The sequence below is a fragment of the Podarcis bocagei genome (genome assembly GCF_964188305.1).
Source record: "Podarcis bocagei genome assembly, chromosome: Z".
Classification (NCBI taxonomy): domain Eukaryota; kingdom Metazoa; phylum Chordata; class Lepidosauria; order Squamata; family Lacertidae; genus Podarcis; species Podarcis bocagei.
This window is the reverse complement of record NC_138140.1, coordinates 34,133,107-34,202,697: the sequence shown is the minus strand read 5'-3', so window position 1 is coordinate 34,202,697 and position 69,591 is coordinate 34,133,107. Positions and strand designations below refer to the sequence as shown.

Genomic DNA, 69,591 nt, shown 5'->3' with positions numbered 1-69,591 from the left:
CTGTCATTAGTCATTTGGCATACGTTATCTTTATTTCCCCCCACACATAAGCGAGTAATGTTCACTTACCACACAGGAGATTACGGTATGTCAACCCAGTTGTTGTTTTTTTCATTTTCATTTTTCCCAGTCTTATGTTCAGTTCTCTACAATTTCTGCTACAGTTTATAATTTTTTAAAAGAAAAACTCCTGAAAATCCATCGGCATTTTAGTGCAGATTTCTCATAATATACACATTTTTGCAAGCTATTTCCCGAATATAATGCACTTTATATTGAATTGAGTTGGCATCTGTCTGGTTTTGGAAGACAATGGAGGAGTCTGCCTTTAGGGGTGAGGTCAAGCTGTTGGACAGTTGCAGCGCCTATTGTGGCTGGAGAGATTTATGCAAGAGAGGCATATTTTGTTGCAGCTGGGGCAGATAATGGTGTCCAGTTGTACTGCTACAGATGCATCATGGAGTTTCTTCTCTCTGTGCTCCTCCCAGTGGTCATTTCTCCTCTGGCCACTGCTATGAAAACATGACTTGACTGCCTGCCTGACAAAGACCAATATCTTGGGTCAGGACGTTGCCAGCACTCCACTCATCACCATTTTATATAATTACAAATATATGCCCAATACAGTATGTGCATTTTTGTGTATTTTGTTTTTGCTGGAGAACTGCATCACAAAATTAGTCAAAGTGCAAATTTCAAATAATAGTAGTGTTTCAGTTCACATGGTTTGCAAAGTGTGGTAGAATCACTTTAAAATCCTAGTTGAATCAAGTTTCTTCCCTCCCTGGTAGAGACTACCTTCAGCACAGAAAGTCACACCCAAACCAGAACAGCATACCTAGCTGCTGTTGTGAATGTTAATGTGTCAAAGGTTCTAGGCACATTGTTAAACACCTGTAAGCATCTTCTGAATGCAATTTGCTATGGACAGTTTTCTAATATTTACTTAAAATAACCTAAAGGCAAAAATCTGTGAAACCCTATAGGGAGAGAATTGGCTGATTTGAAAAACGTCTCTCAAGACAAAGTACCTTTGAGAATCTGCTCAGCACATTTCCCCAACCATGGAAAGCAGCTCTCAGATAAATTGACATAAGGACAGTGTCTCTTAGGTGCAAAGTTAACCTCATAGAAAACACATGCATAATAGAAAATCATATTCCTACTATGCATGAATTTTTCTGCAGTATGCATGCTGAAATGGACCAACATGGTCAGAGTCAGAGAAGGGAGACAATTTTACTAAAAAAAAAAGAAGAAATGAAGTGTTTTCATTGATACAATAAGATGCAAGAAAATACCAACCCACATATTCTTTGGGAGTTATTGTGAAATTTATATTTATCAAAGTAATTTTTACTTATTTTACTGAACTGTATCTTATTCTTTCTCTCTCTCACACACACCCTTATTGAGAAATTTCCAAGGGTTCATGCCAGTGTTGGGCAAGGTAGAAGGCAATGGGAAGTGGAGCAATGAAATGACTCTTAACTTAGTACTGTGGGCTTCATTCCACTTGTGCAAAAGCCAGGGGTTTCTCTGAAAGCTCCCCCCCCCCGCAAACTTTCAATCTAGTTAAGCAAGAAGTATAATCATAGTATAATGATTATAATTCTATAATGATTATATATAATTCTATAATAATTCTATAATGATTATATAGTATAATGGACGCAGGTGGCGCTGTGGGTTAAACCACAGAGCCTAGGACTTGCCGATCAGAAGGTCCGCGGTTCGAATCCCCGCGATGGGGTGAGCTCCCGTTGCTCGGTCCCTGCTCCTGCCAACCTAGCAGTTTGAAAGCATACCAATGCAAGTAGATAAATAGGTACCGCTCCGGCCGGAAGGAAAACGGTGTTTCCATGCACTGCTCTGGTTTGCCAGAAGCGGCTTAGTCATGCTGGCCACATGACCCAGAAGCTGGACGCCGGCTCCCTCGGCCAATAAAGCGAGATGAGCGCCGCAACCCCAGAGTCGGTCACGACTGGACCTAATGGTCAGGGGTCCCTTTACCTTTACCTATAATCATAGAGGAAAGTTTCCAAACAGCCAAAATTACTTGAGAGTGCAGAGCGAGGCTGATGAGGGGCATGACACAGCAAGCATCCTCAGGACCAGAATGGCCTGGAGGGCTTCTTTTGGCCTACAGCAGGCATGGCCAAACTTGGACTGTTTTTCGGACTACAATTCCCATCATCCCTGACCACTGGTCCTGTTAGCTAAGGATGATGGGAATTGTAGTCCCACAACAGCTGGAGGGCCAAGTTTGGCCATGCCTGGCCTACAGCGTAGAGGCTCCCTACCCCTGTTATAAAATAAGTGATAAGTGTAGCTGGTGCTGAGAGTTGTTTGGAAACCCCTATTCACCTCACAGATCTATATTTCCCAGTTCCCTGGCAAGAGGGATTGATGGCTAAACCACTCAGAATTGACACTCTTCAGGGAGAATAGGGGTCTCCTAACAACTCTTAGTAAACTACAATTCCCAAAATTCTTGAGCAGGGAGCAGCCATGACTGGTACAATACAGTGGTATCTCAGGTTAAGAACTTAATTCTTTCTAGAGTTCCGTTCTTAACCTGAAACTGTTCTTAACCTGAGGTACCACTTTAGCTAATGGGGCCTCCCGCTGCTGCCGCGCCACCGGAGCACAATTTCTGTTCTCATCCTGAAGCAAAGTTCTTAACCCGAGGTACTATTTCTGGTCTGTAACCTGAAGCGTCTGTAACCTGAAGCATCTGTTAGCTGAGGTACCACTGTACTGTGTTTAATGTTAGGTACAGATGTGACTGATGTGGTCAGCAGTGCAGAGCCTGACCATAGCCACATGATGGCACAATTTTCTTCATTTCTTCCTGCACTTTATACTTACTATCAAGGTATGTTCTATGGCAGTCTGTGGCTGTGCCCACCTCATTGCAAAGGACAGCAAAAGGAAACTTTGAAGGTGACATACAGTATTTTGAAAGAAAGTGCTGATATCAAAGGAAGTTTCTGAGTGACACAGAATATTTTTCAGGCAGAAGATAAGAAAAGTTAATTTGGTAAGCAGGTAGATTGATTGTTTATTGGAAGATTTTCACATCCTAGTGCCTTGCAGATGTTTTACACTATCTACAACTCCCATCAGCCCCACTTGGAACCAACTCATGATGGGGATTGCAGTCCAAAACATCTAGAGGACACTCAGATGAGTAAGATGGTGGGTGGTGGTTTTTACAACTCTAACAGCTGCTCCGTATGCACCAAACACTAGGATAGTTGTTTAAAACCCTGTCACAATCAGATTTCATGATGGGGCGGGGAGAGGGAATTTATTTATCTGGCAATAAGTAAATGAGACCATAACTAATTTGTATTCTAATGTTTCCCAGGTGCTGAGACAAAGAAGGAAGATACCTTGCCTTTATTTAGAAAAACACTGGACTTTACCTTTAGTAGAGAGAAGTGGGACCTGCAACAAAATGTTGCAGTATGGAGTACTCCTGTTCAAAATGCCAGCCATGGCCTCTTCTACATATTCCATTGTGTTCTTCCCTCCCTGGAGGCTTCCTGTTTCCCCCTTCCAATAGTTAGTCAGTGTCCACTGAGGATGCGGGCCTTTTACCTTTTCACCATGTTACCAGGCCAAGTTGAAGGTTTTTGTGTTAACAGAGATAGCACTGAGCAACTTGAGACCAGGATACCTTAAGGACCGCCCCCCCACCCGAGTCCTTATATCCCAGCTCGATGACTGAAATCACGCGGAGGAGTGTTGTTAGTTGTTTCCCAGGTTACAGAGACCCAGCTTGCCTCAAAACCAGAAATTGGGCATTGAGTGTTGCTGGGCTCGTAGTGGAAGGTACTTTTCTAGTGGAGATTCAGTAGGCCCATCACTTTCAACTTTCAGGCATCTCTTGGGGTTATTTTTATGCTGACAGTCCTTTGTAGTTGTTGACTTTAAATTATTATTATTATTGTTGTTGTTGTTGTTGTTGTTGTCATTATATTCTTTGTATAACAAGGTGATAAAGAATTTACCTTTATAAACAAAACAGCTGAAGTGAAATCTAGTCTTTCTCCATTAGCTGTTGAAAAATCATCTTGGCTTCTACATTCAGGTTGTTTTGTTTGTTTTAACAGAGTAAGCCATGTGATATCAATTTATGAAGAAGTCAGTCTGGGTAGAGCATCTGCTTAGGACACAAAAAGTCCCAGGTTCAATCCCTAGCACTGCAGGGAACACTTGTTTGAAATCCTAAGGTGCCACGTTAGTGTAGATGAGACACAGCCCACACGGTGTCCTCTAAATGCCTTGGAATACAACTCCCCTCATCCTTGAACAAATGACCATACTTGCTGGCGCTGATAGGAATTGTAGTCCAAAACATTTGGAGTCACTATGTTGCCTACCTCCGGTGTAGACAAAGCGAGCTAGATGGGCCAATAGGAGCATTTCTTATGTCCCATTTGTGTGTGTTTTCTCAAAGAGGCAAAGAAGTTGAATGGTGCTGCCTTCCCAGTTTCTCATCCATTGTGCAAGTAACATGAGTTTCCTTACTGATTTCAATCAATCTGATGTGACTGTTTCCATCTACATTGATACCTCCCCACCAACCCTGACCTTTTCAACTCCATTCTCTGCACAAGTCCCCCCCCCCCAGGAATGCTGAGCTGTTCAAAGCTTTCACATACATACAACACAAAAACGTGCACCATGGCAATCTCATTTTAATAGGTTGGTTTATTCAACTCTGCAGCTACACAAACCCACACACTTTCTGCACAGAGCAGGGACCGAGATCACCACCAGCAAACCAGTCTCTGTGCACTTCTGGTTTCCCAGGATCAAGTGGATTTACTACTGATACATTTACAGATCCAGTTGACTTCACCCTATGCTCCCCCACCTGTCTCCTGCACCACGTGAAAGGGTGTGTGCTAAGCACCTCAAAATAAAGGCAACCAAGTTCTACTTCAACACAGGGGGTTGTTCTCTTTAAAAATAAAGACAACGTTTCCTGCATAGAATAATAGAAACAAGCGAAAGATCTCAAGCTAGTTATTCTGTGGAGAAGTATTGCTCTTTTATAGTTTTTTGTTCCTCTAATTCTTTGAAGGGTGTCCAACTCAAGATCTCTGCATCTTCATTTTTCAAGGCGTCTGCCAGCATCTTGCCAAGATGAGGTGCACATCTGGAAGGGCCAAGTGTGCCAATCCACCACTCCTTTCCCCATTTCATCTCTCTCCTCTTGTCTACCAGTCTGGTCCCAGCAGTCTGATAATCCAGTCCAGCTCCATCTGCCTGCCTCAATAGTATGCATCTTCATACAAATCTGTGCGTAAGCAGTAAAGGATGGCAGCACCCAGCATGAAGACGGCAGATCCCCAGCCTAAGCCGTAGCCCCAGTTGAACTCGTGGTAGCTCTTCAGCATGCTGCTGTCGATGAATTTGATGGGGTAGAGGATTAAGGCACAGACATGCAGAACCACTAGACCAATCCAACAAAGAAAAAAGGTCTGTTAGAAATCCAAAGAAGGAAAATACACTTGTTCCATGGAGACTTGTTCGCAACACTGTGGAGATCAGGAACAACTGATCTCCAAGTCTGCCACATTCTTGTTTCTGTGTTTACCAACATTTAAGACAATACTGCCTAGGACCCTCATACCTACAGGACCACCTCTCCTGGTATGTCCCACGGAGGACCTTATGGTCTTCAAATAAAAACATATTGGAGATCCCAGGCCACAGGAAGGTTAGGCTGGCCTCGACCAGAGCCAGGGGTTTTTCAGCTGTGGCCCCGATCTGGTGGAACACTCTGTCACAAGAGACTAGGGCCCTGCAGGATGTGACATCTTTCTGCAGGGCCTGCAAGACAGAGCTGTTCCACCAGGCCTTTAGCCAAGCACAGTCTGACCCCCTCTCTCCTTCTGTAATCCACATAGAACTCAAGCCCAATGGTTGCCATTAATTTGATCCCGAATTGATTTTAGCATGTATTATAATTAATTGACTGTGATTTTACGTACACTGTGCTATTTTTACTTGTTGTTAGCCGCTCTGAGCCCAGCTTTGGCTGGGGAGGGCGGGATATAAATAAAATTATTATTATTATTATTATTATTATTATTATTATTATTATTATTATTATGTCAAATATTGGTCCCGAAACGCCTCTGTTCTGGAACGTTTTGGCTCCCAAAAACCAAAATGTTTTTCGGAAGTCGAACATCCGATGAGTTTCCTGAACGGATTTCATTCAACAACCAAGGTTTGACTGCATCATGATGCTTCTTTAAAAGTCATTGCTTTCCCAAAGAATCCTGGGAACAGCCACCCATGGCTCCTTTTGTGAGGAGGAAGGATAGGATATAAAGTCAATAAATAATAATAAGCAATAAGCTTGTTAAAGGTGCTGACAACTTTTCCCCCAACAGAGCTACCAATCTCAGAGTTCCCTAGGAAGAGGGATTGAGGGATTGTTAATCCACTCTGGGAAATGTAGCTTTGTGAGGGAATAGGGGCTGTCTAATTATTCTCAGCACCCTTAACAAACTACAGTTCCCAGGATTCTATTAGGGAAGTCAAGGCAGTTTAAAGTGGCATGATAGGGCTTTAAATGCCTGTTGTAGATTTGGCCCAAGTTCTTCTGGAGTAAAAATGGAAATGTAGGCCTTACCTACAGGTCCATTGTTGATGCTGCTTGGGTATCTGAAAGGGCATATTAGGCAAGCCCATCAAGAACTTGCAAGGTATTTTTTGAAAGAAGCAAATACACAATTGCAAAGAAATGGGGTGAATGGGAGGGGTTTTAAGCTATAATGACTGTGCTTGAACATTGCAACAAAGCATAACATATATGGCTCCCACTTCACTCCTGGCCCAGCAGCAAAAGCAGTGAGCCTTGATATTTAGCCAATTTCTGATTTTAACTTTTCTATTTGGTTTTTATTGTGTGGTTTTATGTACAATTGTTGTAAACCACTCCGGTTTTATTTATTTTTATGAATAGTGGTATATAAATACATTGCAAATAAATAAATAAAAGCAGTATAGAAAGGAACTGATGTTACAGAAGCAGAGGTTACAGATACGTACCAGCAGCAAAAAGGAGGATGGCAACAACCCGGTAATAGCGCTTATAGATCCCCAGGCAGAAGGAAGTCAGAGACAGGAGGAATGACAGCAGAGTAATGGTGGCTGCCGTCAGGATTAACACCAAAGCAGCTATTTGCCAGTCTGTAGGAAGGGAAAGGGGTGGGATAAGGAACAACTGTGAAAAAGACTCTCAAAACACTATCAACAGATATGAGGGTCTTGTTTAGTCACCAAGAAACCTAGTGACATACACATATGCTGTTTTAGATCAGAGTTTGTCAGCTCAAGGACCACATTTCCGCCTGGGACACTTTCCGAGGGCCACATGCCTGTGGTGGGTGAGGCCAGGGTGGAAGTGAGCAGAGGAATACAATAAAAGTGAATTTTGCCTTTGTGTGGTAGGCTGCTTTCTACGCACAAACACAAACCCCACGCTGTCCTCCATTCCAGCAAGCAAAAGGCATGGTCAGCGTTCAAGGACACATTCTAGCTATGCTAAAACACTCGAGGAGTTTATAATAAAATTGTTAAAAAGGAGGGGGCAGGGCAGGGCTGGTGAGGTGTGTGTGGCCTGGAAAGAATCTTGAGGGCCAAGAGGGTAGGTGGGCTGCCATTGACCCCTGGGCCTGAAGTTCCCCATCTCTGTTTTAGAGCCCACAAAGCAAAAATCCCCAGGGAAGAGGGGTGGATTGTTAAACGATGCTGGAAATTCTGGCTGTGCAAGAGGAACAGCGGTCTCCTCTTGGCACTCTTAAAAAAACAGTTCCCAGGGTTCTTTGGACTGTTTATAAAATTGTGTGAGATTGGTTTAAATGTATAGATGGGGCCTGTCACAGCAAAAAAACCCCAATACAGTGGCACCTTAAGGCAGGCTTCCTCAACCTCGGCCCTCCAGATGTTTTGAGACTACAATTCCCATCATCCCTGACTAGTTAGGGATCATGGGAATTGTAGGCCAAAAACATCTGAAGGGCTGAGTTTGAGGAAGCCTGCCTTAAGGTCTAACTTACACACCTTACTAATTTTTAAGGCTCTGTTGTTTCTGCAGAACTGTAGCAATCATTCCTTGAGAATCCACTTACTCAACCCAATTGCTGAACACATCTTCCCATCAGCCAATAAGCTGCACAGACTCTGGCTGGATATACAAATTCGGCTATTCATCTGTATAGACATTTACTCTATAGCTCTGTCAAGGCATCCTGCTCCTCCCCTCTGCATAGGTGCTTCTATTTTGGCTGAGTAATCACTGGCACTCACAGCCTGATCACTGGAAACTGAGAGAACGAATGCTTATTCTAACAGAAATAAGAGCTGAATTTCCAGCCAAGTTGCCTACTTGATGCATAAATCATTTATCCTGTGATACAAAGCGAGAAAGGCAGAGCCTACAGACTTGTCTAGTCATGGAAATGTGAAGTTGTATTTCTCACCTCCAAACCTAACGCAGAGTATCCCCAAGGGCCCCCACCCCATTTTGTATTTATTGAGGACATAGATCATTCAGGTCTCTGACCATCTGGGGTCCTCTATGACCACCCCAGTATTGGCCATGAGAGCTTTAAAAACGGGAGAAACTAGGTTTCGAAAGACCTTCAATGGAGGGGGTATAAGTGAGGCATCACCTTCCCTGCTTCTAAGATTCCCAGAGCTATCTGGCTGACTGCTATTTGCAAACAAATGGCAGGACTAGACATAAAATCACATAAAAGATGGGGCAAGCTTGTTTTCTCCTGCTTCAGAGGGCAGGCCTCAAACCAATGGCTTCAAGTTACAAGAAAGGAGACTAAACATCAGGAAGAACTTTCTGACAGAAGGAGCTGTCCAATACTGGAGCAATCTCCCTCCAAATGTGGTGGGCTCTCCTTCCTTGCAGGTTTTTAAGCAGATGGATGGCCATCTGTCATGTGTGATCTAGTCAAGATTCATGCATTGCAGGGGGTTGGACTAGATGACCCTCAAGGTCCCTTCCAACTCTAAAAGTTCTATGAGCATATTACTGTGAACATCCAACAAGCATCCAACAAGACTCTTCTATGTTCTTATTTCCCTGAGCCTGAAAGGGCAGCATACTCTGGGCCTTTGGCTGCTGGGAGGTTGCCACGCCATGGCAGACAGATCCATAGATCAGTGGACCATCTACCTCAGTATTGTCTACACTGACTGGCAGCAGCTCTCCAGGGTTTGGGGCAGAAGGCCTTCCCAATATGTCAGTGCTGCAGAACTGAACCTGGGCCTGAACCGCTGCCATCGAACTGTGTTTCCCCCCAAAATGCTTTGTATGCAGAAGGTCACGGGCATTTCCTGGTAGAATTGGAAATTTCTGCTATTGAAACCCTGGCGAATTGTGGGCAGTCAGTGCAGACAATACTGAGTTCTACAGACCAGCAGATTGACTTGGTATAAGGGAGTTTCCTATATCCCTGCCTCCCTTGGCAAGCAGAAGACCAAATTGGCCCTATCCTTCACAGATAAAGGAGCAGTAGCTGCGGGATACTCGCTCCCTCTCCTCCCCTCCACTCTGCTTCAACTACCAATTTTTCTGGAACTGCTGTGGTGATGGAGATAGCATACTCTGTCCCCATTCATCACCAGTGAGAGGAGTATATCTGTGTGCAAATATTGGTTTTTAAATATTATTACAACCTGTCATCTGTAAGCACTTTGAAAATCATTTGATTGCAAGGTGTGGATATATATATAAAACCAACCACACCTTGCAATATATCTTTATATGATTTGTCGGGAGGTGAGCTTGCATAGCTAGCACAGTGTGATGCTGTGCATGTACGAATTAGGAAAAAATAAGGCATAGGCTTCAGCTTCCGGGGAATCCCACTTAAACAAACTAAGTAAGTAAAACAACTCCAAATTCCTAGCCCTTGTGACTATGGAAGCCACATTGAAAGCATGCAAACAAATACCTGCTGATTCTCAGAGGGCAGAGGCAGACTGAATAAGACCCAGAGGGCAGATCTTCAGAACCTTGCGCAGCTGCTTACTGCCCTCCCCAGTAAGAAATGCAAAATTATGCAAATTAAGGAACTTTGCCTATTTCTGCTTGTATATGCACACATGATTTATAGAGACCACAGGAAAGGTCAGTGGAATCAAACAATACATGCAGCTTCAGTCAGCATCAGTCACCTATACCAGGAATATATTTAATTTTCTTCCATAGTCTAATGGCACATCTTCAGCGTAAGCAACAAGACAAGGGAAAGGCAGCATAAGGGGGAGTTGATAAAACAGCTTTCTAAGCAGACGCATGGATAAAGCATATCCTGGGATAGGAATGATTCTGAACCAGGTTGGAACAACAGAAATAAGCTAGTGAATCATCTGGAATCACAGGCCCTTTTACTATCTGCCTATTGTGACAACAAAGGACTGGTTCCCAGTTCCTATTAATCAGCAGTTAATTGTGACCAAGTCAGATGCAGCAGCAAGAGGTCTGTTTAACTTTTGGGACATCTGTGAGGCAAGGAGAAAGGGGCCTCCTCTTTGAAGGATGACCCGGCTAAATTCCCACAACGTTTCCGCCCAGCTCTTCTCCACAGCTTTTAAAATAATAGCTGTCCAGGAGTGCAGTTTGTTAACTGTGACTCTAGAGCAGCCTTCCTCAACCTGGATGCTTTGAACTACAGTTTCCATCACCCCTGACCCCTGACCCATGCTGGCTGGGGCTGATGGGAGTTGTGGTCCCAGCAATCTATAGAACAGAGCCAGATTAAGACCTTTAGAAGCCCTCCAACATGTTGAGGCCCCAAACTGGGATGCCCTTCTTCCCGACCATACTCCCATGCAAGCCACATGACCTGCATGAGATCATGGAGCCCAAAAGATGTGCTTTTCTGGGGCCATGATTTTGCATCCACACAAGCAGTGCCATATTTATGTATAAGCTAAACAAGCTATAGCTTAGGGCCCCACTCTCTCGGGGCCCAAAAAAAATTTAAAGGAAAAAACGTGTTTGCATTATTAAGTTTGTTATGAATAAAAAATCATTATAAATTAGAGCTTTATAATTATTTCACTATTAATATACTTCTTAATTGTATTTCAATTCAACAATTATTTTGATAAAATACATATTTTGTTATGTGCAAATGGATTTCGATACCTATTAGGTCCATAAATTACCATATAGCTTATATTCAGCACAAAAAACAGCGACAATTTGTTGTTGACAAAGGACAGCTGGACATATAAAGGGCCCCATTACTTTCAGTAGCTTAGGGCCTCATCAAACCTAAATCCGTCCCTGCACACGAGATCACAGCCTCAATAAAGCACTTTTTCGGGGTGAGATCATGGCACCCCAAATGGCCACTGTGCTCTCATGGAGAAAAATGGGATGTTCTGGTTTTTCCAGGACACTTGCGAAGAATGGTACACTATAAGTACATGTTTACTCTGCCTACTGGATAATCCAGTACTGACCTGGGGAGCACCAGGCTGGGGGAGCTGCTCTAGAATCTAGACATCCTGGTCTTGTGGCGGAAAGGGGGTGGGCAACTGTCTTACGTCCTCCCCCGCCCCTTTACATGCTGATGTGTATTATATTGTTCAAAGTGTGGCAAGCAAACCCAGCTGCTGTCAGGGGTGCTGGACTTCTGCTCAAAGGCCTTCCTATGACTACTTCCTGCAGGTGCTAAGAATGTCAAACTATTCACTTCCCCAACAATGAGATGCTGGACAGGGCACACTACGAGGCTATCAGCAGACAAGACTGCCTTTGCAACTATGGTCACATCCACACCATCCGTTTAAAGCATATGACTTCTCCCAAAGAATCCCCAAAGGGGACTGCAGTGTGCTAAGGGCACAGGGAACTGTAACTCTGTGAGGGGTAAAACTACAGCTCTCATTGTTCTTTGGGGAAAGCTTTAATGCAGGGGTCAGCAACCTTTTTCAGCTGTGGGCTGGTCCACTGTTCCTCAGACCATGTGGGGGACTGGACTATATTTTTTGGGGGGAAATAATGAACGAATTCCTATGCCCCACAAATAACCCAGAGATGCATTTTAAATAAAAGTACACATTCTACTCCTGTAAAAACACACTGATTCCTGGACTGTCTGCAGGTTGGATTGAGAAGGCAATTGGGCCACATCCGGCCCCCAGGCCTTAGGTTGCCTACCTCTGCTTTAATGGATGGTGTGGATGCAACCCAAGGAAGGCAATTGACAGCTGCTTCAATGTTTACGTGACATCCCCTGCACTCCCTTCACCACCACAAACCTCAATTTCGAACCAGACTTACTGAGCATGCTCTAGTATGTGTTTCTAGTAGGACTGCAGCTCTTAGGAACTGTCAGCCCATGACTTAGAAAAACAAAAACAGAACCATACAGAGCAACTGAGTCACCACTGCTCACCATCCTGTTCCTGGCACAGCTGGGAGGACTCAGAGGTTCCACTGCCAGCTGTGAGGCATCCCCGCATGCATCAGGCCCTAACTGATCCAAGATCCACAGAAGAGCTTTCCGGATAAACAGAACAATTTTCACTATGCCAGAAGTGGTTTAGAGAACAGGGTGGCCTTTGCCTCCATGGGAAAGGCAGCTACACTTTGGACGCCAGAGGGAGAGGGAGGAGCTTTCTCATCGGAGATGGGTGGAAATGCTAGATTTAAAAATAAAGTGAAATTTTTATTTGTTTTGCTGAAGGCCTGCTATAGGGACAAGGAACCAAGCACAGGGAATCATGATTTGATCTAGGCATTTGGGCTTAACCCATCTGTGGGATTTGAATTCAAGTAGCTAGAGGGGAATTCTCAAACCTGAATCAGGCGTGAGGGGCCATTCAGCCTTCCAGATGTGCCTCAGCAACAACTCGTCAGCCCCTGCAAGCATGGCCAAAGGCCAGAGATGACAGCTGTTTTCAGCAACATCTGCAGGGCTGCAGGTTCCCCAGACAAGTGATACATCCCTACTGAATACCTTCACTGTTCCAGCTCCACCAGCACCCTCAGCTGTCAGCCCTTGCTCTCTTTCTCAAGCTGCTTTTTGTCTTGGGAGAAGACTGGAAAAGTCGATTTCCCAGTTCTAACTTGCAGCAGAGAAAAAACAGACTTTTTTATTATAGAAGCTCGAATTGAAGAATCTCTACATGGAACAAAAATGGACCTAACTGCTGCAAATTTGGATGGGTGTGTAGGATTATGGGTGTCTGCAGGATTATTATTTTTCTGGCGGAGGGCAGGGTAGTTAAAAGCTACAAATAAACAAACACATGCAACTGAAAGGTGGGAGCATGCAGGCTTCTCATAGAACAAAAGAAAAGTGCCTGCACATTTTGCCTCATATCACAGATCCTACATATGCTAGAAGCTCTCTTTTTAAACTGAACGCTGTGGAATCTGGGGATCACGCTTCATCTAAGGCAAGGGCAACTGACCTCTCTATCACCTCATCCACCCTTCCTTCATGGGGACTCACAATCTGAGTTCCCCCAAACCCCTCTTCTATGAAGTCCCCTACTCCTCAAGCTGAGCAGGGGAGAGCAGAAGACAGTGAAGGACTCTAGCCAGTAAGCAGGTGGTCAGCAGAAGAGGCTGACAATAAATCCTCAGGTTTGAGCTCCAGAGCGCAGCCTGGATAGCAAATGCCACACATCTGTTACTCTCCTTGCGAAGACTAAAGAGCCTTCACACCCAAGACAAATGTTAAACACTTCTCTCCTCCTCCCCACCTACCCCCCCCCCAGCAGCCATTTCCAATTTGCAGGCTTGAATTGCTGCGAAAAGAAAAGGAAAATGCCTTTGCAAGGAGTTCCCCAGCTGCCTCCCCCAGCACCTGTTGCATTTCTGATTATTGTGTCTCTGGCTCTACTGCCAAAACAATAGAGGAAAAGCCAATGGCAGCGCTTGTTCAATAGGTAATTGGCCCTGTTGTGCCATTAGGTGGTAACTCCCAAGCTATAAACTAGGGAGAAGGTGGTAGCAGCAAGCTACTTTAAGAGAATCTGAAAAAAATTAAGAGGCTCACACTTAACCTTCAGGTATTCACTGTACCTTGATGCCTTATGAGGAACGGCTAAGGGAGCTGGGCATGTTTAGCCTGGAGAAGAGGAGGTTAAGGGGTGATATGATAGCCATGTTCAAATATATAAAAGGATGTCACATAGAGGAGGGAGAAAGGTTGTTTTCTGCTGCTCCAGAGAAGCGGACACGGAGCAATGGAGCCAAACTACAAGAAAGAAGATTCCACCTAAACATGAGGAAGAACTTCCTGACAGTAAGAGCTGTTCGACAGTGGAATTTGCTGCCAAGGAGTGTGGTGGAGTCTCCTACTTTGGAGGTCTTTAAGCAGAGGCTTGACAACCATATGTCAGGAGTGCTCTGATGGTGTTTCCTGCTTGGCAGGGGGTTGGACTCGATGGCCCTTGTGGTCTCTTCCAACTCTATGATTCTATGATTCTATGAAACTTACACTGAGGCAGCAAGCAGGTCTCACTTCCACCCCTTTCACCTAGTGAAAAGGCCACAACCCTTTCTAGGAAATCTACTGCCTTACCGACCACCATTCATGCCTCCCTAACTGGAAGCTAGGCTACTGTGATGTATGTACCTGGGGCTCCCCTTGAGGCCTGCTTGCAAATTTCTGAAGATTCATTAGCTGGCAGGCCAGCTCCCAATGGAGGTTGACTTGGATGTGATACCAGAGCGCTCTTTATTGCAGCCTCCAATAACTCAGGCTGTGTAGTGGAACCCAGGATCAAATCTCTATTCCCTTGGTAACCTTTGGACAGTCACTCTATTTCTGCACAGCCTACCTTACAACGGTGATGAAGGAAAGAAAAAGAAGGGGTGTGTGTGCAGGCTGCTTTTAAAAATACCGTATTTTGCGCCCCATAAGACGCTCCGGCCCATAAGACGCACCTAGTTTTTTTGGGGGGGAAATAAAGAAAAAAATCCCCCCCCCAGGTGCGGGGCTGGAAGAACCAGGTCGGGGAACAGTGGGAAGGCACGCTCTGCCTCCCCGCTGTCCCCCGAGCTTGTGGGGCTGGCGATGGGGAGAAGTGCACCAGTCCCGGGAGGGCAGGCAGCTCTGCGCCGCCATCCCAAGCGGGGCAGGACTTAGCGCCCCACTCGGGATGGTGGCGCAGACCTGCCTGCAGTCCCGGGACGGCAGGCAGCTCTGTGCCGCCATCCCGAGCGGGGCGTGACTTGGCGCCCCGCTCGGGATGGCGGCGCAGACCTGCCTGCAGTCCCGGGACGGCAGGCAGCTCTGCGCCGCCATCCAGAGCGGGGTGGGACTTAGCGCCCCGCTCGGGATGGCGGCGCAGACCTGCCTGCAGTCCCGGGACGGCAGGCAGCTCTGTGCCGCCATCCAGAGCGGGGCGGGACTTAGCGCCCCGCTCGGGATGGCGGCGCAGAGCTGCGCAGGTCCCAGGACCGCAGGCAGCTCTACTCGGCCACCGGGAGCGGGGCGGAGCTTCTCCCCCGGCTCCCGGTGGCCGGGCAGAGCTGCGCTGGTCCCAGGACCGCAGGCAGCTCTGTGCGGCCACCGGGAGCGGGGCGGAGCTTAGCGCCCCGCTCCGGATGGCCGCGCAGAGCTGCGCTGGTCCCAGGACCGCAGGCAGCTCTGCGCGGCCACCGGGAGCGGGGCGGAGCTTCTCCCCCGGCTCCCGGTGGCCGGGCAGAGCTGCGCTGGTCCCAGGACCACAGGCAGCTTTGCGCGGCCATCTGGAGCGGGGAGGGCTTCTCCCCCGGCTCCCGGATGGCCGCGCAGAGCTGCGCTGGTCCCGGGACTGCAGGCAGCTCTGCGCAACCCTCGGAGCCGGTCTCCCGAGAGTTGCGCAGAGCTTCCTGAAGCCCGGAGAGCGAGAGGGGTCGGTGCGCACCGGCCCCCCTCGCTCTCCAGGCTTCAGCGAAAGCCTGCATTCGCCCCATAAGACGCAGGCACATTTCCCCTTCATTTTTGGAGGGGAAAAAGTGCGTCTTATGGGGCGAAAAATACGGTAAACAGTTATTCCAAGATCCCTGCTTTCCTGGAAATATTTTTTTTTAATAGAAAAACAGAAGTAAGACATTTGCAACAGAACAAGAGGCCATGCCCCAAAGAGCCAAGAATACAGTCCTAACAAGTTACAGCTACCAGAAGTCAAAATCCCTGGACACTGCTGCAATGGGAACTTCTTTACAGTCTTGGCAAACCAGATTTACTTACACCAGGGAAGTCCTCCTTTTAACCCAAACCCTTCTGCTGAGTTAACCTATGTACTAACACATACACAGCCCAAAATCCTACAGCTTCATCTGAACTTAGGGCCTTTCCAGACTGGGGTTTTTTTGGGGAGGGTGTCTTCTATAACATGTCACTGGTGCAGTAATACTACATTTAGTTCCACTTTATTAATGATCTTGTGATGCTTCCTCACTGTTTCTGCACTACTGCCATCTGCAAGGGCAACTTGCACCATGCCTGAAGGAGAGCAGGCCAATTACCTGCCCCCCCCCAAAAAAGAAAAAAACCATTTATGGTATGAAAAGTTACAGGATTTCAGCAGGAAGCTATGTGATGTGCACTGATTGGAAACAAAGCAGTATGTTCACCCAAAAACTTCTGCTAGCACAAACAGTAGTGAAAGCAGAATTGAATGTGACCACCCTGATACCACCATGAGCATGTTACCATTATGACTTACTTTACCGGTATGTCAAAATCAATGCTGCTTCAGGAATGGTCACTGCAATTATTTTATATATACAGTGGTATGAACGTGATCCGTTCTGGAGCCCTGTTCGCAACTAGAAGTCAACGTAAGTAGCGATGGCATGTCTGCACACAGGCGCACCGCTTTTCACTGCTTCTGTGCATGCGCGTGGCGTCATTTTGAGCATCTGCGCATGTGCAAGCGGCGAAACCCGGAAGTAACGCGCTCCATTACTTCCGGGTTGCCGAGAAGCGCAACTCGAACGCGCTCAACTCGAAGCATCTTCAACCCGAGGTATGACTGTACTGTATTTCGGCTGCAATCCCATGTACACTTACCCAAGGGGTAAGTCTTGTGTGCTTCCTTCTGAGTTAGTCACATTTAGGATCACACTCTCAGTGGTGCACAAACCTTCTTTATGACAACCTTGATACAGCTGCTGGCCTTCTAAGGCTACACAACAAAATAGTTTGTTGTCCAGATGGCTTCAATACCAAGCTAGCTTCCTTTCCCCCCCTTACAGACCCTCATCCCTCTTTGATTTAACATCTGACCTGCTCAACAACTTTCTTTGCTGGTGGCACAGCTCTGGTCTCCAACAGAAGAGAACACACCCACACCCAACATCTGTCGATTGAAGAAATTGCCTCACACAGCCTAATGGTAGCACTGGCCTTGTATTTCCCTCTGACTCCACTGCTTATGTTTTATGCATGCATATGGAGTGTGGCTGGAGAAGATTGCAAGTCTTAAAATACACACAAACAAACCCACACATATAGGCACATAGGAATCTGCCTTACACCAACCCAGACCATTGGTCAATCTTGCTCAGTACTGTCCACACTGACTGAATAAACTTGGGGTGCTCTGCTTTCAAGTTGGATGCTGTACCACTGTGCTGAAGACAGCAGGTGCCTGAGATCACACTAACCCACCCCCAACACCCTGGCCTGCTGGATGTTGTGCATATATATGACCTTTTGGATTCTGCTGGAACACAATTCCCATTCTCCCTGACTATGCTGGCTGGGACTTGTAGTCCAACAGTATCAGGGAGTGGGGCGGCGGGGGCGGGGGGCATGTTCTCCATCTGTTCAATGCAGAAAGCTGCCTTACACCAAGTCAGACCACTGGTCCGCTCAGCTCAGCATCTTCTGCCCTAGTATTCTTCAAGATAACACTCCATGCAGTTGATAAAAGTATATTCTAGTTCTCAGGAGCTGATGCCATTAAATTCCCATTTGGTGGGATGAGGCAGGATTTCGATTTTGGAAAATGCCTAAAGAATAAATACTGTATAGCAATACTTTGCCCGCCGCCCCCCCCCCCGTCTTTTCCCAGGCGCAACCAAGTCTCTTTGCTGCCCGACTCCTCGTGCATGTTTCCAGCATTTCTAACTCTCCCCGGGGGCCCCTTACCAGTCTGGAGGGTGGAGCTGCACTCCCAAACATCATCCCGGTCTTGCATACAAGACATCCAGAGGGAGCGGGAGTAGCGCTCCGACGTGACCCAGGCAGGGCTCAGAAGGGCGGCCACGTCTAGGGCGAGAGCGATGAAGGCGCACAGCAGGGCTATCAGCTTGAAAGGACGGAGCAGGAAGCCGTCCTCATCTGCGGCCGACATCCCCACGAACTGCTTTGGCACGGGTGAGAAACCGTCTGCAGACGCGAACAGGATTAGGAAGAAGGCGCCCGTCGGCTGGATGTCTGTCTCCGAGAGCGCACCGATATCTGCGGCAGCTATTGGCTCTGCAAAGCTTTGGAAAGGCGGAGGAGGAGGAATAGCGCACCCGGGACTATCGGACCCGGCTAGACTCTGCAAAGTTTGCAAAGCAGCGGCCCCGCGTGTCTCTCCCAGCCCCAGATCCCACCCCTTTGACCCCGCCCCAGGCACTGTCCGGTGGGGGGGGGAGCTCTCCGGATCCTAGAGGCAGCCGGACTTTCCTGGACACTGAAGCTAGGGCTGTCTGTCTCTCTGCACCAAACTGACTTTTTCTTTTCTCCCTCTGTCAAAGACACCTGTTCCGTTAACAGCTGCATGGCAGGCTGGAATCATAAGCAAGCTCTTCGCGCGCCCTGATTATCCGTGCGAAGAAGGCTACACCCGATTAATTTCTACCTGTCGCAACAGGAGTGGGGGGGAGGGAGAGTGCGGAGAGTAGCAATCCAAACTGGAAGGGAGAAGCTGCTCGCCCCCTTTTGTATAGTTTCCGAGCTCAGAACCCCTCAATTTATCAAAGGGTACCTTGACTTGTACTGTATATGCATTAGATCTGAACTGAAGAAGGATTGAGGTAACAGGTGATTTAATACTGGTCCAGTAAATAGCCCCCACGATTATGATGGGAGTAGAGGGAGAATAACAATAAACTTCATAATCATTATCACATTTATATCCTGTCTTTCCCACCAACAAGCTCAAGGCTGTTTCCCCCAGCCCCCCCCCCATCCTGCTGCTTGAGGGAAAGGACAAAAAAATCATAGAATTGTAGAGCTGGAAGGGGCTACCAAGGGTCATCTAGTCCAACCCCCTGCAATGCAAGGGTGGCAAGATAGCGGCCACTCTCCATTCTGCATACGGAAGCCAAATGAACCAGCAGTTGACTCTTACTTAGGTGCTAGTGAGAGAGATGGATAACTTTGCTGCACCTGAGACAGCGTGCCAGGTTAGGGAGCTGGGAGCTTAGACTGAGCAGCCATGGGGCTACCCTGGCTGTCCTCAACATCTGCTGCTTGAGGTATTTGCCTCCTTTTGCCCCATGGTAGAGCTGGTCCTTCTGCTCCCTTTATCTTCTTCACAGGTTCCCTGTTTTTCTTTTATGTATTAAGGTTGCCCCTTTAGGCTATAGCTTTCACAAGACAGCTATTACAACATTTAGTTTTACAATATGCAAACCAAAATTGTTTACTGGGATTATGTTCTGCTGCAACACATCTGTGCACTTCTCTTGCATGTGCAGACATGGTACTTTGGTTAGAGCCAAATTCCATGGCATTTAGAAGCCTATGTAGATTTGGGGGAAAACTCTCAGAACTGAAAATTTGTGGTCTAAACCACAGAGCCTAGGGCTTGCCGATCAGAAGGTTGCTGGTTCAAATCCCCGCGATGGGGTAAGCTCCTGTTGCTCGGTCCCTGCTCCTGCCAACCTAGCAGTTCGAAAGCACGTAAAAGTGCAATTACCTTCTGGCGGGAAGGTAAATGGCGTTTCCATGCGCTGCTCTGGTTTGCAAGAAGCGGCTTAGTCATGCTGGCCACATGACCTGGAAAGCTGTACACCGGCTCCCACAGCCAGTAAAGCGAGATGAGCGCCACAGCCGCAGAGTCGTCTGCAACTGGACTAACAGTCAGGGGACCTTTACATTTACTTGTAGAAAAGAGTTGTACAGTGGTACCTCTGGTTGTGAACGAGCAAAGGTACCACTGCACAACTCTTTTCTACAAGTAAAGGTAAAGGTAAGCCCGTTCACAACATGAAAAGAGCGCAACCCACAGCAATGTATCTGCGCACATGTAGGTTGTGATTCGCTGCTTCTGCGCATGCACGTGATGTCATTTAGCGCTTCTGCGCATGTGCGAGTGGCGAAACCCGGAAGTAACCCTTTCCAGTACTTCTGGGTCGCCGCGGGACGTAACCTGAAAGAACGTAACATGAAGCAAACGTAACCTGAAGTATGACTGTATTTCCTTAGAAACACTGGTGAATGCTCAGTGGACAATAGTTGTGGAATCTGTGGGGAGTATTTTTGGCAGGGGGAGGAGAAATGGGTCTGCTTGATCTGGGTCTGGGGTCTAAGGGAACCTGGACTACTTAATATACTTTTCACACTATTATCAGTCACTTTTTACATCACAAGGTAATGCAGTTTTTAAAAGTTTTGAATTTTTCAATTGTCCAAATGCTTTTTTTGAACTTCCCATTTGGGGGTCTGGCTGCCCATTAAGAAAACAAAAATTTGCCTGTTTTGTTTGGATTCTTCCCTCCAAGTCACCAACCCTATTTCACCCCCTCCTCAAATGTTTTTTTCCGGCTGAACAATGCCTCTTTCTTGCCTGGCTGGGGGACAGTGAGAGGTGTGTGAATCTGTGTAGAAATTAGCCTTCTGGTAAAATTCACAATTATTGCTCTGCCCACTTTTGCTTCTTTCTGTGCCCCTCACTGACATGTGGTCCCTGAAAGGTTGTTCAGAATAAAATGTGGCCCTTGGTCTGAGAAACATCTTCCACTCATGATCTGAAGGCACTCCCATCACCACGTTGAGACTATTACATCCAGAATCTAACATTAACGAGCTACACCACTGCTGAGTGACTGAAGAGAGACATCATTTGAAAAGTAATTTTCCAGTCTTCCCTTACCTAATTTGTCCGGAAGAATTATTTAATGTGCATGTTTGTTTGTTTTTAAAAAGTAAAGAAAGTAAGAAAAGGAGGGGGAGAGAAGGTATCATCTCAGTTGCAGTTTGCTGCACTATCATTATCCTCCTGCCTCCCCCAATTCATGTTCAGAAATGACAGGTGTAAGTTTTGCACAGTGGGGTATGCACTGCTTTGTCTTGTTTTGTGTCTATTAAACACCTCATCACCCCTTACCCTCCTTCAACCTCCTCTTCAGGAGCTTATAAATAGCAGGGCCAGCTGCCAGGGAGCCGTGAACTCGGTGAACCTGTTGTAACATTACCCAGGAAGGCAACAGAGAAGAATGGAATGCAAGTTCCCCTCTGACTCCCTGCCAGGTTATGCCAACTGCGTGTGTGGGAAACCAATTCTTCCTATAGCTAAGCAAGTGGAATGACCTGGTTGAGATGGTGCAAGAGGATGACATAGCGCAGACTGTCCCTTGTAGGGATATCAGCATCTACAAACTCACTCAGTTCAATGCACAAAAGGCAGGCTTGGTGGAATCATGTGGATTGGAGAAGTACAATATATATATATTGTGTGTATACACACACACACACACACACACACACACAATACATATATATATATAGAAGTACAATATATATGTGTGTGGATATAATAAAATGTTTCTTTTTAAAATGGGGGAAAGTTGTCAAAACAAGGGCTAAAATTGGTCAGAGGTCACAGAATGCTGACTGGTTGGGGGGTGGGTGAGGTACAAAACAGGTAGGGACAAAATGGAATGAAGCAGATAAACACCTGAATGGGTCAAGGCTGGTCCACCCATGAGGCAAATTGCCTCAGGCAGCAGGATATGGAAGCAGCAGATGCAGCCTCCAAGGAATGCATTGCCCATCAACTTTGGGGGGTTGGACTGGCCCCTCAAATATTTTATGGGGGGCAAGCGACCTCAGCCCCAAGGAGTTGACTCCTATGTGTGCCATGATCTACTTTTTATCGATATCTGAGCTCAAGGTTCAGGTAGGTAGCTGTGTTGGTCTGACACAGTTGAAATAAATTAAAAAATTGTCCAATAGCACCTTAGAGACCAAGTAAGTTTGTTCTGGGTATAAGCTTTCATGTGCATGCACACTTCTTCAGATACAGTGGTACCTTGGGTTAAGTACTTAATTCGTTCTGGAGGTCCGTTCTTAACCTGAAACTGTTCTTAACCTGAAGCACCACTTTAGCTAATGGGGCCTCCCACTGCCGCCGCGCCGCCCTAGCACAATTTCTGTTCTCATCCTGAAGCAAAGGTCTTAACCCAAGGTAATATTTCTGGGTTAGCGGAGTCTGTAACCTGAAGCGGCTGTAACCCAAGGTACCACTGTACCCTGAAACAGAAGTCACCAGACCTTATATATATGGGGTGGGCGTTTTCTCAGAAGGGTAGTAGGAGATGGGTGATTGACTCAATGGGTATAGTAAATCTGTTGATAAAAGCAAGGGATAGTGTGCAGATGACCAAAAATAACTTTAGCATATTTAATGAGACAAGAATGCAATATCTCTATTCAGACCAGGTCTCTCCATAGTTTTCAGTTTAGTAATAAGTTGTAATTCAGCAACTTCTATTTCAAGTCTGTTTCTGAAATACTTTTGCAATAAGACAGCTGCTTTGAGATCCTGTATTGAATGTCCTGGGAGACTGAAGTGTTCTCCTACTGGCTTCTCTGTCTTGTGATTCCTGATGTCAGATTTATGTCCATTTATGCTTTGGCGTAGGGTTTGGCCTGTTTGTCCAACATAGAGAGCTGAAGGGCACTACTGGCATTTGATGGCATACACCTCAAGGTCTAAGAGATCAGATTTGAGAGTGGCTGAGAACAAGTTAATGGACAAGTTAATGAACAAGTTAATGACGAGGTCATTTCTTGAACCATCTGCTGAGGCTTTCTCTAAATGCCTCACGCTAGGGACCAAATTCTCCTGTCAGTTCCAGCTGCGGTCATATTTTTCAAGCTCATTACCACCAACAATATTCAATCTTCTTTCCAATGGAAAGAATCTCTTCTGCAAGCATTGCATCCAGCCCTCTAAGTATCACATTACCCTAATTACAGAGGCACACATGGCAATCCCACGGCCCATTATATTTGCACCTGGATGGGAAATGGGCTGTAGCCTTCTCCCACCACAGGCCAACCTACATGTTTCATCTCCTTACTAAGATGTCCAACTGCTAGAAGCACCCTTGGCTGTTTTGAAAATGGAGGCCCTCAAGACCATCATTGCATGTAGCCAACATGATAGGCAGGATAATTGTGTGCAAGGGATGTTAAGAGGTCAGGCGTGACCATACCCTGCGCAAACTGAAAAAGTGCAAGAGGAAATTAAGACATGAATGGCCAAGCCAAGCAACACTCCAAATGAGGCTGGTTCCTCTACATGTACTCTGGGTACTCTACCCATTTACCAGGGAAGCCACACATTATTGCTTCCATTCCCCAATGCACTGAGTTCAAAATCAGTACAGTGGTACCTCGGTTTAAGAATAGCCCTGTTTACGAACTATTTGGCTTACAAACTCCGCAAAACCAGAAGTAGTGTCCTGGTTTGCGAACTTTACCTCGCTCTAAGAATGGAATCTGAATGGTTGAAGGGCACTGGCGGCGGGGGGGGGGCTCATTAGGGAAAGCACGCCTCAGTTTAAGAACGGTTTTGGTTTAAGAACAGACTTCTGGAATAGATTAAGTTTGTAAACCAAGGTACTACTGTATACTGAAAATGACAATCCTATTTAAAATCTGTTTGTACTGCACAATGCTAAAAAGGAGGATTTCCAAATACCGTATGTGGGCAACACCTGCAGGATCAGTCCTACCATTAGGCAAAAGGAGGCAGCCACTTCAAGCAGCAAATGCTGTGCAGGGGAGAAGCAAAATAGCCACCCCTGCCATTCTCTTCTTGGAGGGCAGCCCTGTAGGTATACTATTCAGCCTGTTTTCCCCTCCTAAAGCAGCATGTTGCCTCAGGTGTACTGTTATTGTTTGCGCCTCCTCCTATCAATGCGGCATTGCCTTGTTGTGTTAAAGGGATGTTCCAACTTACAACAGAGTCTCAAAATTGCTCAGTTAAAGGGTTTGAATTCCCCCCATTCTCAACATCTGAAGTTTATGCTCTTGAGACAGCTTTGGACAGAGTGCTTTGTGCATTGTCTCCACATCCTGCAGCTGAGATGCAAACCTGGGAATAGGCTTTTCAGCCCATTGACAAAGAACCAAACTGACCAAGTGCCTTCCAAGGATTCTGGACCATCACATTACATCATCTGCTATCGTCCTCCCAATCTACCATGTGAAGGTGCATCCAACATCACTTTTTGTAGGGCTTTAACATCATCCACAGACTTCATACTAAGTGCAAGTGCCTTTGAAATAGCCTGTATTTTATTTGATAGGCCCTTAATTTATTCCCTTAAATGCTTAATTGCATTTAAGTTAAACCTTGTGTCAATTGCTTCGGAATATCATTAGGAGAGCCCCAGCCCTCTAAAATGATGCACATCATTTTCTGGGTCATTAGCAGACCGCCCCACAAAAATTAGGCCATTAACTGTCTGGGATTCCCATACACTACAAGGTGCTTTTAATCCTTTTTTCTTTGGGTCTGTGGTCCTTGATTGCATAACACACCTGACCCCACAATTAGAAGACTTTCATGTTTTCATAAATACATTTTTGCTCAATATGTCGACAACTCGAGTGTGGGCTCCTGGGCTAACCCATCATCTTAAAGCAGTGATGTCACCACCCCATTTATCAAGTCCCTGATCCATGAAAATAATCATTAGCTGAAGTTTCTCCAATCCCTGAAGAACTTTCTTGACAGCAAGACTGGGGGAAGAAACAGCTTTGCTGTGCCAAGCATAAACTTGGAACACCAATTGCCATGCCAAGGATAAACTTGCTCAGTTTTAGCACACGTTGGAACAGAAAAAAAGGGAGAGGGAAGCAGCAGCCCCTTCCAGACCTGGATGCACTTTGGAAGTTTCTCAATGATCACAATGAGGATTAAAGGACAGCATTAGCAAAGTTGTCGGAGACACTGCTGTAAGAAACTGCAGCCACAGCTGTCCTTTCCAGACGCTTCCCATCAGCTCTTCAAACCCCTGGCTCTTATCTTCAAGAAGCAGGTGGTCACAGATAAAAGTTAAAGTGATCACTTTAAGCTCTGATTCTGAAGGACTTTAAAGTTTAGTGCTCAGCAGCAGCAGAGGCAGAAACAGGTTAAAGACCAAACTAGAGGTAAGGATGTGATTGCAGAATGATGTCATGCCCCCTACCAATCTTCAGATTATGGCACAAGGTGAAAAATCTGATAGGAAATCATTATATCTGTGATTGTTTTAAATCCGCATAATGCAAGCATAGCATTCCACAAAAGACATATAATCCAGCATATTAAGAGCGTTGGCACATATTTTAAAAATGTGTGGATAGTAGCTAGTGAAATCTCTAGAGCTGAGTGGTGTTCAGTGGCCAGCAAGGGAGAAGGCAATGCCTCATACAACTTTTACCAACTTCCCAAAGGAGAGGCAAATTGTAAACAGCCAGGACCAGCCCACCCTCCCTGCAGCAGCTTAGCTTCTTCATCTGCCTCCCTTATTCAGCATCCTCTTTTGGTGGCAAGGCAGAAATGTCTCCATAACTGTGATTGACATGGTCAATATACATAGATTTCTCAGTTATGCTGTGTGTAATGGACGTAGCAACCATTATTGTTGTCTATACTGAAGAGGGCTTTAGTGCTTGAATCCTGCTTGCTGGTTTTCCACAGGCATCTGGTTGGCTACTGTGAGAACAAGATGCTGGACTAGAAGAGCCATTGGCCTGATCCAGTGGGTTCTTCTTTGTTCTTACCTCCAGAACCCAGGAGGAAGGGGAGAAAAGTTATGATGTTGGGCTACATCTCCCCACATCCCTGATTACTGGCCAAGCTGGCTGGGGTTGATGGAAGCTGGAATTCAGTATCTAGGCGGCCACAGGTTCCTCATCTGTACTTTAGGTATTTAACAAACAACAGAGACGCGGACGACACCACAATTCTCTCTCATACCCAGGTCGGCCTTAGAAGATTCCTGAACTCGTTCTCTTTCTTTTGCCAGATCAACTCCCTGAGAATTAATTACCAAAAATCTAAAATTATGATTTTTTTCTAAAAGTCGTCAAATCATCAAATGGAGACTAGAAAATCATCCCACTGACCAGGTAAAATCTTTCAAATACTTAGGGATATTTTACCAGCCAAATTTAAACTGGACAACACACAGTCGTCAAATGATTATTCAAGCAGAATGCACTACATCAGCGATTCTCCATTTTTTTCTTCCTCAAAGGCAACCAGCTGGTCCCTGCTGCAATAAATATATTTAATGCCAAGGTCCTTTATAATATATAATAATTAATTTTTCTCAGCTATTGTACAGTATTCCCATTTGGATACAAGCATTCAATAGAGAAGTTGAACAAATCCAAGCGACCCTTCTTCATAAGATCCTTGGTGCCCCTAAATGTGTAAGTTATTTAGCCTTATGTGCTGAAACCGGCCAAAATCTGATGGAAACCAAAGCATGGCTCTCTACAATCAAGGCTTGGCTGAAAGTCCACTTTAGAACAACATCTAACTCCTTCTTAACCTCTATGCTTGAAGACCGCATCTAATCTCATGGTACAGAGCAAATCAAGACAAAATCCTTAGTTTGGGCATTGTTCTCGAGAGCCTTGAAGCATGTGACGAAAATCACATTCCAATTAATCAAGCAGCTTCTGTGCGACCACAAAAGACAGCGCTTGTTACCTCACACTCTGAGATCTTGTTCTCTGGAGGCCTTAGGTATTACAACACCCTATGGAACCTGTGCCAGATACTTAAAGGATTTACTACTCCCTTCCCATCGAAGAGCCTTTATGCTTGTGAGATTAAATGCTTTCCATGCTACAGTGACTAAAGGTAGATTCTCACACACTCCATATCAAGCCCGTTTGTGTCCCTGCAACCAAGAAGTACCAGACTCAATGGACCACATTCTCTTAGATTGCCCTTTACATAGCAGACCTTGCTAACTGATGCTGAGTAAAATGTTGTACCTCCAGCCCACAACTGGAAATCAAATGAGGTTTCTCCTGGCAGATCGGGACAAAGATACCACTGCTCTAGTAGCTTCCTTTTTAGCCACAATTTTACCCGAAATGGTTCCTAACGAACCATCCTGTTGGGAAATAGACAGGGAGTGGCAGAATATCTAAGTGCACATGACCACAGTGTGACCCTATAACCCTTGTCCTTTTAATTATCTCAGTGATTTGAAACGTTTTATATTGTGATGCCAAGAAAGGTATTTGATTTGAAACAACGGAGACAAACACAATTGCAGATTCCCCTCATTTTCTCTCCAAGTTCAAATGTTTGAAAGCTCTTCCCTTTTAAAAAATCAACATTAGCTCAGCTGTGCCCCAAGGGCCATGTGGTGACAGAACAGAAGGAAAAGCCTTCCAAGAATATCTTATCCAGCAGATTTTTGAAATGGTTATGAACAAAACGTCACTGTGAAGAGATGGCCAGAAACATTATAACACTATCGTATTATTTACTTATTTATTTATTTATACCCCACATTCCCCAACAACAGGAATTTAAGGCAGTTTACAGATAAAATAAGAACAGCAAAAAACATAGAAAAAAATCTGATGTCTCACTATTATAGATAATAACCTTATGACTTTTTGATAAATCTTATTTGGGTGAGACTGTGAGAACCACAGTCAGCATAAAGAATTATCTTAGTATCTAAACAGCCATGTTAGATCCCATTGATGTGTACATTTTCTCTTACTGTTATAGACGAAGCTTCAATCACAATGGCAAAGAGCACGGGGGATAAAGGACATCCCTGACTAGCTCCTCTAGAGAGATTGCATGTTTCTGACATACCTCCATTTCCCATTACTGGAGCTCCAAAAGTCAAGTCCAACTGATGAGTTCTGAACCCATACTGAAATATTCTAATTCTTTAAATAATATTGGAATGCCTTTTCTATCTCATGTTATGGGAGAATATCTACTGTAAAGATGAGTACCCATAATTCATTTATACGCCTAAACATTTCATTAGTTGCCCCATCTGAAATACTGTCAAAATGGGAGCAATTGATGAAGCATCTCAAATGGAACCAAACCCCACCTACCTGCCAAACTCCAAAAACAAACAAACAAACAAACAAACAAACAAAAAACAGCGGAGGTATGGCAGTACCTAGCATAAAGAATTATTGTTACGCAACAAAATTGGCTATGTTGAAATAATTGTTTGAGGAAGATCCAGTACTGGAGGTAGAAGAATTAATAATAAAGAAAAAGCTTGCAAGGGCAGTGACATCACCAAGGCGAGACGGTGTTTCGATCTGCTCCTCTTTCTTTCCCCATAAGCAAAAATAGGTCTGCTATTTGCTTGCAGCAAAACGAAGTCTTGCTCAAACTTCTAATAGACCCAAGCAGGCTATGAGCTGCAGGACCAGAAAATCATGCCCTCTAGACAACTGGTTTTTACCTCTGTCTCAGATCATCAGAGAATCACAAGCCCATTTCCAAAATGGTCACCAGGGCTCAATACAGTGAAGGGGAAAAAACAGCTCAGAGAGACCAGAAGCTCCATTTAACACAGCAGGTTACGTTGCCCTAATTAAAAAAACACTGTCTGAATCTAGGGTAAAGAACTGAAACTGTTGAGAGAATATATTTTAAAACTCACCCAAACAGGCTCAAGACGTTTCCTCAACAGTTAATGAAGAAATGGAACTCAGCATGAAAGAACAGAACTATGATTCTTTAGCTAACTTTTATGTGGTTTACTACAACTTTATTAATTTCACAAACAATGAAGCATATAGTAGGACAGTACATACAGTATACAATACAGTCTGGTGCACATAGGTTATCTCTCCTCCTTCACTCCTTGTTACTTCTCTATTTAATTATGATATATGTAACCAATGACAAAAATAATGGATACTGAAACAGAATTTTGAATCGTTACTGGTATAATAATAATAATAATAATAATAATAATAATAATAATAATTTTTTATTTATACCCCGCCCTCCCCAGCCAAGGCCGGGCTCAGAGCGGCTTACAAGCAATAATAAAAACAAGATGAGTGATTACAACTTAAAAACAAAAATAAAATACAACATTAAAATAATGGAACATTAAAATATTAAAATGGAGCCTCATTGCAGGAGAAGGAAAAGAAAAAAGAAAAAGGGGGCGGAGGGAATCAAATTGGCTCCAATCCAAAGGCCAGGCGGAACAACTCTGTCTTACAGGCCCTGCGGAAAGAGATCAGATCCTGCAGGGCCCTGGTCTCATGAGACAGAGCGTTCCACCAAGTTGGGGCCAGTGCTGAAAAGGCCCTGGCTCTGGTTGAAGCCAATCTAACTTCCTTAGGGCCTGGGACCACTAGGGTGTTGTTATTTATGGACCTTGAGGCTCTCCGTGGGGCATACCAGGCGAGGCGGTCCCGTAGGTACGAGGGTCCTAGGCCGTGAAGGGCTTTAAAGGTCAAAAGCAGCACCTTAAATCTGACCCTGTACTCCACCGGGAGCCAGTGCAGCTTGAAAAGCACTGGATGAATATGCTCCCATGGCAGAGACCCTGTGAGGAGCCTCGCTGCAGCATTCTGTACCCGCTGGAGTTTCTGGGACAGCTTCAAGGGCAGCCCCGCGTAGAGCGAGTTACAGTAGTCAAGCCTGGAGATGACTGTTGCATGGATCACTGTGGCCAGGTCGGGGCGGGAAAGGTAAGGGACCAACTGCTTGGTGCGGCGAAGGTGGAAAAATGTCGCCTTGGCTGTTGCTGTGACTTGCGCCTCCATGGAAAGGGAGGCGTCAAGGATTACACCCAAACTCTTAACGGAAGGCAATGGCACTAATTGGGCCCCCGCAAGAGAAGGGAGTTGGTCCCTCATCCCCATGCTATCCCGACCTAGCCATAGGACCTCTGTCTTCGAAGGATTTAGTTTCAATCGGCTCCCACGAAACCATCCAGCCACAGCTTCCAAGCATCTGGTCAGTGTGTAAGGGGCCGAGTTGGTGTGGCCATCCATCAGTAGATAGAGCTGAGTGTCATCAGCATACTGATGACAGCCCAGCCCAAAGCTCCGGATAATCTGGGCAAGAGGGCGCATAAAGATGTTAAAAAGCATTGGGGAGAGAATTGCGCCCTGCGGCACTCCACACACCAAGGAGTGGCGTGACGACATTTCCCTCCCTAGTGCCACCCTCTGTCCCCGACCAGAGATAAAAGAGCACAACCAGTTACGGGCTATGCCCTGTATCCCCACGTCTGCAAGGCGATGGTCCAGAAGATCATGATCGACCATGTCAAAGGCTGCTGACAAATCTAAAAGGATCAGCAGTCCTGACCCGCCTCGATCCAGTTGTCTACGAATATCATCTGTTAGGGCAACCAGAGCCGTCTCCGTCCCAAAACCAGGACGGAAACCGGACTGAAATGGATCTAATGCCGATGTTTCCTCCAGAAACCTACCAAGCTGTTCAGCAACCGCTCTCTCAATTACCTTACCCAGGTATGGAAGATTTGAAACTGGGCGGTAATTGGATAGGTCTAAGGGATCTAATGAAGTTTTCTTTAAGAGTGGACGCACCACTGCTTCCTTCAGTTCCCCTGGGAATGTCCCCGTGTCAAGGGACAAATTGATAATTTCAACCAGGGGGGTCCGCGCAACATCTGGACACTCCCTAATCAGCCAAGACGGGCACGGATCAAGGAGGCAGGTGGTGGGCCTACCAACTTGGAGGAATCTATCCACATCAGTAGGGAGTATCCGATCGAAATGGTCCAACACTGGACCTGAAGTCAGTCGAGGGGCCTCCAGTTCAGTCACTGTGTCTAAATTGGCAGGGAGGTCACGGCGGAGCAACAGGACTTTCTCCGCAAAAAAGCTCGCGAATGCCTCACAGCTGTGGGTCGAATTTGTGCTTAAATTTGGTTGTCCTCCTAAGGACGTTATTGACCTAATTATTCTAAAAAGTTGTGCCGGGCGAGAGCTAGCGGATGCAATGGAAGCTGCAAAGTAAGATTTCTTAGCAGCTTTCATAGCCATCTCATAGGCTTTCATAAGCGTCCTATAAGATGTTCTTGAGGCTCCGTCACGAGTCCGTCGCCATACTCGCTCTAGCCGTCTGAGATCCTGCTTCATTTTCCGGAGCTCCTCAGTAAACCAAGGGGCCCGGTTTCGACGGGGTCGCAGAGGGCGCTTAGGCGCGATCTCATCAATGGCTGCCAAGAGCCGGTTATTCCGGCTGTTATTTGCCTGTGTTCACTGTGGGGAAATAACAATAATTTTATTATTTATATGCCGCTCTGGGTGGCTTCCAACCTCAAATGTTAAAAACCTCAGATGTCTGAATGCAGAGCATATGTATATGGAGTGCGTGTTTGTGTGTCCACAGTAAACAACAAATGTTTCTGCTGAACAAATGTTTTATGTGGTGAGCTTAACCGCTTGACTGAAGCTTCTGTGCTGCATCACGCACAGAATGTACCCAACAAGATGGGAAGGCTGGAGAAGAAGCAAGGTAGGATGAAGCCAAACTTGGGAACATTTGGCTGTTTCTTAGGCCATGAGGTTCTGTTCTTCTCCCTCCAAGGCAGCGAGTTCCTCCAGAAGTTTCTCTTTCTCCTGCTGCAGTTCCTGCACCCTCTCCTTGTTTTTCTTCAAGCGATCCTCCAGCCACTGCATAAGAGGACCACTGATGACAGACATCTGGCTGCAGAGCTTCTTAGTGAACACTGGCGAGGAAAGAAGTAATGCAGTAAATAGTGAGATACAACCATCTCCCTCTGCAGAGTGTCAGTGTACCAGTGATGATGATGATGATGATGATGATGATGATGATGATAATAATAATAATAATAATAATAATAATAATAATAATAATATACTATTATTTACACCCCGCCCATCTGGCTGGGTTTCCCCAGCCACTCTGGGCAGCTTCCAACCAAATATTAAAAACAATACAGCATCAAACATTAAAAACTTCCCTAAACAGGGCAGCCTTCAGTTGTCTTTTAAAAGTAAAATAGTTGAATAATAAAAATTATTATTTCCTTGGCACTCAATTCACTCCAAGGCTGACTTAAGAGCCTGATCCTATGCGGTATTAGAAATTATATAAGCCCTTCAAAATTTAACAGCTTAAAGATACCTAACTGTGAAGGCAAGACAGGCACCAATAGCTCACAGAGCAATGATAAACCCATCAAAAGAAAGAAGCAAGACCACTGACAAGTTTGCATTAAGGTACTCAGGCTAGCATGCTGGCAAAACAAAAGGCTTGCCTCCCTGTCCTCTATGGCAAACAAGATAACATACCTGCTATCTTGAGTAAGTAGTTACACCAAATCTTGGCATATCAACAATACAGACCAAATCCGAGGCATGGAAGGGTGTTAATGATACTGGGATAATAAGGACAATGCACTCCCTCAGCAAACTGCTCACATCTAAACAGAAGAGGCTTCCCTACACTTTTCAAACTGTTGGTATGGAGCAACTATCGTTTAATGCCAAGCCTCTGACAATCCAGGTCCAAAGTCTGATGACTGCAAATGTTTCAAGTACCAAAATGTGTGACATTGGTACTTTTGATCTGGAAATCCTTACCTGCACCATTATGGATCTTGGTTATGGGATCCAGATGGGTAAGGCTAAATGGAGGAAGAGAGCACACTGGTGTCAAGTCAGCACTCCCACAAAACACAAAAGTCACAGTATGTTTTCTATCAGGCTTCACAAAACAACATCCTCCAAAAAAAATAAAGACTACAATCCAGGTAGTTCTTCCCTCCCGGTCACTTCATGTCAATGTCCACTTCCTGGACCACAGTAGGTTACTTGGCTACTGGCAAGGGTCACCACATGGTCCACATGGGATTTTGAAATGCCCCCTGCTGGATCAGACCCTCTTGTCCCAGTGACTTGATTCCCACAGTAGTCAAGCAGATGCTTCTGCAAAACCAACATTTTCATTATTTACTTAATTCAAACCCTCTTTCTTCTAGCCCAGCAGACTGCCAGGCAAGGGCCAAATTACTCCTGCAAATGATGATAATGATGATGATTAATTGAATTTATATACCACCCTATACCCAGAGGTCCCAGAGCAGTTCACAGAACAAAATCAAAATATAAAACCACAAAATATATAATCAAAATATGAACAGCAACCCAATAACCCCCCCTTCCAAAAAACCCCACATTTTAAAAGGGAATAGAATGTCAATCAAATCAACCAAAAGCCTGGCTAAAAAGGAACATTTTTGCCTGGCGCCTAAAGATGTATAATGAAGGTGCCAGGTGAACTTCCCTAGGGAGAGCGTTCCACAGACAGGGAGCCACCACAGAGAAGGCCTGTTCTTGTGTTGCCATCCTCCGGACTTCTCAAGGAGGAGGCACACAAAGAAGGGCCTCAGAAGATCATCTCAGGGTCCAGGTAGAGCAGGCATCCCCAAACTCAGCCCTCCAGCTGTTTTGGGACTACAATTCCCATCATCCTTGACCACTGGTCCTGTTAGCTAGGGATGACGAGAGTTGTAGTCCCAAAACAGCTGAAGGGCCAAGTTTGGGGATGCCTGAGGTAGAGGCAGTCCTTAAGGTATTGTGGTGCTGAGCCATTTAAGGCTTTATAGGTCAAAACCAGCACTTTGAATTGGACCCAGAAGCTACCGTATTTTTCGCTCTATAACACGCACCCGACCATAACACACACGTAGTTTTTAGAGGAGAAAAATCTGTAGGCATGCCACCCATAGGCATTCCCTCCATAACACGCACAGACATTTCCCCTTACTTTTTAGGAGGAAAAAAGTGAGTGTTATGGTGCAAAAAATACGGTAATTGGTAGCCAGTGCAGTCGGACCAGGATCGGTGTAATGCGCTCAAACCATCTTGCTCCGGTGAACAACGTGGCTGCTGAATTCTGCACTAACTGAAGTTTTAGAACCATCTTCAGAGGCAGCCCTACATATAACACATTGCAGTAATCTAACCTTGAGGATACCAGAGCATAGACAACAGTAGTTAGGCTATCCCTGTCCAGATAGGGACGTAGCTGTTCCACCACCTGAAGCTGAAGCTGATGGAAGGCACTCTTGGTCACTGAGGCCACCTGAGCCACAAGCAACAGCAAAAGATCTAGGAGTACACCCAAGCTACGAACCTGCTCCCTGAGAGGAAGTGTAACCCCATCAAGAGCAGACAATCTCCCACACTGAAGGTTCGATGGGGCTGAAAAGCATTCCCCAAGCAACACCATCTGGGAATGACCATCCAAGTAGGACTGGAACCACCGTAAAGCGGTGTCACCCACCCCTAGTATTAAGAGTCACTCCAGAAGTATACCATGCTTGATGGTATCGAAAGCCGCAGAGAGGTCTTGCCCCCTTTCTCCCACCATCTGTGTCAGCTTTTGGACGCCTTTGGGTCCCCCCTCAATGAAATTAGGCCAAGAGCTGCATAGAACCCTTAGGCTGTAGGCTGCCTACCTCTGCCATACAGTGGTACCTCTGTTTACAAACGCTTCTGGTTAGGTTCCGCTAACCTGGAAGTAACTGCTCCTGGTTGCGAACGTTGCCCCAGGATGCGAATGGAAATTGCACACCGGAGGCGCACGCACAGTGGGAGGCCCCATTAGCGAAAGCACGCCTCAGGATAAGAATGGTTTCAGCTTAAGAACGGACCTCCGGAACGAATTAAGTTCGTAACCAGAGGTACCACTGTGCTTGATGGCAAAGGAGAGCAAGTGATAAAGGGTATCCAACTAAAGCAAAGAAGGGAGCCTGGCTCTCATTTTACCTGTGGATTTTCCTGTAAGCATCTTGCTCCTCTTGACACAAGATCCTGGGGAGTTCCATCATTGACTCAAGACACGCTTTCCCCATGGTGGTGTGAGGAATTATATGCACAGGAATTTCAATCCTTTCATACCTACAAGGGGAAGAATATTTGTGTTACTGTTCCATTTTTGGAGACTTGACAGCATAATTCTACGTGTGCTTAGTTGGAAGTCATTTTTATTTATTAATTTGAAGTATTTGTTGGCTGTCTTTTAGGACCAAACCCTCCCAAGGTAGCTTCTACCACACATATTCACAACATAAAATCAATACAAGTTTAAAACCATAAAACAGTATTAAAATGCAACAGAAAAAGAATAAGAACTTATACAACATTCAGCCCAGCAAGAGAAGTAAACGCTAGAAGAGCACAACATACACAGCACATACACACTGTGTTAAGTGGGGCTTACTCTAGAGAAGTGTGCACACTATATCGTCCATAGATGCCAGGTGAAAAACAGGAACTATAAAGATACAAACAGCTGGGCAGAACAATGGAATGTCTAGGCACACTTTTTTATAAGAAGAATACAAAGATGAAAGTGAACGAACTGTAGCTAAAATATTATGTTCATTTTTCACATGGTCTAATCCTTCTCCTGCCCACCCCCCTACTATTCTTAAGCGGGTCTCTTCTCCAGTTTTCAGAGAGTAGCTGGAAGTGGGAAGCAGAAAAAGCTCCTCTCCTTCCACTCCGCAGTTTTAATCTGAAATATTATGCCCAGAGCTAGCTCAGAAACTGCTCATGCTAATGAAATCCCGTTGCAAAATGCGCCCAGAACAATGGGAATTTTGAACCCAGAATTGCCTAGAGATGAAGAATTGAGAATTAAAACATAGCAGCACTGCTATACATAAAAAGTAACCACTGAAGCTGAAGTTCAAAGAAAAGTGAGAAAGGCTGAGGCATTGAGGTTGCCAAACCCTCCTACTTAACAGAGTACTTACTCGGAGCTCTTTTGGGCTTGAATGGACTGGAAACAGGTGAACAGAATCCGGCCAGTCTGGAATAATCAGCAGATTTATGTGAGGAAAGAAAGAAAGAAAGAAAGAAAGAAAGAAAGAAAGAGATTATTATACAACAGGATGTTTGATTATCCAAACCCTGAAAGAGCCACACATCTCTATGTAGTGACACTCTATTCAGGTATTCTACTACTTGGGAAGCAGGGAGGGAAGAAGGAAATAAACACACTGGATGGGATTCAACTAAGATATTCCATGCAGCGGAACTTCCCCCTCTCCCCCACCATGCCCCTGTGCTCCTTAAATCTTTTCTGGATGATTGGGAGAAACCCCATAACTGGTTTAGCACAATGAGTCAGGTGTGGGGAAGGGAAGTCTTGTTGCTTGAGTGGACATAGTTGTACAGGCATACATCCCATTTCACACTAAGTTTCATTTCACCCACTGCACTCCAGCCAGAGATTAAAGCTCACATTCTATTAAATGATAAACATTCCAATGGCACCTTGAAGACTGATTGCTGCAGAAGGAGCCTGTTTAGGTGATATACTGCCAAATGTGAAGTTCATTGTCCCAATGAATATACCTGGGTTTTGGTTTTGTTTAATAGTAGTTGTGGGTGCACAATTGGAATTACTGTTGCTTTTGGGCAGGGTGGTTAAACCCTCCACGACCCACACATGCAGTTGCAACAAAAACAAAAACCATGCTCCCTTCCTTGAAGTTGCTGTTTACTATGGGAGATAAGTGACTATTGATGTCAATACCAGTATTGGGGGGGATGTGTTCTTTTATTTCCTTCTCAGGTCATTCTTGGACAACTTTGTGCATGTCGTCTTTGCATTTGTGTGTAACATCCACTGCTAAATTCCGCCAACAATTATTGTTCTCTAAACCACAGCACTAGCGATCCACCTAATCCAGATTAAGTGCCTCAGAAACGGAACTTCAGTCCATGCTTAGGTATTCCAAAGAAGACAGCCTGCCTTTCCCCAATGCACCCTCTTAGTATCTTCCCACATTTTATGCCTGTCCATTTTTAATGTGGTTCAGCAACATCTGCAGACCCAAATATGGGGAAAGCCAGGGAGCCTGGATTTGAGAGTGTGCACTCTAAGACACAAAGGACCAAGTAGTTAAGAAAAGTGCTGGGACCCCAATTACCTTCTCCAAGCTCATGCACTTGTTTCACTGAATTTATGTGTGTGTGATCACCGAAAACAAAGTGACAAACCATAACATCGACAAATGAAAGGGAGAGACCTAGTCTACACCTCAACTCTAATTTAAATTTGTGTGTCTCAGGACTACAACCACTCAGCTCACAAACAATGCTGAAATTGAAACCACAGCAGCAATAGGTATCATGTATGAGTTCACTGCTTCAAGTATCTCCAGTCCAGGGATCTTCAACCTTTTCAGACCCAAGACCCACTTTTAACCCAAGCATGAAATTTGGGGACCTATTTATTAAACTTTAATTATATATTTGCATGGTGGTAATGCTCCTGTTGTGACCTACCTTGGATTAGGCCACAACCCACTTGTGAAGACCAGTGATCTAATCCAGGCTCCAGAAAGAATAGTGCATTCTTTTCAGAAAGGAACAGAGAGCAATAATGGCTACAATACAGGAATGGGTGTCATTTATTTACCTTTGTGTTTTTGTCATCATTGAAACAGGAGAAGATAAGCCCCACAAAGTCTTGGTCCATCATCTGATACATCGCTTGTGTGCAGAGGTCTGCAGGCATATAATTGGCAAAACAAATTACAAATTCTACATTTCCTGGCTTAACAGAAGCCACTGGATCATCAGTGTGAAAGATCAAGCCAGACAAGGAAAGATCACAGATGTCCTTTTTTTCCAGGCGCAGCAGAGAGCATTGGAGAAGAGATTTGTATGACATTTGAAAACGAAAGTTACCATACAATAATGTAAGCCAGGGGTAGGCAACCTAAGACCCATGGGCCACAGGCACCCCACGGGGGGCGTTTAACTGGCCCACGAGCCACCCCCAAACCAAGCTGCCCACTCGGCGAGTCCCCGCGCGCTGTGCTAAACTGGCACAGCGCAGCGCGGGGACTCGCTTCCATGGTGCTGGAAATTGTGTCTGCAGACACCAGAAATTGCATCTGCGCAAACACAGATGCCAGAAATCGCAGGCGGGCGCACTCACGCACATGCGCAATCCAGCCCTCGGAGGGATCTCTGCTGGAGTGAACTGGCCCAAGCAAGGTAAACCTTGCCCACCCCTGATGTAAGCCTCTAAAAGCAAGATTACAGTCAAATCTAAGGCAGCCCTGGGAGTCCCTTATTTAATCATCTCCTGCTGCATCTTTTGGCTCTATTTATATATTTCGATCTTGGGGCTCTTCCTCTCCCTGTTTTTTTTTTGGGGGGGAGGGATGGCTTTCTCCCCTTTTGCTTAAACTGCACTTTCCCCCTTTTCTCTCCGACCCTCTTCTGTGAATAAAAACCATTTCTTCTCTTGTCTCAGTCTACCAATCCTCTTAGGGCCTCTCGCTTCGTTATCACTTGGCACACAACAGCAAGCATTAGGTGGCCTTGAGGAGTAAGAGCAGGGAACTTCAAAGGGGAAATGAAACAGTAACTCAAACATAAGAGTCTCTAAGGTGGACAGTAGTAAATCAGGAATAGAAGGTCATACCTAGCTATTATGGTTTGTAGGCCAAGCTAAAAATGCAACTTTGCTAAAACCTACCTGTTGCCATAGTACTGTGTATGCAGATAGGAGCATGGTTTTATTAACCAATGAAACTGTACACATGTGCCGATCACGCTTCAAGTAGCCAATGCATATTCATAACATCTTGTGTTTCAAGTAAAACTTTGTAGGGAAACCATATAAATATGAGCCTGATGCCTTAGATGGCGAGATTTTCTTTTTTTGGGGGGTGGGGACACACACACCAGTTTTTTCTGCATTTCCTTCTTCCCAAGTCAGGTAAGAAAAGGGCCGTGGTGTGTGCTTTGCAAACAGAAGGTCTCAGGTTCAATCTCCAGCATCAATATATTGGTCTGGGGAGTCACTGCCAGTCAGTGTGGACAAATATTGAGCTAAGTGATCAGTGTTCTGACTTGGCCTGAGCCGGCTTCCTATGTTTCTATAATGGAGCAAAAGAAGTGCACTCATCCCCAAAAGTCTATTGTAATCAGCAAAGATTCTTTGCCAGGAGCATTCAGCTCATACAGGTCCTGCCTGGTAGGAAAATGAAGGCTCCCCCTGTCACAACATCTTATCCTTACATTAAATTCTCTCTCTCTCTCTCTCTCTCTCTCTCTCTCTCTCATATACATACATACAAAATCTTTCAGGTATCTCACCCCCTTAAAAAGTGTCCCACCCCAAGTCAGCATATATTGGATGATGTACACATGTCTTACCCAGAAGAAAACTCTTACCTACGTGCGATGGCCAAACTGTTATGTGGGGATGAGAATGATACCAGCCAACAACTCTTGTAGGCTGTCCTGTTAACTTAGCCAATCTGTGTGTTAGTTAAGGTTTCTCCAAAAACTAAAAATAGCTCCCTACTGCAAACCTAGTCATGCATTTAAAAATACACATGTTCTTACATTTGCCAATCTCAAACATGCGCACACACTATTATTATGAAATGCTCTTTCAGAACAGCAAAGGAAAGAAGCAGAGAACTATGGGCAGGACATTTCCCTTCTAGGCCATCACTTGCAAAGTGATTTAAGCCACTTTCCCAAAATCTCATGCCCTTTGAGGACTACCTGCCTTGAAAATACTCAAGTGTTATTGCCCCATAATTTCTGTCAAAGGATATCTCTGCTTCTGTTGAAGCAGCTGAGAGCTGCTCTGGGGAAATCTCCACACGATCTTTTCTCTTATCTGACCGGTGCAGAATGATCACGGAGTGAATATGAACTATTCGGCTAGCACCAACCTGTGGGATAAATGAAGAAAAACATATGAAGCACAACATTTCACATGCTTACTTGGGCATGCATCCCACTGTATTAAATGGAGCTCACTCCAGGTAAATGTGCATGCAATGGCAGCAGCAACACAATAAGATTGTGATTCCAGAATATGCTTACTCTCACTGAAAAACCCTTCTTCATTCTTACATCTCGCACACATGCAAGATCATTTAAGCAGAGATTTATTTCTGAAAACTTGCTTTCAAACTGAGCAGAGCTGCCTTTACATCCCTCCAAATACCCTTTGCAAAGAACTTGACTGTCCAAAGCCATCCAAGAAAGTGATTTCCTTCCCTGGTACAGATCAAGCCAACCTAAGCTCTTCCAAGGAGACCTTGCTGCATGATCAGAAGATTTTTAAAATCTGTGTTGGTGACAACACAGAAGCAGGTTTTGTTGGTAATTGCACCCACCACTGGAATGCCCTCCCTTGAGTAATTTTGAGAGACAATAATGAGCTTTAAACATTTCTGAACACCTATGTTTGCTCAAGCTTTCCAAATTCTTTGTTTTGTTCACTACTCAGCTTTATTTGTTAACACTGTTACATTTTTATCTAGTTTTTAGGAAATTTTATTTAATGTTGCTGTATTTCTATTGTTTTTATGAAAGCTTCTTAGAGGTTTTTATTATATTAAGCAGGCAAAAGCTTTAATGAAGAAAATATATTGAAGACAGGAGCCCAGACTCATGTAGTTTGAAGTTTAACAGAGAGATACTTTGGCCACTGTATGACTAGACACTATGTGTTTCCATCTAGGAGTGTTGCATCTGACTCCAGATGCCAGGCTGTAGTTACTCAGAGCACACATGCAGAGATGCTACTTTTTATCAGTTCACACGCTCTCTGAGAGCCCTGGCATAAAAGAGCAACACTGCTGCAGGTCCCTGTTGAAACTTGCTGCATGAGACATGCAATTGCAATCTAGGAGAGCAACCATAACAACGAATGCAGCCAGTGGTCAATCCTGGAGCCCCTTCCCCCAACAATGGAGCAGAAGAAAGAAAAGACTTTAAGGATGCAACTCTTTGCAGAGGTACTTGAGGAAAATGTTCAGTGTTGCCCAGTACTACCTAATTATCGGTACCAACAAATAGTAAGTGGGTCAAGCTATGAAAATATTTCTAAAGTCATACTGTCATTTCGTCCTAGTGCTGCATTATTTAGTTGGTCAGACTCAATAGCTTACATCATTCCTGATGATGGCCATGCTGGGTGAGATGATGGGAATTGGGAGAACAATGCTTGTTAGGCCCCAGGTTCCCCACCCTGGGTTAGAATATTCTGAATGACTAAAAGTTATACAAAGTAATCAGGAGCTTTTAGAAATGTACAGTACTTGAAAAACCTGCAGAGAGCAAGCCTCAGTTCAAGAGAGAAATCCCTTTCCTGCGGGTGAGAGAAATGGGGAAAGAGTGCACCTTTTCTAACATGAAACTTGCTTCAGAAAATGCACATGTCATCTTAAAATAAAGATGCTTTTATTCTTTAGAACTCTGGGCCATATTTAATCCTGATTCATGAGGCAACATATTTATAAAAAATTTTCTTAACACAAGTTCTATTAAAACTGGCAGGTGGCATGATCCATCTTAAAAGGCAATTCATCCTTCTCCCACACAGAGGATGTGTGCTTTTTAAAATTATGCCCACTATAACATACAGAAATATAATCTGAAAACAAAAAAGGCATGCTTTCCTCATAAATATGGTTGCAACCCATTGTTTCTCTCTTCACATGTCAGACTTTCTTGCTCCAACAGTCTTTTGGGAACAGACTGCTTTTTAGGAAAGGTCCGTTGCTGTGCTGCTTTTATTGTAATTATTTATTTCAAAAAAACCATACACTGCTTGATTATGAAAAACGAAAAACACCTCAAAGTGGCTTACAAAAAGAAAAAAGAATAAAACGGGGGGGGGGGTCCCACAACCATACTTTAAAACATACATAATTATAATACTAACACAGATTAAAATTACCTCAGCTTTCTAAGAATCTGGGTAGGTGTGTCTAAGTAACAATGCTTTATGAGGTGCGGAAAAGAGTACAGCAATGGTGCCTGCTTAATCGCAATAAGCAAGGAGTTCCAAAGTGCAGGAGCTGCCACAGTACAGGGTTGTGATTTTACAAATGTGGAAGGGGTGTTTCATAGCACCTGCAGCAGTGTTATCTGTATGTTTTAATGTAGATAAATTGATCTTAATTCTATGGCTTCATTGTTATTATTTTTAAAGACTCCTCTATGTTTTCAGCTCTTCTAATTTTTTTCTGCGAGCTGCCCTGAGATGGAGTGATAGAGATAAATATTGTGATCAATCTACACTGTGGAAGTCAGTGGGGGAGTCGGCCCACTGACAGGTGAGGGTTACGGCTGCGGCCTGTAACGGATCCGCCCAGAAGGTAAGCGCCCTGCACCCAGCGGGACTTCCAAGCCACCCCCGGCTCCCTCCCCCGCAGTATTCCCCGGCAGCAGCAGACCCCGCTCCTCACCTCGCCAATGCAGAGGCCCATGACCTCCTCTTGCTCAGTGCTCAGCGCGTGGACCATGCAGACGAGGAAGGCGTCGGCCTCCAGGTGCGCCGCCTGCAACGCCATCGCCGGCTGCTTCGCTCTTCTTCGCCGCTCCTTGTCTCCCCTCTTAAAGGGGAGGCCGGGGATCACTCAGCCGGTAGCAGCACATGAGATTATTTTTGTTTCTCACGGCTGTGGGTCCAAGCCCAACGTTAGGCGTTGCAGTGGGGTCGGACTAGATGGCCCTAAGGTCCCTTCCAACCTTACGAGTCTAGGGCGAAAGCGGTCCTGCGGTCCTGAGCATCCCTTCCGCCTAGGCCTCTTCTGAGAGGGAGATGGTGTTTCCTGGACAACGCCGACTTCCTGTCCGTCCGCAGAAGTGTCCGGCTAGCCCCGCGCAAGGAGCGTTCTTTGGTTCCGCTGGCGTCGCTGGCCCAGGTCGGTTCCGCCCGAAGGGGGGCGTCGGCATCGGGCAGAGCTGCGCGCCTGAGGGGCTGAAGCGGGAGGGAGAGGGAGACCCGCCGAGTGCAGGGCGGAGAAGCTCCACTTTGGCGGCCAGGTAGCGCCCGGCTACTCCTCGAGCGGGACGAGGCATGCCTCGCCAGGGAGGCGGTGTGGGGTGCTAGATCTTTCTGCGTGCAAATCAGGGCAGTTTCCTCACCGCTAGAGTGAGGGAACTGTTGCCATGGAGACTCCCCCGGGATAGTGGGGGGGGGGGTGGAATAGAGAAGGAGGAGGGGGAGAAACTTTGGGTGAGCTGGGATTAGGGAAGTGGCCAAGCTCCCTTTGCTGGCAGAAATTCAACAGGCGTAGCTCCTTCGCTGCACTAGGTAAAGCTGGACCTGTAGAGCTTCTGCCTGTCTCGTACTGATGAAGCTTCTTTCAATGGGGGAGGGGGGAGAAGAAGGTGATGAACGTAGGAAGGAGCTGACTGACAACCTAGAGGGTGTAGATGAATATGTTCTCTTTTCAGCTACTACTCCTGCTAGATCAACCAGGCTACTTTCCTGTGGGTTTGTGTGTGTGTGTGTGTTTGTGTGGCAAGCGAAATCTCAAGAGGTGTAGCTTCTAGGATAGTGCTGCAGCGACAAGCGAAGATTTGCCTGTTGGATTTCTGTCTGCTAAGGTGTAAGAGCTCTGCTGGTGGAAATCCAAGTGGGATATTCCAAAGGGGCCCTTTCCCCAGAAGACCTCACTCTTGACATTGCATTGGGAATATGTCATTGATTTCTGTTGTTACTTACGCATCTGGCCTGAGTCCAGGAAGCTTAACTTCAACAAAGATACGCAAGTCCTTCTTCCTGGTCTTATACTGCTTAGAAAGAGGCTTTTCTAGGTGGAGTTTCTTTGGGCCAGAAACTGCCTACTGTCTCTGTTACATTGATACTCCTCAAAATCAGGAGCAAGGACGGGGGGAGGGGAAGAAGTTTCTTAATTTTGCACATTTAAGTTGACCATGATTTTAGCAACTTGTAGGAAGGAGTAGTGAAAGGCAAGGCTTTCATTCTTCATGTTGTACCTTTCATTAAGCAGTTGTTTTGATATGATTTGCAATAATCAACTGCTTTGTGGAAACTACAGTCTCCTTTGGTTGCTGATTTTCTGTGTAGTTCAGGTTTATTACCACCCTTCTGCCATCACCAATTGCATTCCTGTTTGTCTTGTAAAAGGTAGTTTCATCGGTGTCTATTTTGCAGTAGCTGTACAAGGCCACACCTCTTTGCATTCTGGTAACCTGATAAGCAGTTGGCTGGAGGGTGATGAAGGAGAAATTCAGTTGTGAAAAGCTCAGCTTTGGAACAGAGGCTTAAAAGACAAGGCATCACAGATCAGGTAGTCACTTCCTGACCCAGAGAGGTTGCTGTTGTTTTATCTTCTAGTCAGTAATGTCTCCTGCTGATCTTTTATTTACTTTTATTTACTTTTATTTTGTTTTCTCTGACAAACAGGATTAAAATGCTGGGGAAATTAGTGGCTGTTTCCAGTTCTGGGGGTGGCTGCCTGTCTTTGTAGCAGATATTATGATTGCTTGTAGGAGTGAAAGAGCACCGTGAGGATCACAATAGGGCTTGCGTACTCTGGTGGCACAGTTACAACATTGGTCACCCTCTCACAACACCTTTGCTGTGCACAAACAGACTTTTAAGCCGCATTCTCTTCATATGAAAATTGTTCACTTTTAGGGGCTGATGATATTAATAGAACTTGCGGGGGAATGCTGCAACAAGGCACGCTGAGCCCTGGGATTCTATCTACATGGAAAGAAAACTTATTTGGAAGACCCCCCCAGGTGTAGGGGGAGGGGAAAACCCACCAGTCTTGGCCATGGTCTCCTCTCTGAGTCAAAGTGGAACATAGTCCCATGACGAAATAAGAGTACTTTGTTCTGCTAGGAAAGTTTGCTGCAGAAACGAAAGCTTGGGCACTTATATCACTAAAGAAAACTGTGGGCTTTTGAGTAAGTGGGTCCCAGCTGGTTCTGATAGTATCTTGATCCCATGTCAACTTTTTGGAGGGGCGGGCTACTGCCAATACAGTTTGCGTGCAACAAGGGTGTGCGCTGACTCTTAGTCTGTGTGTGCTTTGAGCCCCCTACAGTACATAGTATGCTTAGCAGTTTGATTCCAAGGATACCTGTGGAGTGCTGGAGGAATTATACTGGCTGTGTCATTTTGAGGGTGGGGGGAAGCCTGCCTCAATCCTCTTCATGCATATTTTGCAATGATGTGGCTGTGGATACAAATTTCTCAAGGGCTGGTGCCAAAGTAGTTAACCACATCACCACAACCTCCGTTTAGACTCCCAGAATGTTAGCATGTGAACCTGACTTTGTTCTCCTTTCAGCTTAGAGCAGACGTAGCCAGCATGGGGTCCCCCAGATGCTAATTGGACTACTGCTTCCATCATCCCTGACCACTGGCCATGCTGGCTGGAGCTGACAGGAAGTTGGAGTCCAACAATGTATAAAAACATCCTGCTGGATCTGGCTGATGACTAGTAGCCGTGGATAGCTTTATCCCTCCATGAATTTGTCTAATCCTCTTTTAAAGTCACCCATGTTGGTGGCCATCATTGCATCTGGAGAGCAACGCTATGTTGGTTACCCCTGGCTTAAGACATCATTGTAGTTAGGGGCTTAATTCGCTGGAAAGGAAGTGCTCCTGCTGTGCTTCAGAAAAACTACGTGCTTTTGTCTTCTTAATCTGCTGTCTTTCCTTTCATACCGTCTCTTGCGCACTTCCCACACTATTGAGGAGTGATTCCGCACATACATATTGTGAGTTGTGATAAGCACCTGTGCATTCTCCAGCCTTCACAGTGTCCATCATGACCAAAATGTGAAACTAACCAAATTCTATCTTCTGGGTGCTATTCTAATTTTTCTTCCTCTCCCACTCTATCAGTGTCACCCTTTTTATACAAAGCTTTGCCCCAGTACAAGGGTTTTAACTTGTCTTACCATGGGTTCTGTTGTGAGTTGCCAAGTAGAATAGACTTTCCCTGCTGAAATAATGTTCATCTTCCTATGCCAGTGACCACTGCTTGACAACTCAATTGAAATAGGGAAAGGGGAACTTCTAGTACTCAGGGTTGGTGGGACTCAGCCAATTTGCTCCTCACAATTTCCATAGTTTTGCACTTCTAGCTTCTCCAGTATTTGCAGTATTTTGAGCAAGAGCAAAGGAGAGAACTGGCAGCGGTTGTACTTCCTCTTAACTTCCAAGTTTTGTGGAGGAAACTGACCAAGTTTGGATTTTGTGGGGGGAGGTCACCCCCCTTTCCTAGAAGATGCTACAGATTGGAATGGAGAATTGGGTGAAAGAAGAAAACAGAGGAACCAAAATGGGAAAAAAGACTGGAAAGCAAATGGATAGATACGGATTTGTATCAGTGGGCTAAGTCATCTGCAAACCACATTCTGTCCACAGGCCACTAGTTGCTGAAAGCTGTGCAGCATGCATCCTCAGTACTCTATGGCCAACTTGCATGACAGCAGGTCCCATTAAACAGCTCCAAGTTCATGATTCTGTAGCACATTCATCCAGAAAGATTGCTGTGAGTCTTTCAAGCGGGCTGTATTTTTCCTAAAGAATTTCCTGAGGCCCCAGGGTCATGCAGCACCTAGTTTGCATGCAAAATGTCCCAGGTCCTTGGAATTTCCACATAGGATTCGGAAAAGCCTGTAACCATGGGGAGCCACTGGCATTTTGTGTTGCCTGGGTCTGATGACCATCATAGTCCAAAACATCTTGGGGGGGGGGGCTCCATTTTGGCAAAGGTGGGTGCATTCAGGATTTGATCCAGATAGACCAATGGTCTGACTTCAGATAGACCAACAAGACAGCTTCCTATTTTACTGTGGCAGCTGTACATTTCCAGCGTTCCCCGCCCTTCTCTTAAAAGAATAATAACAATAATAGATGCTTCTCACAGTTCAGGAAAGTTGCATTCCACCTGGCTGCCATGCCCAGTGCTGGTTCTTTTCAGGACTAACAATTCATCCCATGTCTTTGTTCAGAGACAAAGGGGACCATGTGTAGAATGGGAGCCAAGGGAGGGCATTCCTAGGAAGAGAAACGGGGCATGGCAGAAGGAGAGGAAGGTGGTGATCCCCGGGCCCCACCAGTCCGCCTCTGGGTGCGGCGCATAGGCGTCTACTGTGATGAGAACCAGAAAACATGGCTGGTGGCATCAGAAGAGGTAAGCAGGAATACTCGCAGCACCCTTTTGCTTTGGTGTTTTGGTTTTAGCCTTTTAGCAACACCTCATGTTCTCTCCCCCACCACCCCCTGTTGTTGTTTTTGGTTGCTTCTCCACCCAGGAGGCAGATACAGTGAAAGCCCGGATCAGGAGAGTCCGGGTCCCCCTGGGCCAGGCGGTGTGCCCCAGCCATCTCCCTGCATCCCAGCTGCCCCACATGTGGCAGCTTTCAGAAGGACAGCAGTACCGGGACAGTAACTCTCGCATCTGGAACATCGAACACCATTTAATGGTAAGGTTCCAGGCAGGAAAAAAGATACAAGCTGCTTAGCTGTGACTCCAGCACTGATGACCCAGCATTTTATTGGGATGCAACGAATGTTTTATTTTGTCTCTTGCAGATCATGGGAGTGGAAGAGCTGCTGCTGAAACTCCTCCCAAGTGATTAAATCTGGTGAGCTCTGCTGTTTTCCCACTCTCAGTCTCCCCCTTCCTCCTTTCTCTTTACTTTTTGCACTCATGGCGGTTCTTTTAATGCTGGTTTTTGTCTTTCAGGAGCTGTGTGACTCTAGGATGGTCTCCCTGTTTTGTTTTTTATGTGGTAACTCACAGCACTAAAAAACCGCTGCCTCTGTGGTGGAGCATGGCAGGCAGCTCTCTTGGCAGTGCTGCCACCCAAGAGATTAGGACAGGCAGTGAAGAAGAGTGCCGTGGCCAGTTGAAATAACAGGGGGAGTTCTAGGTAGGCAGGATGGAACACCCCCCTCCCCCCGCTGCCCTCCACTGGAAATATAGTCAGGGCACTGATTTCTGGGCATTGCTGGGGTCCGCAACAAGGCACGGCGATTGCCATTGTGTTCTCTCCCTGTTTAGTTTCCTGGAAGTGGCTGGGAAGCCACTACAGGGGACAAGATGCTGAACCAATTGCTGGGGTGCAAAAGCAAAAGAGGGCTATTGTCCTCATGTCCTGCTTGTGAGCTTCCCGGAAGGCATATGATTGAACGCGGTCACTGTGGGGCTTGGTAGGCCTTTGGCAGGGCTCTTACTGTGGGGCGGGATAAACATTGTTCTGACCCAGCAGGGTGGCCTGTGCATTCTTGCTGAGTTAAATTGGTCTGAAAAGCCGCCTCGCTGTTCAGCAGTTCAGAATGTTGCAAATGTGGTTTGTTGCTCTACTAATCCAGGAGGGAGGGAGCCTGTGGCATCTTCAGCTTCCATCAGCTCCAGCCAGCATGGCCAGTGGTCAGGGATGATGGAAGTTGTAGCGCAGCAACATCTGTGGAGGGCCACAGGTTCCCCACCTTTGTACTAATCTGCTTCAGCGTTGCCAGAAGTTACATCACCCCCTTCATCCTATGCAAGACATTGACTCAGAGGGGAGAACCCTGTCTCAACAAGCATCGTCAGTGCTTACTTGGTGATCTCTCCCCCTGCCCCCCGGTGGTTCTTCAGGGGGCCTTCTAGGCCATACTGCTGCTCATGGAGGGACCTTGGAAATAGTCTAGTCCAACCTATTCTCAGTGCAGAATCCACAATGAAAAGGATGCATCTATAGTCCTAAGTGTCACCCTAGAAATGGCAGGGGTGGGTAGGGAGGAACCTGGACCTTACTAGACCAACAAAGCAATCATAGGTGTTTCTTGTCTCATCTTTGACAGAATTTTGGGTGACGTGGGAGGGCACGAGACATTGTATTCCACACTGGTTTGCTTGATTAAGCAGAGACACTTTTTCAGAGGGCTCTGGGACTGTAGCCTTAGATGTGCTTGAAAGGGATCAGTCCTTGCTGTGAAGGAAAGCGGGCCTTGCCAGTGAGCAGGATTATCAGGAGATGCCTTGCTAGCTCACTCCCTTAGTTCTTAACTACAGTTGTATTTTCCTCTTCTTTTAGTTCCACAGACATGGCTCAGAAAGACCCCTGCCAGAAACATGCCTGTGAAATCCAGAAATGCTTGCAAGGTATGTTGCGTTGTTTTGGGTTTGTTTCATTTAAAAAGAAAAAAAAGAAAAACTATTAGATTATACCTGGGATAGGGAACTTGTGACCTTCCAGATGTTGCTGAACTCCCAACTCCCATAATCTCTGACCACTGGGCAATGCTGCTGGGTCACAGCATCCAGCAGGTTGCAAGTTCCCCATCCCTGCCTTTTCTGGGTCTTCAAGCCGTTCAGTAAGATTATAGTTTGAAATTGCAAAAATTAATCGGCAGTAAGAAAATAAAATGGAACAAAACCAATAGAAGTTAGGTAAAGGGTAAAGGGACCCCTGACCATTAGGTCCAGTTGTGGCCGACTCTGGGGTTGCAGCGCTCATCTCGCTTTATTGGCCGAGGGAGCCGGCGTACAGCTTCCGGGTCATGTGGCCAGCATGACTAAGCCGCTTCTGGCGAACCAGAGCAGCGCAGGGAAATGCTGTTTACCTTCCCTATATATCTACTCGTACTTTGATATGCTATAGTGACTGTTAAAAACTCAAGTGAATGGGACGAGCCCAACATAGTACTCATGGGGCACTACCAGAGAGAATATTCTCTCTCTGATTGCTACATCTGAAGGTAGCAGCATCTGGAGGGGACCTGGAACATTCATTATTGCTGTAAACTCTGGCTGGCAGCAGTTCTCCAGGGTCTCTGACAGGCAGAGGCATTTTTGCTAACTGGCGATGCCAGGGATTGAACCTGAGATCTTTTGTATGTGCTGTACAGTCCCTCCGAGTCATCTTCCAAGCCAACTGCTAAAGGTGAAGTGTTTTTGAAACAGAAAGAATGAACATCCCTCTTATGTTTTTGTTCTGAAATATGCTGGTTTTGAAGTAAGTGACCAGCGGTCTCTGAAATAAATGATACTTTCAAGTTTAAGGCTAGTCTCTGTTCACAAAGACCTGGACCCATCCAGTCACTCTGAGCTCGTGGAGAAAGAAAATGTCTTTTTTTATTCCAACACTCTTCCCATGGGGAACCTTTTGTAACAACCTTAGTGCTCTGTAGGTGGACAATTGTAGGAGAAGGTTCTGAAGTCCTCAGCTGTGCTTGCATTGGACAGTGATGCTCTGTGAGCATTGAGAGGGCAAAGCTCTCCTATTGCTTTGCTCTTATCTTTTCAAAAGACAATTGGTAGGACTGTTATAATGAATTTTAACCTTTCACTTGAATTGGGATACAGTCCTACCAGTTGTGTCTTAGTAATCAAAAGGAAGACTAACCTGGAAAAGATGTTACAGGCTGCAGGGGTTTCCCATCTTACCATGTAACGAAACATGTTTTAACCTGTCCCCCTGCTCTTTTGGTTGTTACTGGTTTACGTGAATACCCAACATAAAAAAGAATTTTGGGGCTCTCAAAAGCTTGTTTTTTTCTGGGTGCTGACACTTCACTTGGTCCTCATAAAAAGTGTTGCGTTTGGATTCTTTCCAATTACTTAGGTGACAGATCAACCAGAAATATTGTATTGGAAATTGACCAAGGGCCATTGCAAAATGTCCTTTCTGGCTTGATACTGCCTTATTGTATCAGAGTGCTTCTTGTGAGGAGAATGGCATCCTTCTGTCTCGAGAGACAGTGGAATGCGCCTCTGTGGGTTAAGTCAAACCGCTGCATTAGCAGTACTGGGGTACAATCCTGGGCAGTGTGTATGGAGGTCCTGGGCTGCCCCGAGAGCAGGACCCTGCTCTTGGCCTCACTTACATGGTCGAAAGGAAAGCAGAGTAATATGTTTGGCACCATCCTGGCTGCAGGAGTTGCTGGAATGAGGGACACAAGGCGCTATCCAGCCATCTTAGGGACTCCTGAAGATATATCACAAAGCAGCAGGGGTTTAGGATCAAAGTTTTCCTTCTCCTAGGTGGGCTGCCTCCCCAGATTGAAGAGCCCCATCTGCCCTGCACTTCCCTCTACAGCATGAGCAGAAACCACTTTCTTGACCACGGGACCAACTATTGGTCTCATCCACTCAATCCACTGGAGCCTGTCTCTGCATGCAGGGGAAAGTCCCTAACTCACTGAGGGCTTGAGACTCATTAGCTACTCTCACCTGGTTTAGCCAGCCAATAGAACAGGTCCCAGGCTGAGGCTGCTGTCGCATGCTGACAGCTTCTAGGAGCCACAGGTGAGAGCTGGGTGCAGGGTGGGGACCAAAGGTGGACAAATTACTTCCATCAGAGGTACTAAAGGTAAAGGTCGCGAACGACTCTGGGGTTGCGGTACTCATCTCGCTCCATAGGCTGAGGGAGCCGGCGTTTGTCCCCAGACAGCTTCCGGGTCATGTGGCCAGCATGACTAAGCCGCTTCTGGCGAACCAGAGCAGCGCACGGAAACGCCGTTTACCTTCCTGCTGGAGCGGTACCCATTTATCTACTTGCACTTGGACGTGCTTTTGAACTGCTAGCTGGGCAGGAGCTGGGACCGAACAACGTGAGCTCACCCTGTCGCGGGGAATCTAACCACCGACCTTCTGATCGGCAAGCCCTAGGTTCAGTGGTTTAGACCACAGCGCCACCCGCGTCCCTATCAGAGGTACTAGTCCTCCCCTAATCCTTTCATTATTCCACACGAAGGTGCTTTAGGTGGGAAATTGAATAGCAGAGACCTCACTTTTATACATAAATGTGAAATGTGAGGAATGTCTTCAGTAGCAGGTGGAGGGAGTAGCCTAAGGTGACCATACACTCTCAAAATGTGGCTTTCTGTGCGGGAACCCTCATATGCCTGTTTTGCAGTTTGCTCACTATTTGCTCTGCTTCCTGTCCCCTGCATCCCCCACAGCCAACAACTACCTGGAATCAAAATGTGAAGCCGTCCTCCAGGAGATGAGAAGATGTTGTGCCCGCTTTCCCAAGGGCAGATCCATCTCCTGCTCAGGGTTTGAGTTGCAGGAAAAAGAGAAAGAGAAGCAGGTATCCCACGGATTTCAAGCCCCCAAACCCTGAGGATGTACTAACCTCTGGGGGGAGTGGAAGACATTCCTGCAAACTACGTTGCTGCGCAATACCTCATCTGCACCGCTTGCGTTGACACGAGGTGCAAGGCAGCTCCTCTTTCGGACATTCTCAGAAGCCAGAAAACAATGGCCTGTCTGTTAAGGGTAGAGCTGCTAGTTGTTCTACTATCAAAACGTGTCAGTACTGTAGCCTTATTGTGGATTAGATTGGAGTAGAATTAACTTGATGTGTAAATGTTCAACGTCATCTACTTTTATTATCAGGAGTAGCAATATTTCACTGCAAAGTGAAGTCCAAGCAGCCTTTATGCTGGAATCTTAAGTTTTAAAAAAAATCTTGTTAGACACAGAATAACATCCTTAAGATGCAGAAACTGTACTCCCATGAAGTCAGCACTTCCCAGTCTTTCAGAAGTTGTCCTTGTCGTGCTCCTGCATTTTGCTGTGCAGTTGTATGAAGTGTTGGCAACTAAAGCTCCAGAGAACTCGGGCTTACCCTCTTTTTGGCTGGGCAATAGTTAAGTTACCTGCGTGCCTCTGTTTCCTTATCTGCAAAACAGGACATACCACTTCTTCTTTTGGACTGTAGATATAGTAGCACTCAAATCCAATTGCACAATGCTTAATTATGTGAATGCTGTTGTGGAAGCAGCTGATTTCAGGGATAGCTATAGAGTGGTGTGTTCTCCCCCTCCGCCTTTGCAAAGCAATAGTCACTTTCTGGAAAACCAGAGTGGTGGAAGAGGTATTTTTAAAATCCCCCACTCTGCAGCTTGTGTGAGCAAAGCCTCATTTCAATTGGAATGTGGTTGTAGCACCTCTTTCCCCCCCGTTGAGACCCTCCTGAACACATCTCAGAGGATTTTGACCATCCTGTTACTATTCTGTGTTCAATCTAGTACCTCTCAGTGTTGAAGTAACTTCAAGACCACTGCAATGTTCTGTGTGCATCATAAGCAGGCATAACCAAAACCAGTGGAACAATCTGTGTTGGAAATATTTAACTTTAATGCTGCAAAAATAAAATAAAATAAACTATCTGAACATACTTTCAGAACTGTAAGAATGGTTTTTAAGACGTATGGCCTACAACATCTCTCGTTTGTCTTGCCTTTTCTAGGCTGCAATCCTATACAGTGGTACCTCGGGTTACAAACGCTTCAGGTTACAAACTCCGCTAACCTGGAAGTAATACCTCGGGTTGCAAACCTTGCCCCAGGATGAGAAGGGAAATTGTGCGGTGGCGGCAAGCAAAAGTGCACCTTGGGTTAAGAACTGTTTCGGGTTAAGAACATACATCTGGAACGAATTAAGCTCATAACCTGAGGTACCACTGTATACAAGTGCTTTCCAAGCTTCCCACCCAGATAACTTGGAAATTGTTGAGCGTCTTGGTGGACTTAATGACTGTTCTGCTGGTTGTAGCAGTTTTAATGTACTCTGTTAAATTATTTTAAACTTTATTGCTTCTCTTACATACATTTTGAATCCCATAAATTCAAATTGCCGTAAAATGTAAGAAATAAAAGAAGCAATTAAAGAAATCAATATATTTAACGTAATGCATATGCTGTTTCCCATCTTCAGTACAAATCAATAAACACACCTCATACCGCCTGAATGAGGCTTGTAGACCAGTTTGAGAGCCCCTGCTAAATACACCTAACTGGTGAGTAGTAGGCAGATGCTGCAAGGTAACTGTGGTAACAATAGCCCTTCATGATCCTTGCTCACTACAAAACGAGTAGGTATGATGTCAAACTTACATTTTAACTAACTCAGTCTGTAGTGAGAAATTCTGTAGTGAGCAAGGATCAGAGGATTATTGTTGCCACAGTAGTCAACAGCCCAATCTCTAATAAGGAAATGCCTTGGTTCAGATTTCACCTGTACCATGCATGCAGCCACTACAGTAGTGATTACATGTTTATTTCACAAAGAAGGTATAGAGTGTAAATACTGAGGATTGCTTGTGGAGGGGCTATAGTTCACTGGTGAGATCTGCTTTGCATGCACAAGGTCCCAGATTAAATCCATGGCATTTCATTAAAGGAAGCAAATGACAGACAGCTGCCTGAACCCTTGGAAAGACATTCTGTGCACGATAGACCATAATTCTGACTTGAGATAAAGTAGTTTTTCACAGGTACTGTTCAGTTCAGGGAGATGGTTAATGTTAACCCAGAAACATACAGCACAATTCTAAGCCTGTCTGTTCAGAAGCAAGCCTCATTGAATTCAAATGACTTACTCCCAGGCAAGTATTTGTGTAAGGATGTTATTGCTTTAGTTAAAAGTGGGAGGCGGCGGAGTCTGCAAGCCACTTGTACAAAGTCACTAGGTTTTCCGGTCACCTTAACTTGCTCTGAAGCCAAATTGGTGGGTGCAGGTGTCACAACTGGGGATAAGAGGAAATGATCTTTTCTGGATCAGAACCTGGTAAAAGAACAGGATGTAAGAACAAATGGGCAGTTCTCTCACTGGAGGGATGTAGAAAGTGGAGTCCCCCTGAGGATCTGTACTGGGATCTGCTTTTAAACTTGTTCAAAAACCATATAGTGGGGCAGCCAGTTTTGTTGAAGACATCAAATTGTCATTAAAGCAAAAGGACTGCAAAGAACACCAAACTAGCCTTAAAAACTGGGCCAATGGGCATCAAAATGACATGTACAGTGGTACCTCGCAAGACGAATGCCTTGCAAGACAAAAAACTCGCAAGACGAAAGAGTTTTTCATTTTTTGAGTTGCTTTGCAAGACGAATTTCCCTATGGGCTTGCTTCGCAAGACGAAAACGTCTTGCAAGTTTGTTTCCTTTTTCTTAAAACCGCATTCCTATGGGAAACTGTGCTTCGCAAGACGAAAAATTCGCAAGACGAAAAAACTCGCAGAACGAATTAATTTCGTCTTGCAAGGCACCACTGTAATTCAATGCAAGCAGGTGTTAAGTGATGCATAGGGTGGAGGGATCCTAATTTCACATATAGGCTAACAGAATCTGAACTGGCAGTAACTGACCAAGAACAGGACCCTGGCATCATTGTGGATAGCTCAGTTAAGTTGTAGACACAGTGTGCAGAATAAGGACATCCCATAGGCATGTAGCTGTCCCCCAAGCATAACCATGTGTGTGTGTGTCGTTTTTTTGCAGGTAACTCCAGCATGCAATCCCCGAACTGCATGAGGGAATGCAGCCATTTGGCCCAAACAATTATTGACCCCTGCCTTAAAGTCATATCTCCCTTCACCATTCACTTCAGTACAGTAGGTACTAGGAAAAAACAAACATCAAATAACAAAATACAGCAAAACCAGTTTATTTTAAACTCTCACCTCAAACATTTAAATATCATATAAAAACATTTTAAAACTTTGAGCGGTTTTCTAGACTCAAGTGTGGGCAGCTACTGGAGTTTTTGTGGGAGGCTGCTTTGGGTTTGTTTTTTAACCAAAAAAACCCACCCCACCTTCATTGATGGTCTATCTCTCTCTCATCAACATAGCTCTTCCTTAATTTATGCCCTTGTTTCCAAATTGGAGGCCAGCTCAATTCTTTTAGCACCCTCTGGTGGCCACTTAACAGATTGGCTCTTTCAATCATCGCTTGAGAGGCAATGAAATCCTGATAAAGTCAAAAAATAAATGAGATTGGGGAAAAAGCAGCACCCAAATATACTGTTTATTCCTCAGATCTGTGGCGCTCCAGATGTTGTTGAAATTAACTCCCATCATTCGTCACCATTCACTGATGGATGGAATTGATGGGAGCTGGGGTCATAGAATCACAGAGTTGTACGGGGCCCCAAGGCTCATCTAGTCTAACCCCCTGCAGTGCAATATCAACTAAAGCATCTATGACTGATGGCCATCAAAACTCTGCTTAAAGACCTCCAATGAAAGAGAGCCCCCCACCTTCTGAGGGAGTCCATTTCATTGTTGAACACCTCTTGCCATAAGAAAGCTCCAGATATTTAGTCATCTACTTTCTCGTATCTTGAAACCATTGTTTCAGACCTAGCCTCCAGAGCAGAAGAAAACAAGCCCTTTAGGTATTTGAAGACAGCTATCAAATCTTCTCTCAGTCTCTTTTCCAGGCAAAATATACCCAACTCTCAACTGTTCCTGATAAGGCTTGGTTTCAAGACCCTTGATCATCTTGGCTGCCCTGCTCTACATGTTCCAGCTTGTCAATATCCTTGTCCCCCTTCTTAGACAGAGTTATTGAGTGGGTGGTCACAGACCAGATCCATTTTCTTGGAGGAAACTGATTTTCTAGATCACTTTCAGTCAGTGTTTAGGCCCACCTTTAGCACAGAAACTGCTTTACTCGCCCTGTATGATGACTTTTGTTAGGAGAGAGACAGGGGAAATATGTCTTTGTGAATTTTCCTTGACTTCTCAGTGGCTTTTTATAGCATCAGGCATGGTATCCTTCTGGAGTGGCTGTCTGAGTTAAGGATGGGCAGCACTGCTTTGAAGTGGTTCTGGTCCTACTTGGATGGACGTTTTCAGACTGTGATGCTTGGGATGTGCTGTTCAGCCCCATGGAACCTTCAATATGTGTTCCACAGAGTTTGATTTCATCCTCCATGTTGTTTAACATCTACATGAAACTGCTGAGTGGGGTCATATGGAGTTTTGGAGTACACTGTTAGCAATATGCTACTCACACAAAACTCTACTCCTTTACATCTGCAAATGTGGCAGTGGATATGCTGGATCATTGTCTTGCCTCGGTAATGGACTGGATGAGAGCCAACAAAATGAAGCTAAATCCAGATAAGACTGAGGCACTGTTAGTGGGTGGGTCACTAGACCAGGATGGGAGGTTTCCTGCCCTCTGAAGGAGCAGGAACGTAGCTGTGGAGGGCACTCCTGGACCCACTGCTGCTGCTTGAGGCTCAAGTGGCCTTGGTGGCATAGAGTGCCTTCTATCAGCTTTGGCTGGTGGCCCATCTGTGACCCTATCTGGACAGGGATAACCTAGTTTCTGTTGTCTATGCTCTGGTAACCCCTAGGTTACATTACTGTAACACATTATGCACGGAGCTGCCTCTGAAGACAATTTGGAAACTTCAGCTGCTGCCAAATTCAGCAGCCAGTTGCTCACCTGAGCAAGACGGTTCAAGGATATAACACTAATCCTGGCCTGACTGCACAGGCTACCAATTAGTTTCCAGGCCCAATTCAAAGTCCTGGGTGTGACCTACAAAGCCTTAAACGGCTCAGGACCGCAATACCTCAAGGATCACCTCTCCCCGTATGAACTGACCCAGACTCTGAAAGCGTCATCTGAGGCCCTTCTTCATGTGGCCCCTTATCAAGAGGTCTGGAGGGTGGCAACGCGAGAAGGGGCCTTTTCTGCACTGGCTCCCCATCTGTGGAATGCTCTCCCAGGGAGGCTTCCCTGGCATCTTCGTTACATATCTTTAGGTGCTGGGTGAAAGCACCTTTGGCTGATTAAACAAATTTATGGCCTTTTAAATGTGTTTGGGGGACAAGGGATTCTTGGTTTTTTTGTTAATATGTTATAGATACTGTGTTTCCATTTTTTATTTTTATGCCGCAAACCACCCTGTAATCTCTGGATGAAGGATGGTATATACATTTAATAAATAAATAAATAATAAATTTGCAGGGCAGCCTTTTGCAAGAATGAACTAACAAGAGTAGTATTTTTAAAAGCCAGGGCTGGGGAAGCCCTTCAGAAGTTGCCAGACTCCAACTTCTATCAGTCACCCAGCATAGTTGATGGCATGATGAGAGTTGCAGTGCAGCTCCATCTGGAGAGCCATGGGTTCCTATCCCTGCTCCGAACCATTAAAGCTTCTGCTATAATAAATCTGTTCATTTATAAACGTAGCTCAGGATATCATTTTAATTTTTACATGTATATTGTAACAGACAGGTAGGGACTGCAGGAGGGGGGAAAACCACGTATTAGAAAATCAGCTTTAAGTGCTCCTGGAGCAGATATGAAAAGTGCAGGCTTCTGTCCAGAATGCAACTCATGCAGAGATAAACCAACTTCTGTCAATATAATCCAACCATTACTTCTCCATCTTCAGTTTGGGGGGCAAGAGTCACATCTCTCATGCAGCACTCATGATCTAGAAAAACTTTCCCCAGAGTGGTGCCATGCAGATATTTTGGACTACAACTCCCCTTGGCTATGCTGGCTGGGGCTGCTAAGACCAAAATATCTGGAGGGCACCAGGTTGGAGAAGGCTGGTTTACAGCAACAGCAGACCATGCCCAGCTCTTCCTACATACATTTCAGGGAGCTGGAGGTCCATAAAAGACAGAGCAGGAGGCTCCAGCAGCAAAACACAGCATTCCATCCCTATAATCCAGTAACTTTTGCTACCAATGGCGTGAGTCATGTAGAAAGTTTTCCAACTCCAGTCATTATTTTAGCCGTTCTACCACCAAGAGCAAAGTTTAGTTGAGCCATAATCAAGTGAGTGTTCAAAATACATATTCTGGGAAGAGGGTTCACCCCACCCACTACAAGCTTTTCAGGCCTCCTTCAGCAGGAGAGGATGGCAGAAATCCCATGCAGCAGTCAGAGTTTCCACAGATCATTCCAGCTCTGTGGCTTCAGCAAGAGGTAAAAATAAAAGTTTGGGAGGTGTCAGGAAGACCTGTTTCTCTCTTCTGCGGGCATTTCTAGGAAGCAGTATTCAGAGTCTGTCCAGGGAAGAATAAGCCAAAACTAGATGCAAGTTATTTTGGGACATGGCCTGGCACACCCTTTCCTTAGGCTGCTGAGCTTCTGTGCTCTCCAAAGCACAGGCTGTACTCTTTGCCACCCAGGGGGTACGACACAATGAGAAGGTGCCTACAAGGGAGTTGGGTGCTCCCCTGCAGGGTACTATCATAACATTTTGTGCACGTTTTCCCACTGGAAAAGAATTTGGGGGTGATTATACAAAACCTATCAGGCAGGGGTAGGAATCAGCCTCACAGCAAACAGCCTTCAGCCTAATGCTACCTCTCAACCACTGACCAATCAATCAAATGAAAAAAGGAGAGGAGCAAAAGGAGCTTGTGGCAGTGTTTCTGGAGGTCATAAGGTGCATACAGAGAGATGTCAGAATGTTCCAGCGGACAAGTTCAGCAATGGAGAAAACGAACGATTACTGAGTAGGAGATGGCGGTGGCAGCAACAGCAGCACAGGAGCCAGATCAGAGGAGGCTCCTAAGAAGCCATGCCAAGCAGAAACCCTCCTACAAACCCTCCAGTCAGGAGAACATTCTTCTTCAGAAAGGAGATCACCTGAAAAAGAGAAAAGGCAAATCTTATATTGGTCCCTATTTGATTTTCAGAAGCTACATGTTGCCTCCTGGACATGCATTGTGGCTGCTCAAGTGCCTGACAAAATGACACCCCCACATTTGCAATTATAAGGCGACAGCAAGCATAAGAGCCCCGACCCTGTGGGCCACTGGTTGTGCAGGCCTACTCAGACCTGAGTCTTCAGAAGTGCGAACTCTCTCTGGATTCTGCCTAGAAGCTATCAACTGTACTTGAAATCTGAAATCTGCTGCTGACAGACTGGGTCTCCCTTCAGTGTACCATCTTGATTTTGTTACAGCCATACTCGGTAAGCAAAAACTGTCTGCTGTCACACCTCCCTCTCCATTTAATGCAAGGATGGGGAACCTGTGGACCTCTATCCTGGCTTAGAGTTGTATTGAACCAAAGGCTGTTTCAGAAGCTTTGCTAACGCCATACTGGTAGTCAAGATAATCCCATAATTAACTGGTAGCTGCTGTAACAATGAGCTCATATATATGTTTATATTAACTTGTTTTGATATATGTTAATTGCTTTGATGTGATCCTTATCTGTGGTCTTGGAGTGCTGGGCTCTGAGCCCAGAAAGGAGAACTATCTGTAAGGTATTTGCCACCTATGCCCTCATCTAGCCAGGTGAAATGATGTGTGCTGTTTTGCTGTATAAAGAATGTATAAACATTTGCTTGGGTGTGGATAAGTCATCTCTTATATCTTGTCCCACATCTGCAAAGGCTAGGAGAATTGTCAGGCTGATTTGCTGTAAGTCTACCCCTTCTTTAGTAAAGCACCAGAACTTACAACTCTGGCATTTTAGGCAACCAACAGATTCTTGGGCTAGAGTATTGTTCACAGGAGGTTGAGAGAGCTTGTTGCTGTTATTGATATTATTGCTGTATCTTTAGTTTTAGATCTCATGATTTACATGGAAATTGTTTCCACTTGGTTATGTACTTTTTGATGTTTTTTATTGATTGTTTATGACTTCTGTTATGTTTGTAATTATGTCAATCTTGTCATGTTGTAAGCCGCCTTGAGCATAGTTTCAACTGTGGAAAGGCAGCATACAAATAAAATGATGATGATGATACACCTGCATCCAACCAGTCCCAGGAGCCCTCCTTTGGGCCAGTAGTCCAGGACAGGAGTGATGTGAGTTGGGTGTCTAATAACATCTGCAGGTCCCCCATAACATATTTAATAATTTTTGCCCATCTCCTCTTTACTGCACAGTTATCACATCAAACACTTTTTCCTACTCAAGGCTTTGCTGCTAGCCTCCTGTATCTCTCCAACTTGCCCACCAGTCTCACCTCATCCATTTTGCTCTTCACTTCTGGTGTCAGCTGATTGGTGGTGCTCCCACGAAACTTCAGCTGTTCTTTGGCTTTGCTCACATCCCGCTCAACCATCTGCCAGTCCACTTTGATGTAGCCTGTGTGGTTTGCAAGCTGGAGTAGAGAAAATGTTTCCTGAAGCAAAACACTACACGTCTAGCTGGACAAGTATTTATGGACAGCATTGCCCATTTCTTGTACCCCATCCACATTGCTACATAGCAGCTCAAAGCAGTAGCCCCAGGAGAACTGCCCTTCCAATGAGTTGCAGCTATTGAGAAAAGCAGTGAACAAAACAGCATTTGGAGTCAAGGACAGCATGAACCTAGCCTTCTTTAGTGCAGGTGTGTGGAACCATTGACCCTCTAGATGTTGCTGAACTACAACTCCCATCAACCTCAGGAAGCACAGTCAATGGCCTGTTATGATACAATCTGTAGTTGAGCAGCATATTGAAGGCCAAAAGTTTGACACACCTGCTTTAATGCACTGGCCTTCAACCGGTGAATTGGGAGTCACTACTGGATCACAGCTTGATCTAAGGTAGATCACAACAGCAGCACTTACCACTATATAAGTATTTGGTGTTTTGTTTTTGTTTTTTAAACCCAGTCAGTCAAGAAATGCATGAACAAGTTACAGATGCATCCCAGGTCTGAAAAAGTTAAGAATTACTGCTTAATGTGTACAGAATACAATTGGCTGTCCAGCAGAAAGACTGGTAATCTAACACAAAGAATCAGGACTCTGTTGCCCACACAAACCCTGGAATGGATGTTTTAAGAAAAGCCTGGATGAATCAAACAAATATAACCAATGCCAGTACTCAGTAAGACTGAGCAATTTTGGGGGAGTCCATGGATGACTGAAGAGCCCACTGAGCCAGTGCATTCCCCAATACACTCTAGCAGTTGCTCTTCTATCACATGGAAGACCTGCATGGAAGCTGGAATTGAAGGCACAGAAGCAAGTATGGTTCAAACGAAGATCATTTTTTGTGCGAGCACCAAGCTTAAAATAGAGGAGCTGTTCCACTGATGCTGATGTTTAAAATTAGCAGTGGATTGGCTTTGCTGCAAGTGATCATGTGTTGATGCTATCAGAATCTTCTCCATTGGCAACCAAAACTCTATATTGCACAAACCAATGTTTTAGAAAAGAAAAGAAAAATCAGAGATCCTTTGATAATCCAGCTGGAAGACAAAAAGGCTTGCTATCATCTTCTCTTTTTATATTGATATTTACAGAGGCCCTATATCTTTAGCACAGGAGTGGGGAACCGTTGACCTTCCAGATGCTGCTGAACTACAACTCCCATCAGACCTAGCTAGCATGGCCAGTGGTAGGAAGTGGGAGATCAGTAATATCTGCAGGGGCAAAATTTCCTCACACCTGCTTTAACAGATCTATGATAGGCATATATCAAGATATGGTGCATTACCCCACAACACACACACTGGGTTGAATCTAGGTTTTAGCCAGAGTAGACCCATTGAAATGAATGGGCTCAAGTTAGCTATGTCCATTAATTTTAATGAGTCTACTCTGAGTAGGACTAACATTGTATACAAGCCACTATATCTCTAGACAGAAAACTTCACTTGTAGCATTTCAGCCAGATATTTCAATCAGTCCAAAGACTTCAGGGCAGCATACATGGTTCTCCCACCTCCCTGTTTATTCTCACAACAATCCTGCAAGATGGGCTCATCTGAGAGCAAGATGGGTTCATGGCTGAGCTGGGATTTGAACCCTAGCCTACCAGTCCCAGTTCAAAACCCTAGCTACTATACTGTGCTGGCACTCCATTAAGTGCAACAACCTGTCTGTAGGCTGTTGAAATGCCCAGAGTCTCTATAAGAACAGCAACACACATTATTTGCAAGGCATGGCATAGCACCAGATTCAGCAATATGCAGCTGCAGCAACTGCGAACTAGATGCTGCCACTGCCAGGAATATTTTAAAACTCTGCCAGGGAATGATGAAGAAACTACAGCTGAGCCAAAATGCTGCAAATGATGTTTATCCATTTCCTCCCCTCTTCCCCCACAAGCAAAGACTCGTCACAGTGCAGAAGTTTCTCCATTTTTTTTGTAGTGGATACTGTTCACCACCATCAGAACAAATTTGGAGTCCTGCTAAGTATGCAAAATGGTGCTTAAGCTGCCCAACACAAATAGTTGTTGCTGCCACTTTCAGGGATTGTCAGCTGAGAAAAATACATTAGCAGAAAAGAAAGCCACCGCTAATGGTGGGCTCTATCCTGGAGAATATGGTGAAATCAACCACCATCACTCAAAATTTATCTGCCCACAAACAGGGTGGAAAATATCAAGAGGCCATTTGGCACAGCTATAAAAGGAACTACCAAAGTGTTCCAACTTGAATCTCCTGCACAGGCAAGCCAGTGAACAAGAGGCCCCAACTAGGGCTGGGTTGTAGACATCCCATTAAACCACTCATGTGAAAAAGATGAGTCACAGCTGCATGCAGTTTTCTGCAGTTAAGGCAGCCAAGATACCCCACTCTACTGGTCAATTACTCCCAAATCCAAGGTAGGCAACCACCAACCTGAAGCAGGAAGAAGCCACCTCCCACAGCAGTCGCCGCCAGTTTCCCAACCTTCTGGAAGATGAAGCCAGTGCACCTGCAAATCAAAAACGGGGATAATTCAGAAAAGTTACAAGGCAGCTCCATCTGCAGTAAGTAAAAATGGCAATCTGTAGCACAGAGACTGTGTTACTACAAGAGTTGGGTGAATTTGCTGTCCCCTTCCCCTGCCATCTACCACAAATGCAGCCAATGTACAATGCCTCACCATCCAGTGGCGCCTCCGATTGCCAGCTGGGTTGCTACGTTGTACTTCTCTGCACTGGACCCTGAGTTGGGTGCAAAGAGCTTGCGCCACCATGGCTGGTTTTTTGTGAACTTGGTCAGATCCAGCACGTCATCACTGCTTCGCCCTACTGCAAAATCAAGAAAAAAGACATGAGCAAGGAAGAAGATAAAGCCCATTGCTGAACTTCTATCCTATTTGAGCAAGGCCCAACTGCTGCCCAATTGTTGCCTACTGTAGACAGAGGAGCAGAAGGAAGCTTTCACCTGTTATTTAAGCAATACAAGTAGGGCTGGGGAATAAGGGCCCTCCAGATGTTGCTGGACACCAACGCCCATCAGCCCCAGCCAGGACAGATAGTGACCAGAGTTTATAGCAGTTGGAGTCTTACAACATCTGGAAGGCTACAGGTTCCTCACCCCTGCAAGGCAGCAACCCTAAATAACACAGCAAAACACTAGTAGAACCTTAAACTTGAAATATTTTTGTATTTGCGGGGGGGGGGGGGCTAAATTGCTGGGTTTTTAAAATAAGAGATAACATAGAAATTCGCCCTCTATCCACACCGTCAACAAGAGGAATTATAGCACATTCAATCTTTAAAACACCAGGTTCATCTTTTACTGATACAGTGGGATGTCTCTGCTTCACATTATGATTTATCCATAAAGATGCCACCTGAAGCTGCCTCATCCTGAGCCACTCCACTATTCTGTCTAGCCTAGTATTTTCCACTCTTAGCAAAAGAAACTTTCTAAGACTTCATTCAGCTGAAGGCCTTTCCAAAAGCCATTATCCAAGTTCTTTTTCACTACAGATGCTGGGGATTAAACATGGGGCCTTCTGCGTGGAAAAGTCTATGCTTTAGCACTGTGCAATGGTTTGCACCCTTGTCAAATGATGTCTGTTTGAAGATCGTCAAGGGAAGAGCTGTAGCTCAGTAGCAGAGCATCTACTATGCAGGCAGAAAGTCCCAGGTTCAATCCTTGGCATCTCAAGGTAGGGCTGGGAAAATTCTCCCTGCCTGAAATCCTGGAAAAGCCGCTGACAATCAGTAAGGGTGGTGTTGAGCTGGATGGACAAACAGACAGTATCAGGCAATTTCCTATGTTCCCATGTTCAATATTTAAGAACCACAACACACATGATATGAAAGGCATGGCATGGTACCAGGCTCAGCAACACACAGCTGACAGGTAACTGGTAAACAGCTTACAATCTGGTTGCCTGTAGCACATAGCATACCCTCCAACATTTCTCCAATGAGAATAGGGATGTCCTAATTCCATTATTATTATTATTATTATTATTATTATTATTATTATTATTATTATTTTACTATTTATACCCCACCCATCTCTGGGTTGCCCCAGTCACTCTGGGTGGCTTCCAACATATATAAAAATATAAAGCATCAAACATTAAAAAAAACTTCCCTATACTGTACAGGGCTGCTTTCAGACGGCTCAGAGGTCAGATCACTGACCATACCCTCTGATGAAATAGGGATGTCTAAAGGAAAAGCGGGACATTTCGAAATCAAATCAGAAACTGAGACGGCTTCTGCAAATCCTGGACTGTCCGTGGAAAATGGGGACACTTGGGGGGTCCGATTAGTAGTAGGAATCACTTCCATGAGGGGAATTTGTGAGGAGTCTTTCAAATGCTTAAGAGTCTCCAACCCACAGCCCTTGCCCTTTCAGGCTGTCCATGGGTCACAACAGATTAACATAGGTAAAAGTTTAGTAAAACGACCCACGGGTACGTGGAGAACCTGTGCCCCAAGGTCCCCTTGTACCCCTCGCCCAGCCATTAATACTCAAGGTCACTCAGTGAGCCAGCCATTCCATCTGCCCTACCCTGCAGGGTTGTTGTGGTGATGGTGATAACATGGACGGGGTCGTGATTATCCCGAGATCCCTGGAACAATGGCGGGGCACCAAGTGGCTTGTTAATAATAGCAACTCGCTAGGGCGGTAGAGATGGAGGTTTCCCCGGGGAGGAGATAACTAACGGGCAGGTTCTCTCTCCTCTCTCCCCCACCCCCAGCCAAACGGAGTGACGTCACTCCAAAGGTTCCCGCGCGGCGAACGTTAGCGCCTCTCACCCGGCATGATGTCGGCGGCCTTGCGCTGCTGCTGCGCCCGCTTCTTGCGCTTGGCCTCCTGTTCAAGGCGGAGGAGGGAGGAGCAGGAGTGGGCGCTGCCGATGCGTGACGGCGACGGAGACACGCCCAGCTCCAGCCCCAGCTCCTCCTCCATCTCCTCCTCCAAGGGGTTAGCAGGCCCCGCCCCCGGCCTTCGCCGCCGCGCGCATGCGCGTTCACAGAGGAGAGGCGTGGGTTAAGCCGCGCCGCGATGTGTTCCTCCTCCTCCTCCACCGCCACCACCACTAAACGCCTGTGGGACACGTGAGGAGGCGGAGCCTGATTGTTTGATCACCTAGGTAACCACCGGAGGTTAGAGGCGGGAACGTCTCAGACAGTTACCGTCCCCTCCGACTTTCCTCCTCCTCGTTATTGGTCTAGGCTCCAGTTCGTCATGCTGAGGGGAGGAGCAAAGGGCTTAGCGGGTTTCTGAGTGGTGCGGCCTCCTGTTACTAGAGCGCGGTCATTATTATGCGCCCTCCCGTGGATCAGGCTGCTAGTACACTTATCATTCTGGCCGAGAGAGAACCTCTGAGCATGTACAGACGTTCTACCACCCCAAAAGAGCTACAGTGCCCATAAACATGTGCAGAGAGAGTTTAAGAACACAGGTAATGTATGTGGGCCTTTAAGCAATTGTAAACGCTTACGCGGGTGGCGTTGTGGTCTAAACCACAGAGCCTAGGACTTGCCGATCAGAAGGTCGGCAGTTCGAATCCCCACGACGGGGTGAACTCCCGTTGCTCAGTCCCAGCTCTTGCCAACCTAGCAGTTCGAAAGCACGTATGAGTGCAAGTAGATAAATAGGTACCGCTCCGGCGGGAAGGTAAATGGAGTTTCTATGCACTACTGTGGTTTCTCCAAGAGCGACTTAAGTCATGCTGGCCACATGACCTAGAAGCTGTACGCCAGCTCCCTCGGCCAGTAAAGCGAGATGAGCGCCCCAACCCCTGAGTTGTCCATGACTGGACCTAACGGTCAGGGGTCCCTTTACCCTTTTACTTTTTAAGATCCTAGAATGGCGCACAATTAGTTACACAGCTGCTCTTCAGTGACACATAGCTTCTGAGCATGTGGAGAGGTTTGTTTGTTTTTTAAAACCTTAAGGGTGTAATGCACCTGAACAAATGCAGAGTTTATTTTTTATTATTATTTTTAAAAACTTTTTAAAGAACACAGGCTGTGAACATGAGCAGAGTTATAACTTTCCTAAAGGAACCAGCTTCTTGTTAAGAAGGTGAACCCCACCTAGACCTAAGGTTGTGATTCTATACACACATATTACGGGAATATGCCTCACTGAACTCGGTGTGACTTTCTTCTGAGTAGACATGTATAGGATTGTGTTATGGAAGTAATGAATCCTAAATGAATTGCCATGTAACACTGTAACCTTCAAGGCAAGCAAACAGTTTTTTTTAATTGTGTCATTTGTGTTGAAATATTACCCTTTTTACAATTTTATGCAAGGAGGTTGTCCACAACAGCAGTATATGAGTAGTTTAAATAAATACCAGAAAAAAGAAGGAAGGCCAGTGTCATCTTAAAAAGCAATTTATTGAAGAATGATATGCTTTTTGTGTTTTTCTGACCTGTGCTCAACAAAAGATCTAAGCATTGCACACAGGATTTAAATGTTGCTCTTTATTCAAAAAACAAAAAACAGCCAGAATTCTAGCAGACGGGCAAATCTAATTAATACACTGATTTCTGGAGAGGGCTCAGCTAGACACAATACCTTTTATATTGGAACAATTAATTGAGTTTCACCCAAGAGTTTCTCCAACAAGCTCTTAGAAACAGCACTCCCCCCCCCCCATCCAGCTATGCTAGGCTGACCAACAGTCCTGGGCACTTAGCTTGTGGGAGAGCACCGATGTTAGAGCTGTATACGCTTAGGCTACAGTAGTTGCAATTCCAATAATCACTGGTAGGCGGTCTTAGCAGCTGCAGAACCTGATGCCACAGGAAACCCAGTAATCAGATGTAGCTGTTGGTATCATCTGACAGATCCTACACCAACTACTGAGCATCCTGTTTACACCGGATATAGAGTGCTTTTCCTAATCTCCCTGAGAAGAAAAAGGATCAGGCTAGATTAAGGGAGGTCAGTTTTCTGTTAGACACAGCATAATGAGAAAGAGGCCACATATTGCAAAAATAAATAAATAAATAAATAATGAGGGAAAAGGTCACATTCTGTAAATATTAATATCAATCTGCCAGAGTGCAACAGAATATACAGTTAGAACCCTTCAGCTGAAAAGAAGATTGCACACAATCCCTCTGTCCTCAGCCCTGCTTGGTAGCCCAGCTCGGAGAAAAAGCATTAGTGCACCTGCTTGCCCGAGTGCTCCCCACTGCAGATCCTCTTGAGTGACTGAGGTTGTGCCTTCCTTCCTGCTGCAACAAGAAACACAAGTCAGATAAACGTCTGTGATGATGATCAGACGATATGCCAGCCTGCATGGAGTTTCCTCTGCCGGGGAGAGGAAGAGGCCAGCAGCCTGGTTCTTAAAATATGCACCCAGTCACAGTTAATGGGACCATTTTTACTACTTTCCTTTACAAATCAAGACTAGAGCACTCTACCAAAGGAGTATGAACTGATGCTCAAGAATAACGCACACAGTTTGCCTTTAGTCTGCCTTTCAGGCTGTGAGCTAGAGGAGGGAGGAATATAAACATGTTACCAGCAGTACTCCATTCCAAGAAGTCAAAATAGGAAAAAGAGAGAAAACAATATATATGTATATGGAGTCATCCTTGGAGTGTGTCCTTTTCTTGCTTAGTGCTTCAGGTTGCTTCCTCAGGTTGTACGGAGAAGAGTAATCATAGGTCAGCCTTGTAGATGCAGGGATAAGGAGCCTATGCTGTAGTTGTAGCCTGAGAGCCCCTTCTTGGCCCTCCCACCTTGGCAGCTTTCTGGTCTCTGTGATGAGGATGCTGCTGCTGGTCCTGCTATTAGTAGCTTTGCCAAGAGTTAGTGAATTCCCCTTTCTTGGTTGGGCGATTTCTGACTGTCTTACTCACCCCAGTAGGGACAGTCCCTACTCCATAGCTACTCACAGAGCATTTGAAACTGAAATTTGTAGAAGAAAGAGAAACCACCTGGGTTTATTTCTCTCTTTTTCTCCCTTTCTCTTACGCCTGTCATTTTCTGGAAATAAGGCATGTTTTGTTCAATTACTGGCTTTGTGTACACTCCCATTTACTCTGAATCTGGTGCATTTCCATTTGAGAAACTTTCCCATTTGGAAAACGGCGTACATGTACCTTACACTAGCCACAACCCATATTTATCTTTATCCCATTATTTCTTATGAAATACTTCTTTTTGATGCACTCTCCCCCAAAACTAGCTTCAATCTGAATTAAGAAAAAAGAATGATCTAGCTGTAATTTAAGCCGGTAATGTTTACATAGCCTCTTTGTGCTTCCTGATGATCTTCATTGCTCTGTGGATAAAATGCTGCTTAAGGACCTTTTACATCAAAAGGAGTTCATAGAATTGTTTGCAAAAATGACTGCACCACCAGTTCAGGTGGCTCAAACCATTGGCTCTCCCTGGACACTGAGGCAGTATGGGAGAATGCATTCAATCAATCAATCAATCAATCAATCATTCATGTAATCTACAGCCTTCTCTTTGCTATAGTCGCAGTCCCAGAACTGGGACCATAAAAATATCAAATGCAGTACATATGATAAAAATAAAATTGTATCAATTCTTAGCAACTAGGAAAGCAACACACACACACAGATCAGCTCAGGCACTAATGCTGAGCATATACATGGTCAAAAAGACATT

General features: G+C 45.4%; 5 protein-coding genes across 12 annotated transcripts; 2 read left to right on the top strand and 3 right to left on the bottom strand.

Annotated features, from left to right (window-relative positions):
• Nucleotides 1-4,702: 4,702 nt before the first annotated feature.
• On the bottom strand, nucleotides 4,703-18,556 carry LOC308579145 (transmembrane protein 47-like). The gene is made up of 3 exons (XM_081179913.1): nucleotides 18,165-18,556; nucleotides 7,081-7,221; nucleotides 4,703-5,470 (listed from the first exon to the last, which is right to left on the bottom strand). Exons 1-3 carry the CDS (start codon nucleotides 18,367-18,369, stop codon nucleotides 5,289-5,291), a joined length of 528 nt encoding a protein of 175 aa, XP_081036039.1. The 5' UTR covers nucleotides 18,370-18,556; the 3' UTR covers nucleotides 4,703-5,288.
• A 13,224-nt stretch (nucleotides 18,557-31,780) lies between these two features.
• BRCC3 (BRCA1/BRCA2-containing complex subunit 3) lies at nucleotides 31,781-42,854 on the bottom strand. Its single transcript, XM_081179911.1, has 8 exons — nucleotides 42,506-42,854; nucleotides 39,857-39,976; nucleotides 39,465-39,552; nucleotides 37,693-37,781; nucleotides 36,020-36,075; nucleotides 35,028-35,159; nucleotides 32,838-32,881; nucleotides 31,781-31,960 (listed from the first exon to the last, which is right to left on the bottom strand). Exons 1-8 carry the CDS (start codon nucleotides 42,608-42,610, stop codon nucleotides 31,785-31,787), a joined length of 810 nt encoding a protein of 269 aa, XP_081036037.1. The 5' UTR covers nucleotides 42,611-42,854; the 3' UTR covers nucleotides 31,781-31,784.
• A 24-nt stretch (nucleotides 42,855-42,878) lies between these two features.
• Nucleotides 42,879-47,922, top strand: MTCP1 (mature T cell proliferation 1). Of its 8 annotated transcripts, none has more exons than XM_081179919.1 (6): nucleotides 42,879-42,964; nucleotides 44,227-44,362; nucleotides 47,046-47,227; nucleotides 47,349-47,519; nucleotides 47,629-47,681; nucleotides 47,783-47,922. In XM_081179919.1, the coding sequence occupies exons 3-5, from the start codon at nucleotides 47,111-47,113 to the stop codon at nucleotides 47,674-47,676; spliced, it is 336 nt and encodes a 111-aa protein (XP_081036045.1). In that variant the 5' UTR covers nucleotides 42,879-42,964; nucleotides 44,227-44,362; nucleotides 47,046-47,110; the 3' UTR covers nucleotides 47,677-47,681; nucleotides 47,783-47,922. The 8 variants fall into 8 exon arrangements, with proteins under 8 accessions (XP_081036045.1, XP_081036042.1, XP_081036041.1 ...); XM_081179916.1 differs by having other exon boundaries at nucleotides 42,887-42,964; nucleotides 44,224-44,362; XM_081179915.1 differs by having other exon boundaries at nucleotides 42,956-43,085.
• CMC4 (C-X9-C motif containing 4) lies at nucleotides 47,829-53,210 on the top strand. The gene is made up of 3 exons (XM_081179928.1): nucleotides 47,829-47,969; nucleotides 49,119-49,186; nucleotides 51,988-53,210. The coding sequence occupies exons 2-3, from the start codon at nucleotides 49,129-49,131 to the stop codon at nucleotides 52,149-52,151; spliced, it is 222 nt and encodes a 73-aa protein (XP_081036054.1). The 5' UTR covers nucleotides 47,829-47,969; nucleotides 49,119-49,128; the 3' UTR covers nucleotides 52,152-53,210.
• A 2,251-nt stretch (nucleotides 53,211-55,461) lies between these two features.
• Nucleotides 55,462-66,006, bottom strand: FUNDC2 (FUN14 domain containing 2). Its single transcript, XM_081179912.1, has 5 exons — nucleotides 65,742-66,006; nucleotides 63,617-63,764; nucleotides 63,370-63,445; nucleotides 60,773-60,910; nucleotides 55,462-59,439 (listed from the first exon to the last, which is right to left on the bottom strand). Exons 1-5 carry the CDS (start codon nucleotides 65,893-65,895, stop codon nucleotides 59,362-59,364), a joined length of 594 nt encoding a protein of 197 aa, XP_081036038.1. The 5' UTR covers nucleotides 65,896-66,006; the 3' UTR covers nucleotides 55,462-59,361.
• Nucleotides 66,007-69,591: the final 3,585 nt, after the last annotated feature.

Excerpts from the sequence above, each read along its gene's own strand:
- CMC4 (XM_081179928.1), top strand. The coding sequence starts at position 49,129 with ATGGCTCAGAAAGACCCCTGCCAGAAACATGCCTGTGAAATCCAGAAA. Across the intron at positions 49,187-51,987 it reads AATCCAGAAATGCTTGCAAG|CCAACAACTACCTGGAATCA; the intron begins GTATGTTGCGTT and ends CATCCCCCACAG.
- FUNDC2 (XM_081179912.1), bottom strand. The coding sequence starts at position 65,895 with ATGGAGGAGGAGCTGGGGCTGGAGCTGGGCGTGTCTCCGTCGCCGTCA. Across the intron at positions 63,446-63,616 it reads ATCGGAGGCGCCACTGGATG|GTGCACTGGCTTCATCTTCC; the intron begins GTGAGGCATTGT and ends TTTGATTTGCAG. Across the intron at positions 60,911-63,369 it reads GTGGCTTCTTCCTGCTTCAG|CTTGCAAACCACACAGGCTA; the intron begins GTTGGTGGTTGC and ends TCTCTACTCCAG.
- BRCC3 (XM_081179911.1), bottom strand. The coding sequence starts at position 42,610 with ATGGCGTTGCAGGCGGCGCACCTGGAGGCCGACGCCTTCCTCGTCTGC. Across the intron at positions 39,977-42,505 it reads TGGGCCTCTGCATTGGCGAG|GTTGGTGCTAGCCGAATAGT; the intron begins GTGAGGAGCGGG and ends TTTATCCCACAG. Across the intron at positions 35,160-36,019 it reads CAAGCCCAAAAGAGCTCCGA|GTATGAAAGGATTGAAATTC; the intron begins GTAAGTACTCTG and ends TTCCCCTTGTAG.
- LOC308579145 (XM_081179913.1), bottom strand. The coding sequence starts at position 18,369 with ATGTCGGCCGCAGATGAGGACGGCTTCCTGCTCCGTCCTTTCAAGCTG. Across the intron at positions 7,222-18,164 it reads CAGCTCCACCCTCCAGACTG|ACTGGCAAATAGCTGCTTTG; the intron begins GTAAGGGGCCCC and ends CCCTTCCTACAG. Across the intron at positions 5,471-7,080 it reads CATCCTCCTTTTTGCTGCTG|TGGTTCTGCATGTCTGTGCC; the intron begins GTACGTATCTGT and ends GGATTGGTCTAG.
- MTCP1 (XM_081179919.1), top strand. The coding sequence starts at position 47,111 with ATGGCAGAAGGAGAGGAAGGTGGTGATCCCCGGGCCCCACCAGTCCGC. Across the intron at positions 47,228-47,348 it reads GGCTGGTGGCATCAGAAGAG|GAGGCAGATACAGTGAAAGC; the intron begins GTAAGCAGGAAT and ends TTCTCCACCCAG. Across the intron at positions 47,520-47,628 it reads ACATCGAACACCATTTAATG|ATCATGGGAGTGGAAGAGCT; the intron begins GTAAGGTTCCAG and ends TGTCTCTTGCAG.